The sequence below is a fragment of the Myotis myotis genome, unplaced genomic scaffold (genome assembly GCF_014108235.1).
Source record: "Myotis myotis isolate mMyoMyo1 unplaced genomic scaffold, mMyoMyo1.p scaffold_m19_p_6, whole genome shotgun sequence".
Classification (NCBI taxonomy): domain Eukaryota; kingdom Metazoa; phylum Chordata; class Mammalia; order Chiroptera; family Vespertilionidae; genus Myotis; species Myotis myotis.
The window spans coordinates 98008785-98080873 of NW_023416368.1; the positions used below are offsets into that span (position 1 = coordinate 98008785).

Here is a 72089-nt window from a genome sequence, read left to right on the forward strand (position 1 = left end):
AGATGGTCAGCCAAGCTTCTGGACTCAACCCTTGGGTGAGTGGGTGGAGGGGTATATGTATGTAGCTTCTAGAAGCCCCAGTTTTTCTCCTCTGTGCAAAGGAGGACCTCTCTCCAAGGGATGCTGTGATAAAGAAATGAGGTTATGGATGTTAAGCCCCGGCACCATCCCCAGGCACAAAACCCACTAAATGTTCATTCATTCTTTCAACAGAGACAAACACCTTCCGTGTTCAGGCATCGACCTAGGAACTGGGAATCGTCCTGTGGTGGCAGAGGCGTAATGGCCACTGTTTGCGAAGTTAGCTTCAGACCGAAAAACAAGGCAGGCAACGCCATAGTATGATTCACTGTAGCGTTATTCACGTACAGGAAGATGGCGCTGGAGCAGAACAGATGGCCCGGCAGTCTGTGCAGATTATTTTCCGCTACCAGACCCCCGTGACTGTGCTGTTCACAGTATAACTGAGCACTGGTGACCGACAGGACAGAGGGACGAGGACGCGGTAGTGCAGGGGCCATTCTCCTGATGGTCTTGTGATGGATGGTTGTCCAAATCGATACTATCGCCAGTTTGTTTTTTTTCTCGGTTGTCATGCCATTCTGCCATTACTAACAAAAGTATTTATGATTCCATTTTAAGGAACACAGATAATCATCATCTAGAAGGCTTGATATGCTTGCTAAAGGAGTGAGGTTGGTCACAGCACAAAACTTAAAAATGAAATGAAATCCGGACACAGGTGGAGTGGGTTTTGTTCACATCTACACCAGGGCCCAAGTGAGCAAAGTCCCTCCTTGGAGCACACACTGCAGCAGGCGCAGGGATAGACCGACAGCAAATAACGAACATCAGGAAAAAGGAAGGTGCATTCTCAACGGGAGGATCCTGCCCCCCAGTGAACACTGGGCCGTGTCTGGAGACATTTGTGGAGCCACAGTTGGGGGTGTGTGTGTGATACTGGCATCTAGTGGCATGCTGCTCAACACCGGCTCCCAGTGCTGAAGGTGCAAACCCTAACAGAAGACATTAAAAAGTCCTCAGTGCTATAGAAGCAAATGCCAGGGAGGATAAAGGGCTTGGGAGAGCTGGGCTGGGGCAGATGACTAGGGCAGGCCTCCCTGAGAAGGCAAAATGTTATATTTTATCGAGCACTTCCTATGTTCCAGTCTCTCTCTCTTTCTCTTAGAGCAGTGGTTCTCAACCTTCCTAATGCCGCGACCCTTTAATACAGTTCCTCATGTTGTGGTGACCCCCAACCATAAAATTACTTTTGTTGCTACTTCATAACTGTAATGTTGCTACTGTTATGAATCATAATGTAAATATCTGATATGCAGGATGTATTTTCATTGTTACATAATTAAATTGAACATAATAAAAGCATAGAGATTAATCACAAAAACAATATGTAATTATATATGTGTTTTCTGACGGTCTTAGGCGACCCCTGTGAAAGGGCCGTCCGACCCCCAAAGGGGTTGCGACCCACAAGCTGAGAACCGCTGTCTTAGATCTAAATGAGAATCCTGAGCTGAGGGGGAAATGACCCTAAGGACAGTGAGAGGAATTCTGTTCCATGTGGAACGAGGAATGTCAATGAGGAGTCAGATGGTAACCTCAGGTAGAGGATGTGGTCTCTGGGTACCCAGTTTCTTTGTTTTATTTTTACTTTTATTTTATTTTTTGGTGCCCTTGACCGGAATGGGACCTGGGACCCTTCAGTCCGCAGGCTGATGCTCTATCCAATGAGCCAAACCGGCCAGGGCAAGGTGCCCAGTTTCTCCATCTTCGCCACCAATGAAGTATTTGTTGACTCTATTGTGTTACTGTGGCCTTGAAGAAACAGATGTAAATGTACTATGAAATATTTACTACTAGTGGCCCAGTGCACAAAATTCATGCACATTAAAAGGGAATTAATTAGAGGAAATATTTTAATACTAGAGGCCCAGTGCGTGGATTCATGCACCGGTTTGGTCCCTCATACTGGTGCATGAACGGGGCCGGGGAGGGACTGTGGGAGGGTCCCAGGGAATGTCCGGCCCATCTATCCCAGTCCTGATCGACTGGACCCCAGCAGCAAGCTAACCTACTGGTTGGAGCATCTTCCCCCTGGTGGTCAGTGTGCGTCATAGCTACTGGCCAAATGGTCCAATGATCGAATGGTCACTTAGGCTTTTATATATATACTAGAGGCCCAGTGCACAAAAATTTGTGCACTGGGGGAGGGGGTCCCTCAGCCTGGCCTATGCCCTCTTGCAGTGTGGGACCTCTTGGAGGATGTCCACCTGCTGGCTTAGGCCCGCTCCCTGGGGGATCGGGCCCAAGCTGCCAGTCAGACATCCCTCTGGCAGCCCGGCAGCCCTCGGGAGATGTCCACTTACCAGCGGGGAGCAGACCCAAGATGTAGTCGGACATCCTTAGTGCTGCTGAGGAGGTGGGAGAGGCTCCCGCTACCACCACTGTACTGGCAGCCATCAGCCTGGCTGTGGCTGAGCAGAGCTCCCTCTGTGGGATGACCACCAGGGGACAGCTCCTGCATTGAGCATCTGCCCCTTGGTGGTCAGTGTGTGTCATAGTGACCAGTCATTTCCAGTCATTCTGCTGTTAGGGTCAATTTGCATATTACCCTTTTATTATATAGGATAGAAGCCTTGTGCACGGGTGGGGGCTGGCTGGTTTGCCGTGAAGAGTGTCCCAGATCAGGGTTGTGGTCCTGCTGGGGTGCCTGGCCAGCCTGGGTGAGGGGCTGATGGCTATTTTCAGGCTGGCCACACCCCCTTTAGGGTTGGGGGTCCCCACTGGGGTGCATGGCCAGTCTGGGTGAGGGGCTGAGGGCCGTTTTCAGGCTGGCCAAGCCCCCCCGCAACGTAAGTTCCCAGCCTCCTCTCCTTTTTTTCTTTTTTTTTTTTATTCTGAGATTTATTTACCTTCTATAATTGAAATTTTGTAGCCTTGAGTGGAGCTCAGAGCTGGCCAGGGTGGGTGGAAAGCTTGGCTTCCTCCATCACCAGGGGCAACCCAAGCCTCCTGCTCGCTCCAGCTCTGTGGCCACAGTTGGCTGAAAGCAGGTATCTGGGGTTTATTTATCTTCTATAATTGAAACTTTGTTGCCTTGAGTGGAGCTCAGAGCTGGCTGGCCACGGCAGGTGGGAAGCTTGGCTTCCTCCATCACTGGAGCAACCAAGCCTCCTGCTTGCTCCAGCTCTGTGGCTGCCAGCCACCATCTTGTTTGGGTTAATTTGCATATAGTCGCTCTGATAGGCTGGTGGGCGTGGCTTAAGGCATAGCGAAGGTACGGTCAATTTGTATGTTTGTCTTTTATTAGTGTAGATAGATTGCTATTTGCCCTTTCTCTATAATAGAAGTGTCAGAGATGAAAGAAAATTAGTAAAATATATATGAAAATATCCCTCCTGTCAGAGTCTGGGGCATGCCATGGGACCCAGAGTCAAGTCCCCGCCCACCCACATGTACTTCGAAATCATGCGAGACCAGACCCAGCTGGCCCCACCCCTGTCAAGCCCCGCAGGACAGGGGGTGTGGCCTCAGGTCCCCCGTCAAGCCCTGCCAGGTGGGGGGCACGGCCTCAGGTCCCCCAGCCCTGGCATGAGGGCGTGACAACAATTTGCATATTAGCTCTTTATTATACAGGATATCCTCATTATCCTCCCGTCACCACTGGTCTGCTTTCTGTCATTAGATTAGTTTGCATTTTCTGCTCAGCATGACTATTGATACCTCATTCCTCTTTATTGCGGAGTAGAATTTGGCTGTGTGGCTGTACCAGTTTGGTTACACATCCACCTGTTGGTGGACCTTGGAGCTGCTCCAGCACCAAGTATTTACGGGCTGTGCTGCGCTGGGCAAGAGCACCACAGGCACTCCTCTCCTCAGGGCTCGCACACAGCAGCCCCTTGCTAACTTATTTCACAGATATTCATTTAGTGCCTTCCACGGCCTCTCATTAATTCATTTAACCTACTATGTGCTCTGTTAAAGCTCTTGGCCTTGTAATGGCAAGTAAGACAGCCAACCCCTGCCCAGCTGGACCTAAACCTAAATATTTGAAAAGCGAAACGTTAGGACGAATATCTGGATAGAAACAATTTCTTAGTCAAAACATCAAAAAGACAACAAAAACTGATGAATACATTAAGCCTCATTTTAAAAACCTCTATTTTGATTTGCGTCATGCTTTGTGAAAAAGCCGATCTTTAAGTTTATTGTCATGCAGGCACACATTCTGTTTTCTTAATTTCTAATTGCTGCTGTGTTTTCTTTCTCATTCCAGGCTTATCTCAAGGATATCCTATTTGTGAGTACTTTTTCTTAAAAAAGAAAAAGGTTTCACTTATTCTTTTACTATTTTTGGTTAAAAGATATGGTATTGCTTACTAGTTAAGGGTCAAACTGCCTGGGTTAAATCACAGCTATAATAATTACAAGCTATATAATCCTAGGAGAATAAAAAAAAAACCCTTCTTCTTGCACCTCAGTTTCCTAGCTATAAAACAGGAATAATATTACACTAGTACCTCTTTGGATTATTGTGAACTATGTGAGTTAATACGTATAAAAGCTCTTTAAACCTGGTGATTTTGCTGTTTTTCTTCAATTATCTCACCTTTTATTAAAAAAAAAATCCCACTCCTACCTTCTTTTGGTTCATTTTTGCTTTCTAAAAACTAATTTATCAAGTGAAATCCTTAATTCCTTCCTTTTTAATATATTGCCTTTCATGTCCCTCCCCCTTCTCTCATTCACTTTTTATTCCCCTTCGTTAAAACAAAGGCCTTTAAACACGTTCTGCTGCTGCTCGATCTCACGGTGACTCCTGACTCACTCTCTGCTCACTCTTCCTGTCATCTGTCTGTGTCCTCTGTCTTTTTGTAAGAGATGGTTTGTTTTTTTTCTTATTAATTTATAGAAGTTCTGTAAGTATTAGAAATACAGACGCAACCATCATTTCCTGTGCGGTGGCTGGTCTTTCCACTTTATGGTGCTCTTTTTGTTGTTAATCCTCACTCGAGAGCGTTTTTTCATTAATATTTTTTAGAGAGAGTGGAAGGGAAGGAGGGAGAGAGAGGGAAAGAGAAAGAGAGAGAGAGAGAGAGAGAGAGAGAGAGAGAGAGAGAGAGAAACACCGATAGAGATACATCAATTGGTTGCATCCTGCATGCTGGTTGGGGATCAAACCTGTAAACCCAGGTACCTGCCCTTGACCAGAATCGAATCCGAGACTCTGGTGTTCAGCAGGTGTTCTAGCCACTGAGCACACAGGCCAAGGCTCTTTATGGTGCTTTTGATTGGTCATCAAGGAGTAAGTAGATCTTGGTGTGCACGCACTCTGAGTAAACTAGTAGTGAACTAGTCGTACAGGCAGTGGCGTGTCTTAGATATCAGTAACTTGGGGTTTCAAGAAGCAGAAATCATTTGAGATTCATGGCACTGTGGCATTCATGTAAATTCACACATGTGCACACACACACAGCCACATAACTATGTGTACTTAAGGACATGTATCACACAGCTAGTGGATGGCCACTGTACACAGAGGAAGAGAGATTGGATATTAAGGGTCAGCAGTGCTCACAGGCAATGCAGGGCTGAGAAAGGTTATCTTCCACCAAATGGGAAGGTCCTGCTCCTCTTCCTAAAGTCCCTTTGTTCCAAGACACAAGACCCATCTTGCCCTCATCATCAGAAGCGGAGCTGGAGTCAACAGGCCCGACAGCTGACTTAGCAGCGGGCTTTGCTGGGGCAGAAGGCTCTGGGAGGGCACACCCTCCCTCTGGGCTCTGGAGGACAGCCGTGCTCTGGAGGGCGAGGGCGCAGTGGGAGGAAATGGAAAACCACAAGGATTGCACAGGCTCATCAGAATGTGCGCTTGGGAAAGGACCCAGATGGAATTGATTTATCAGCCCTTACGGAGGAGAAAGAGCGATCAAGCTTGGGAGTCATGGGACGCTTTCCGGAAGAGTGAGCATTGGAACTGGGTCATCAAGGGCTTGTATATTGTTGACAGGAAAAGTTAGGGTCTACCAGGCAGAGAGTACAGCGAGGCGTAGGCAAGGAGGCAAGTAGAGGGTCTCCTTTGACTATGCCTGGAACTGAAGCGATGGTGGGGAGCCAGGCAGAGCTGTCCAGCCTAGTGAGGCAACCAGAAAGCTGCCTGCCTCATGCCTCTTGCACAGAATTAGATAAAATGAAAGGGGAAAGGAGGTCCCAGGTGTGAGGATGGCTACAAATCTCACCTCTAGCCACGGCCCATCACTGGGAAGGGAGACCCGTTTTGGGTGGTGGTGGGGAACTTGTGACTTGGGAATTTAACACAATGTGATGAATCTGGGAAGCACAGGGGACTATGAGGCCTCCTGGAGGCATCTAACTCAGCCTGGAAAGTCTGGGAGAGCTTCCTGGAGGAGGCAATGCCGGAGAAGTAAAATTATAGATATAGTCCATCTCAAACAATTTGGTTCTCGACCAAGTTGTTCATGGAAAAAAAAAAAGTCTTGGTTGTTGAAGAAACTTCAGTTCTCAACCTGACAACCCTTTCAGGTTGATGCATCAGCAGGACAAAAAAGCATCTCTCAGACCACAAGCAAGGGAGAGAATGCACAGTGTGAGTCAGCTTACCAGTAAAACTCCCGTTGTTAACATCTCAGGAAATTGTGCTGTGAATATTTGCTGTGTACGTGTTTTGATTGTGTGTGTGTGTGTGTGTGTGTGTGTGTGTGTGTGTGTGTTTGCTGATGGTGAAATGAACCATTAGCACAATTTTAAAACATAAAGAGACCATCAAGAGTGCTAATGTTGCCCTAACTGGTTTGGCTTAGTGGATAGAGCGTTGACCTGTGGACTTAAAGGTCCCAGGTTCGATTCCGGTCAAGGGCTGTACCTTGGTTGCAGGCACATCCCCAGTGCGTGTGTGTGTGTGTGTGTGTGTGTGTGTGTGTGTGTGTGCAGGAGGCAGCTGATTGATGTTTCTCTCTCATTGATGTTTCTAACTCTCTATCCCTCTCCCTTCCTCTCTGTAAAAAATCAATAAAATATATACTTTTAAAAAAGTGCTAATGTTGCCAGGGGTCTGAAAGAAGCAGTGATCACAGGCCATTGAAGAAGTAGAACTGTTGTTGATTTGGATAAAGGAAAAGCAGTCACTGACAGCATTTTGGGGGCAGTGACATGTGAAAAAGGGAAGATGGTGCTTGCTGACCTGAAAGACAGCCCTGGACCGAGCACTGGAAGTGATCCCATTAAGGCTAGAAGGGGTGGTTCGATAATTTAAGAAAAGAAGTATTTGTTTATAGATAACACTATACATTTAACCTGCACTGTATATAACAGGGGAGGGCAACCCCTGGCACACGTGCCAAACATGGCACGCCAGTAACTTTTGCTGGCACGCAAAATCCTCTCTTATAATCCTTCATTTACAATTTTTTTCTTAATATCGACTTTTTTATTTTTCAGATAAATTCAGTGTAGGTGCATCTTAGATAAATAAATAATTTTACATAACAAGTTATCTTAAAGACCATAGGCATGGATTGACGAGAGAGGGGAAGAGCAATTTCTATGCCTCTGCCTTAACTCTCTCTGCCTTCCTAGAGCCGACCAGTGTTTTGGTTTCATCCACATACGCTTGTGAATCTTTGTTCTCAGTGATGAATTTTGTTAAGTCTTGTAATAGGAGTAGCCTGACAGATGAAAGTAGTAACTCGTACATATCTCTGAAGGTCACGAAATATAAACCTGATGTAAAATCTCTGTCATCAGTGATGCAGCAGCAAAAGCCCCACTGATAGTATCAAACGGAGTCAGAAAGTTTTCTGTCGGACTATCGGTGTACATGTATACATTAAAAATAAATGTATTTTTCATCATCATATACTGTGTTTTTGTCGCTCGAATGAATTTTATTTATTTCTTCGAGGTTCTTCACAGATGTATACCTTAAGAGATATCAAGTAGGCGTAACATGTTCTCAAAAAATTAGGGTTGGCACACAGAAGAATTTTGAGTCAGAGATTTTGCTGGTTTTGGCACACACTCACAAAAAGGTTGCCCACCCCTGGTATATAAGAAAGGTTAAAACAGGGAATCATTTGTGGGGTCTGCAACAGATTAATTTAATTTAAATTATTTCTAATGAGAAACAATGATTAGGTTTGTGAACAAATCGCTTCTCGAACAGCCTTCTGGAATGAATTAAGTTCTAGAACTGAGGTTCCACTTCAGACTGAATTGTTTTATTGTGGTGATGTACACAACATATGGGTGATGAGAGAGTTTCCCAACAAGATATCAACACATGGGAGGAGAACCAAGATGGTGGCATAGGTTAACGCCGGAGATTGCTGCCTCGAACAACCAATTCAAGGATACACCTAAAAGACGGAACGGACATCATCCAGAACCACAGGAAGGCTGGCTGAGTGGAAATTCTACAACTAGGAGGAAAGAGAATATCATACCCAGACTCAGAGGAGGCGCAGTGCTGAAGTGAAATACTGAGGTGCGGAGTGCGCGCGGAGCAGGCTGGCGGCAGAGGGCACAGTTGTTGTTTTCAATCGGGAGGGAGTCTCAGATTCTGAGCTCCAGATCCGGGCGAGTCTCTAGGGACCCAGACTCAAACGGGAGAAGCGGGACTGTCTGGCTTTGGTCGGAACTCGAAGGCAGCTTTCTCTCCGAGGTTTGTAGTGGTTGCTGGGACTCTGTGAGGCAGAGCCCCCAGGGACGGAACTGAGAGCAGCCATAACTGCTCGCTCCGCCCGCCCTGTTTGATCCCGTGCGACCCGACCCGCCCAAGCCCTGCGCAGAGCCATTTGCCAGATAGCCTCAGGCAAAGGCTAGATTAGCACCTCCCCAGAGGACAGAAGTTTTCCCACTGCAGACACAGCTGACTCTCACAGCCAGCTGGCCTGGAGGTCAAATCCCCCAGTATTAACTACAACAATCAAGGCTTAACTACAACAAGACGGTGCACAAAGACCACTAGGGGGTGCACCAAGAAAGCATAAAAAAAAATGCGGAGACAAAGAGACAGGACAAAATTGTCAATGGAAGATATAGAGTTCAGAACCACACTTTTAAGGTCTCTCAAGAACTGTCTAGAAGCTGCCAATAAACTTAATGAGATCTACAAGAAATCTAATGAGACCCTCGATGTTATGATAAAGAACCAACTAGAAATTAAGCATACGCGGACTGAAATAACGAATACTATACAGACTCCCAACAGCAGACCAGAGGAGCACAAGAATCAAGTCAAAGATTTGAAATGCGAAGAAGCAAAAAACACCCAACCAGAAAAGCAAAATGAAAAAAGAATCTGAAAATACGAAGATAGTGTAAGGAGCCTCTGGGACAGCTTCAAGCGTACCAACATCAGAATTATAGGGGTGCCAGAAGATGAGAGAGACCAAGATATTGAAAACCTATTTGAAGAAATCATGACAGAAAACTTCCCCCACCTGGTGAAAGAAATAGACTTACAGGTCCAGGAAGCGCAGAGAACCCCAAACAAAAGGAATCCAAAGAGGACCACACCAAGACACATCATAATTAAAATGCCAAGAGCAAAAGACAAAGAGAGAATCTTAAAAGCAGCAAGAGAAAGAAACTCAGTTACCTACAAGGGAATACCCATACGACTGTCAGCTGATTTCTCAACAGAAACTTTGCAGGCCAGAAGGGAGTGGCAAGAAATATTCAAAGTGATGAATACCAAGAACCTACAACCAAGATTACTTTATCCAGCAAAGCTATCATTCAGAACTGAAGGTCAGATAAAGAGCTTCACAGATAAGGAAAAGCTAAAGGAGTTCATCACCACCAAACCAGTATTATATGAAATGCTGAAAGGTATCCTTTAAGAAGAGGAAGAGGAAGAAAAAGGTAAAGATACAAATTATGAACAACAAATATGCATCTATCAACAAGTGAATCTAAGAATCAAGTGAATAAATAATCTGGTGATCATAATAGAATCAGGGACATAGAAAGGGAATGGACTGGCTATTCTTGGGGGGGAAAGGGGTGTGGGAGATGCTGGAAGAGACTGGACAAAAATCGTGCACCTATGGATGAGGACAGTGGGTGGGGAGTGAGGGTGGATGGTGGGGCGGGAACTGGGAGGAGGGGAGTTATGGGGGGAAAAACGAGGAACAAATGTAATAATCTGAACAATAAAGATTTAATTTAAAAAAAAAGATATCAACACATGTAAACAGGGGGAGTGGGGAGGGCGCAGGACTCCTCAGAGCAGATGAGAGCAGCGCCTGGGGCTGGGGGTTAGATGGCACCAGGACTTACGAGTGGGGACAGGGGTTTGGACGAATGTCGGAAGAAGGAAAGCCTCGGATTTAGCCCCGAGGCCAAGGGCGCTCTGTGACTTCTATTCTCTCCAGAGGCTGGAGCCTTGCGACTCAGCAGGGGACCCAGGTCAGTGCAAGGGGTACCTTATGCTTGGGTTGTCGCAGTTAATTTTTGGTTTGCTTTTTTATTGCAAAAAAATTATGCATGCAAAAATGTCTGTAGGAAAAAAGCCCGTGAAAACCCACATCTTTCACTCAGCTTGGTCAAGTTCCGACACCTTCACAGAGGTCAGGTCCCTGTAAAAGTCAATAAACCGTAACAGGTCATGGGAGCCCCATGTACCTTTATCCTATTTGTCTCCTTCATCCCCCAAGACAACTGCCCCCCAAACTTGATGTTTATCATATTAAACATCCGTAACTATCTATCCTTTAAACGATACATTGGGCTGGGTTGCATACCCGAGGCTTTACACAAATGATACCGCGTGGCCCATGACCTTACACAACTTGTTTTTGTTCCTCCATATTAATTTTGAAATATGAATGCCCAATACGCATTCTTCATTAGAGGAAAGATAAACACAAGAATAAAATGCTTAGTAAACAAAAACCCGGAAAAAACTTCCTTAATTTGATAAGTGGTCATTTCCAGGAAACCGCAAACATGTTGATGAATAGTGAATTCTGAGAACCAGTTTTGGTAAAACTAAGAACAAATTAAAGCTGTCCATCCTGTTACTTTGCCAAGACAATAAGAAAAAGAAATAAGGCCTATAAATATTGGAAAGAGTCAAAGTTGACAGTATTTCAAAGCCATGGTCATCTACTTAGAACATTCTAGAGGCTTCACTGTTGGACTAATGATGGATGCAGCAAGATTAGGGACCAGCTTTCTCTCAATAATCATCTCAAAATGAGAGAAGGAACAGCTCTGGCTGGGTGGCTAAGTTGGTTGGAGTGTCGTCCCGTACACCAAAAGGTTTCAGGTTCGATCCCAGGTTGAGGTGAGTATGAGAAGCAACTGATCTCTCTCCCTCTCTCTCTCTCTCTCTCTTTCTCTCCCCCTTCCTTTCTCTCTAAAAATCAATAAAAACATATCCTTGGGTGAGGATTGAGAGAGAGAGAGAGAGAGAGAGAGAGAGAGAGAGAGAGAGAGAAGGAGCAAATCCTCTTCCCAATAGAAGAAAACCCTAGAAAATTAAAGAATAATTGTAAAAAGAGTAAACCTATTAAACCCAACTAAGATCTTGACACAGACCAGTAAGCCAGGACAAGTGGAATAGGGAAACTGAGGCAGAGAGCTGGACAAACTGACAGCGATTTACAGCACATGCAGAAAGTCACCTCCCGAGAAATAACATCGAGGCCCCAGCTGTATTTCAGCTCCAGGCCCAGAAAAGCAGCAAAACCTGGAGGGTGACTGGGACCAGCTGGGATGCCTGGAGGAGCATGCCTAGAAAACTGGTGACTGTGCCGCTGAAACCCTCCTCTGAAACCTCCCCTAAGATTCTCACCTGCATGAAAGAGATAAAGCCTCAAGACAAAGCCCTAGCTGGTTTGGCTCAGTGGACAGAGCATCAGCCTGGGGACCTAAGGGTCCTGGGTTCGATTCCTGTCAAGGGCACGTACCTCGGTTGCAGGCTCCTCCCCTGCCCCCGACCCGGTCAGGGCATGTGCAGGAGGCAACCAATCAATGTGTGTCTCTCCCATGGATATTTCTCTCTGTCTTTCCCTCTCTCTTCCGCTCTAAATATCAATGGAAAATATCCTTGCGTGAGGATTCAAAAAGAGAAGACAACGGACCAGCCCGTGCTCTTCCTCGGGGAGCAGCCCCTGCCTTTCCCTCTTCTTCCCCCATAGGCCTGCGTCCCCTAAACTCTAAGGGACCTTCAACCTGGGGAGCAGTGGGCTAACCCCTGAACCTGACCCCAAGGCCCCCTTTTCTCTGACTTCCCAGAGAGCCAGGGCAGCCCAGCCTAGGCTCTCTGTTGCTCCTTCTACGCTAAGCCCTCTGTCTCACTGCCCCCAGCGTTAATAAATGCTCCCTCATCGTCACCTGGACTCCTGTTGTGAAATTTTCCTGCACGAAGTCAAGAACCCGCACAGTCCCAGCTGGCCCTAGGCAGACCCAGCAAGGGGCAGGTCCCCTTTCCGGCAACAATCAAACAAATCAAGACACAACACGAGATAACCAAGAGAATACTCCATGTTCTAAAGAGTTTAATCTTTCCCAGATTAAGTTGTAAATTCAATACCCCCTGATAAAAATCCTAAATAGATTTTTAAGAGTTGTTTTAATGTGGTGAAATACACAAGACATAACATTTGCTATATTAATCATTTTAAAGGCACCGTTCAGTGGCATTAAGTACATTAAGTACATGTGTGTGACCATCCCCACCACTCATTTCCAGACCTATTCCATCACCCCAAAGCGAAACTCTGTCCCCAGGTCTCCCTACCCCACAACCCCCGAAGCTCCCAGTACCCACCCTGTCTCTATGAATGTGACTATTCTGTGTGTCTCATGTAACTGGAGTGCTAAATAGATTCTTTGAATCTTTTTCAAACACTTTAGTTTGAAACAATTTCAGGTTTATAGATGAATTGCAGTGGTAGCAGAGTTCTATGTACCCTTTACTCAGCTTACTCTGATGTTAACGTCTTACATTGCCGTCATACATGTGCCAAAATGAGGAAATTGATATTGGTACAATACTGTTAACTAAACTACAGGCTTCATTTCCCTTTTTGGTACTTTGTTGGGGAGCACAGGAGACTTGGTTGGGAAGTTTGTAAGGAGGACCTTCCGAGAAAAGGGAAGTGTGTGGAAGGCCGCCTGCCCTGTTTATCGGAATTCCGACTTAGGGGAGTGTCGAAGGCGGCGCCCCTAATTATTCCTTGACCTTTCCATACAAGTCTGTGCAGGTGCAGACCCCCAGGTGTTTACTGGATTTCTTATGCTTAATCCCTGGATGCCCTTGCCTAGAGGACAATGTAAACACACGTGTCCTCCCAAGATTACTCACCTACTGATTGTATCCAAAGACAAAAACTGTAATAAAAGGCGAACGAGGCAGGCGATCGGGGCTGCTTGGACCCTTGAGCCAGGCAGCCCCTTAGCCCTCTCCCCACAGTGAACCTGTGTCGGAGTCATCTGTTCATCCCCCGTTCAGGGACTGCTGGTCAGCCCGGCAGAACTTCAGCTGCATTTTTCTTTTGAGCATATTTAATTTATTTGTTTTTATTGTTGAGAATATTACAGATGTCCCTATTTTGTTTGTCAGTTTAGTTTGTTCATTAGATTTCACATAATAGTGAGATCACGTGATAGCTGTCTTTCTCTGACTGGCTTATGTCGTTTAGCAAAATAATCTCCAGCTCTACCCAACAAAATCTTATTTCTTAATACTTAATACAGGGAGACGATTAGGGAAAATATTTACAAAGGCCACTTGGTTAGAGATGAAAATGGGGAAAAAGGTTGAGACACACGGCTCTACTTCTGTGAGGTAAGTCCCCACGTCCAGGGAGAAGCCCTTCTAATAGGGAGCACAACAACAATGTGCAGCGCCGGACAAAGGCAGCGGGAAGTGAAGAGCTACTCTCCAGGGCGAGGCTCCTTGAGGCTCTGCCAGGTCCCACTCTCCTGTGAGAGCCGCACTGTGCGTGGCAGCGCCCAGCACCATGATTTCCTGGTGATTTCCACTGTCCTCATTGCCTCCGCCCGGGAATCGCTCTGTGAGGAAACCCAGGTCGGTCATGGTAAATCGACTTGATGTTTTCAAGTGGTTTTAGATTCATAGCAAAATTGAGTAGAAAGGACAGGGGGTTCCCACATACCCTCTGTACCCACACAGGCACAGGCCCCACTACCAGCCCCGCCCCTGCAGAGCGATGCCTCGGTTACAATGGATGAACTCACACTGACACGTCACTATCACCCAGAGCCCGCAGTTTACACCGGGCTCCCTCCTGCTGGTGCATCTTCTGTGGGTTTGGACAAAGGTGTCATGATGAGACAGACCAGTAAGCCAGGTCGGGTGGAACAGGGAAACTGAGACAAGAAAACTAAACAAGGCCAAACAGTCCGTGCAGTTTGCAGCCAGCTTGTAAATAGCAAGCCCTGATCCTCCCCAGCCAAGGACACTTGAGAGCAAATGGTTAATACCTCTCCTCCCAATCAGAGGACACATAGCTTAAATCACGCTGGAACTGCTGCGGCAGGAGCGGGGAGGGGGAAAGGTGGGGAGTTTAACTTCACCACTGGACAAAGAAATCTTGGAACTTGCCAAACAAGATGACCAGGCATGCATACAAACAGCCCAAGAAAAGCCACAACAAAGTGAAAGGGGGACTTTCAAACCTAATCTGCTACCCTAAAGGAAGAAGGGTATAAAACCGCTTGAACCCCACCAGGTGTGTGCTCAGATTAGCTGGGTGCCCACTTGTGCTTTGTGCCAAGTGTATCTATAATAATAAAAGAGTAATATGCCAGTTAGACTGGACGACCTTCCGGACGAAGCCGGGGCTGCGAGGACTGAGGCAAGCCCCCTCGGCTGTGAGGGCCAGACCCTTGCAAGAATTTTGTGCATCAGGCCTCTAGTTTTTAATAAATTTGCTTGCCTTGCTTCCTTAATAAATTTGCTTGCTTTGCTTCCTTAACAAATTTGCTTGCTTTGCTTCAACACTGTTGTCACTGGTCTGAAAACTTTCTAATGAGACTGACAAGAACTGAGGAGGGAACAGCTCTCCCCCCCGCAACTCATGAGCTTCCCGATAACAATGACATGTGTTCACCATTTTCATGAGACATAGAGAAGTTTCACTGCCCTGAAAATCCTGTGCTCCGCCTACTCACAAAGAGATTTTTAAACATGTTATTGAAAGATTGTCAAGCATATTTTAAAATGAGCTTGACAGTGGATTATTTGGAACATAGAGGTTACATCTAGGGAGGGTAACATTTTGGGCTAGGACCATAGTAGGGAGGGAGCTTTAGTTTTTCTGTACACTAGTAGACTAATATATTTTGGTTCTGTGTGCATGGATTACTCATTCAAAAACATTTAAGCTGTGGTAATTTTTTTAAATCCTCATCTGAGGATAGGTCTTCCTTGATTTTTAGAGAGGGAAGAAGGGAGAGAGAGAAAAACATTGATGTGAGAAACATTAATCAACTGCCCCTCGTAGATGCCCTCACAATCTAGGCATGTGCCCTGACTGGGAATCAAACCCACAAGCTTTTGGTGTATGGGACGACGCTCCAACCAACTGAGCCAGCTGACCAGGTTAAGCTGTAGCAATTTTTAAAAATAATCTTAAAAAGACATTGCACAAGAATAGCCCAGCTGGCATGGCTCAGTGGTTGAGCATCGACCTGTGAACCAGGAGGTCACAGTTTGATTCACGGTCAGGGCACATGCCTGGGTTGTGGGATTGATCCTCATTAGCGGGTATACAGGAGGCAGCCGATCAATGATTCTCTCTCATCAATGATATTTCTGTCTCTCCCTCTCTGAAATCAATAAAAATATATTAAAAAGAAAAGACATTACACAAGAATAGCCAAGGACGTTTTGAGATAGAAGGCAAATTCTTAGCAACTGGACCTGGATTTCCCCAGAAGCAGAGCCGGAGATAAGGACTTGGTTTAGATCTAGGTTGATCTATTCTAGATTCTAGGAGGTGATTCCAAGATGCACCAGTAGAGGAGTGGGAAGGGGGCAGGGCAAGGAGGACACCAATGCAGGGAGTGTTGATGAGCAGATGGATGACTAGGCAACTGGGCTCAAACTTATTAGGGCCTGTGGGACATGGTCTAGAGCAGTGGCTCTCAACCTTCTGGCCCTTTAAGTACAGTTCCTCATGTTGTGACCCAAGCATAAAATTATTTTCGTTGCTACTTCATAACTGTAATGTTGCTACTGTTATGAATCATAATGTAAATATCTGATATGCAGGATGGTCTTAGGCGACCCCTGTGAAAGGGTCATTCGACCGCCAAAGGGGTCGCGATCCACAGGCTGAGAACCACTGGTCTAGAGCAAGTCTGTCAAACTCAAAGGCCAAATAAACAGGGTGTAAGTGTATGTGGGCCGCAAAAAAACAAAAGCTTCAATTTTCATAGAAACGTAGGTTTATTTCCATAGAGACACGCTAAATACAAAGGGCTGAAATAAACGAGTCATCGTTAACATAAAATAATAGAACATTTTAATAAAAATTCATATTTTTTCTTGGACATTAACTTATCAGACATTGAATAACTGCACAAATTAACAAGTGTAAATCAAATAAACCTATTTTTCTTGTTCTCCGAAAGTGAAATATTTCCTGTTGCGCACACCAAACAAGTCAGTCCAAGACTAATGACGTGGCAGTCGCTGCTAAAATATTCGCTGCTGGTATTAGTGTAGAGAAATGGTGCGCCTGCGCGTAAGGCGCGTAAGGGAAATGAACGCAACACGATTATAGTCATCAGTCATTAGTGAACGTTGTAGTTCGTTATTAATAAAATTATGTATAACAGGATATTGTAAAAATTAAGTTAAGAAATTTTTATTAAAACATTTCTTACATACCGTTATATTGGCTGGTCTACAAGATATTTGTTGTGGGCTGCGAGTTTGACTTGCTTGACCTAGACAGTCTACCTCCACAGTCCATGCTGTTATCCAAAGAGTATAAATAGTATCAAGGAGGAAATTAAAAATTCACAGAAGTCCCAAACTAGAAACCCAAGTGGCCACTAATAGGTAACTGAAAAACAATCGTAGCCATTCATATAGTGGAATACTACAGTATAATGAGAAAGCGAACTACAGACACATGCAACAATGTGGCTAGGTCTCACAAAGGAGCCAAGGAGCCGGGTGTACAGAGTACGTACAGGAGGATTGGATATGACACGGGTTTTGAGAACAGCCAGAACTAAAGTTTGATGGCGACTCAGTGTCAGGGTTAATGGAAGGGGTGGCTGGGGTTGACCAGGAAGGGGTATGTGGAGTCTTCTAAGTGCTGAAATGGCCTATATTTTGATCTGAGAAGTGGTTATGTGGGTGTATTCCTCTGTAAAACTGCTTGAGCTGTAAAATAAGCTAAAATGACATTGACCTACACACATACTGTGCCAATGCCAGCGCCTCCGTTTGACCATGTACTGTAGGTGTGTAAGATGTCACCACTGGGGAAAGCTGGGGGCGGGAGGGGTTGAAGTGTCCACGGGACTCTGATGTTCTTTCAAAATAAAAAACAAGTAAGAAAAGCAGTTAACAATTGAAGAAGAATACTTAAAACAAGTTCTAAGGCTAGTAAACTCAGTGAAATATTTCATGTATGATCAAATGCTGTGCTTACCCAACAAAAGTATTACACTGTGAGCTCTTCTTTCTTTTTGAAATGCCACTGTTTTAAGTTTTAAACATGAATTTTAAACTTTAAGTGGCCACAGCGAATGATAGAATTAGAATAGCTCTAAGTCTGCTTTGTTTTTTCTTTTTTCACCATTACGATCAGGGAGATCTTGTTATATATTTCAAACCTACTTTTTAAAAAATATATTTTTATTATTGATTTCGGAGAGGAAGGGAGAGGGAGAGAGAGATAGAAACCTCAACGATGAGAGAGAATCATTGATCGGCTGCCTCCTGCACATTCCCCACTGGAGATCAAGCCTGCAACCCAGGCATGTGCCCTGACCGGGAATCGAACCGTGACCTCAGGTTCATAGGTTGCCGTTCAACCACCGAGCCACGCCAGCCGGGCACAAACCTACTTTTTTAAAAAAAAGAATCTGTAGAACGACAGGGGTTGGGAACCTGAACTGTGTCCCAAGGAAAACCGGTGAGTGATTCTAACTCTGGGCAAACTCACTCTAAAGCTGTGTGTAGCTCAACATCGTAGTCATTAAGGAAATGCAAATCAAAACCACCATGAGCTGTCTCCTATGCCCGTTAGCATGACTACTATAAAAAATCCAGACAATGGGCAATGTTAACGGGGATGTGGAGACTTCGGAACCCTTGTGCATTACTGGGGCAGCCACCAAGGAAAACAATCTGTCCGTTCCACAAAAAATTCAACATAGAATTTCCATATGACCCAGCAAATCCATCCCTAGGTGTACACCCCAAGACTGGAAAAGAGAGACTCAACAGATGCCTGTACCCCATGTTCACAGCAGCATGATTTACAGTCACCAAAAGGGGGAAACAACCTGTGTCCATCAATGGATGATGGATAAACACACCATGGTCCATTCACATGATGGAAGATTATTCAGCCTTAAAAAGGCTGGCAGCTTCTACCACATGGATGAACCTTGAGGACATTAAGCTCAGTGAAAGCCAGACCAAAAAGGCAAATACTGAGTGATTCCCTCACGGGAGGACCCTAGAGGAGTCAGATCCATAGAGACAGACAGCAGGTGGTGGGAGCCAGGGGCTGGGGAGGAGGATGGGAGTAAGTGTTTAATGGGGACAGAGTTTCAGTTTGGGAAGGTGAGAAAGTTCTAGAGGTGGAAGGTGGTGATGGCTGCACAACATTGTGAATGGTCAGTGGATAGAGAGTCAGCCTGCGGACTGAAGGGTCCCAGGTTTTATTCCGGTCAAGGGCACATGCCCAGGTTGTGGGCTCGATCCCCAGTGTGGGGCATGAGGAGGCAGCCGATCAATGATTCTCTCTCATTGTAGATTTCTCTCTCTCTCTCGCCTTTCCTCTCTGAAATCAATAAAAATACATTTAAAAAAAAAACCCAACTGTGTCTCTGAGTGTCCAGACATCAGCGGTTGATCGAACATCTGGGAGTTCTGAGAATGAACTTCCATGTGGGAGGAAGTAATAAGGTGCTAGTTTGAAGTTTACAGATAATGATATTAAAACTCATGTGCTCATGCTCAACCACTGAGCCACACTGCTGGGCTATATTTCAGTCTTTTTTTTTTTTTAATATATTTTATTGATTTTTTACAGAGAGGAAGGGAGAGAGATAGAGAGTTAGAAACATCGATGAGAGAGAAACATCGATCAGCTGCCTCCTGCACATCTCCTACTGGGGATATGCCCGCAACCCAGGTACATGCCCTTGACCGGAATCGAACCTGGGACCTCTCAGTCCGCAGGCCAACACTCTATCCACTGAGCCAAACCGGTTTCGGCAATATATATTTCAGTTTTAAAAAATACACAGCAATTGTTTAGAATTTAGACTCTGTAATATTTGGGACGAAAAGAGTGTCTTTAAAAAAATATGTTTTTATTGATTTTAGAGAGAGATAGAGAGAGGAAGAGAAAGATAGATGTGAGAAACGTCAATCAGCTGCTTCCCCGAACACCCCCTACCAGGGACTGTGCCTGCAACCTGGGCGTGTGCCCTGACCAGGAATCAGGCCGTGGAAACTTTTGGTGCCCGGGACCAAGCTCAACCAACTGAACCACACCGACCAGCGAGAGGAGTGTTTTATTACTGATGTTTAGAATTTCCTGCATGTGTGAGTAATAATAGGTGGATTGGCTTTTAGTCTGTTTTACTGTCATTTTAAAATTCTCTACAGAGGACCATGGCGTGCCCCTGGAGTGGGCTGCTCCCACCTGCCTCTCACCATTGCGCAGGAGGTCAGTCCTGTGCCGGGCATTCCAGGACACACTGGGAGGGAGGGGACCCTTACTTCATAGCACTGAGACTTTGCTTAGAAGAGCCAAATTTTCATTCAGACATGAAAGAGCTCCCTGATTTGAATAATTTCCTTAAAACTAAAAAAAATAAATACATATTTGCTCTTGTTCCAAGAATTTTGTAGGGCAGGCATTATCTAATTTAACCCTTACAATGGCCCTCCCAGGTGGTCGCTGTGATCGCCCTCAGGTACAGACAAATGCACAAATGAGGCTTCCGGAGGCTGAGGAGCAGGCTCAAGGCCACACAGCTCTCCGGTGGCAGAGCTGAGATTTGAACCCAGGAGGTCAGGCCAGATCTTAGGCTTCCTGGCTGGGTGAAGCCACATCTCCTAAAGCAGCGGTTCTCAACCTGTGGGTCGCGACCCCTTTGGGAGTCCAACGATCCTTTCACAGGGGTCGCCTAAGACCATCGGAAAACACATATTTAATTACATATTGTTTTTGTGATTAATCACTGTGCTTTCATTATGTTCCATCTGTAACAATGAAAATACATCCTGCATATCAGATATTTACATTATGATTCATAACAGTAGCAACATTACAGTTCTGAAGCAGCAACGAAAATAATGTTATGGTTGGGGGTTACCACAACATGAGGAACTGTATTAAAGGGCCGCGGCATTAGGAAGGTTGAGAACCACTGTCCTAAAGCAAGGGCTTGGCCCTCACCCCGCTCCCACCTCCAGGACGGCAGCCCCTCAGTCTAGCTGGCCGGGAGATCAGGGTTTAGGTCAGCCCTTTGCTCTGGCTGCCTCCCAGCACACTCCCCCTGTCTCCAAATATTCCTGACCCTGGATCAGATCCTGGAGGCAGGAGGGGGATGGGTAAGAGGAAAGACAAGGCGCTTCTGGAGCCCAATCGAAGGCCGCCCTGGGGCATCCGATTGTGAAATGGAAACAGTGTCTCTAATGCCACCACTGCCCCTCCTGCTCCCCCTCTGCTCAGCCACCTCTTTCCGCACTCACCTCATCTGCCCTTTTTTGATTCCTGAGTGGGGGTGGAACTGGAGCAGAAAGGAACAAGGAAAGCAGAGGATGGCAGGCAAGGGTGAGCTCAGGTGACGTGTGGCCAGGCGCTGGGCGCTCTTGGCATCACCGAGTCTGACTGTGGGTCCTGGGGGCCCAGCTGGGGTTGGAGTGTGGCTGAGGTTCTGGGGGTGAGGGTAGGCCGACAGCAGATGCTGGGCCTATGGGTTCAGTGGACCAGAGGTGAGAGTTGGAGGACAGAGCTTTGCCCAGAAGACCTGGGCCCCCTCCTACGCTTCCTCCCGCCTCTAATCTATCACCCATGGATTTCACGGACCCACCTGAGTCTCCTCCTTTGATCGTAATGTATGACAATAAGTGAAAACCGGCCATTCTCCGGGGCACTATCCCAGTCCGTTGAGATTCTGCTTCCCGGCAATTGGTGACAGTTTGGCTCAAATAAACTCACAAAAATCCTTCACAGGTTTGAATGTTTTTGCGTGAACAAGGGCCAACACACACAATCATGTTCGCAGCCACACGCCCTGAGCCCCAGGGGAGGGAGGCCAGCTTGGAGCTGAATAGAGTCCTATGAGGGGAGACTGGGTAGCGTGGCTCTCGGGGGGAGCTGAGGGCCGGCCACCAGGGTCCTGTGCTGGGTCCCTCTCCCCCAGCACAGCTGCCATGCTTCTTGCGTGAAGCACCCCCCTTCTTAAGACATGGCCTCAGAAGATGCCGTAGCCCCACTGCCCCAATCCATGTCGCCCTCACATGCTGCAGGGGAGGCAGCTCTCTGGGCCCGGGGTCTAGAGGTCCAGGTGGACACAGAGTGTGTCAGAGACTGAGCTGTGTGGCTCTTGGGTGGTAGCCCTTCCCCCTCTCTTTTCAAGAGCTTGGCCAGCTCCCCCCCCCCCCCACACACACACACACTCACAGGTGACCCCCTAGCCCCACCCTCCTGCCTCCGGGCAGCTCAGGCTCTCCAGGAGGTCTGTGCGGAATCTGGGAGAGACTAAGTGTGTGACTCCCCGAGGGGTCATTTCTTCCTCACATGCCCGCCCGACCGCACAGAGCCCGCCCTTCACAAGGCCAGTGAGAGTCTGTTGGGGCCTGACAAACTTTGCTGGCTTCCCCCCATGACTCCCTGAGACCCGCCCACCACAGAGGTGGGTGGGCACCCAGGGGTGGCAGCTAGTCTTGGTGTGCCCTGGGTGGCCTCAGAATGCACTGGCGCCGCGTGTGAGTCTGTGTCCGCCTGGTGAACACCACTTGCCTCTATCTGGCGACTCACCGAGAACCTGCCTTGTGCAGCTTGCATTCCACCAGAGGCCCCAGTGACAGAGCGTGCAGGCCTCGGGCAGGCAGGGGCCGACGACGGCTCATGAAGGCAGGTGGGTCTTTTGCTGACCTGCCCTGGGCTCAGCACTGCTGGGAGCTGGATTGGCGTGTACCTCGGCCATTCCCATGCACACCCAGGCCCAGCAGAAGCAGCCACAAACGATGGATTGCTTTGCGGCTCCTAATAGGCATCTCAGCCCCCATCACAGGCAGCGTCTGACACTGACCTGCACCAGGGTTCTTCCCAAGAGGCCCCAGAACAACAAACCTGGTGGCAGCTTCAGACCACATCAGAGCAAAGCTCAGCTCCACAGTGGCACACCCAAAAGGACACCCCGCAGGCACCAGGCCCTGCTCCAGGTGGTCAGCACCTGTGCAGCGGCTCGCACCTGTGGTTGGGGTGGATCCTCACAGTCAGCCTCTGGTCGACCCCACACACAAATGGGCCAATAGTATCAACACTCAATGACAACAGGAGGCTCCCATGGCCCACAGAAGGGACATTCCTGGAGCCCCCTACTCAGAAGAAATCCCACAGGGTGTCTGCTACATGAGGCCACCCTACCAAGACTGGGAGACATAGATTTAACTAATACACAGGGACAGAAACAGAAAGGCAGAAGAAATGCGGAGACAAAGAAACGTGTCCCAAGTGAAAGAATAAGAGAAATCTCTAGAAAAAGAGATTCAACTTCTAGGAATATATCCTAAGAAGCCCAAAACAGCAATCAGGAAGAATGTATGCACCCTTATGTTCATAGCAGCACAATTTACAATAGCTAAGATCTGGAAACAACCCAAGTGCCCATCGGTAGATGAGTGGATAAAAAGCTGTGGTATATTCACACCCTGGAATACTATGCAGCTGTAAAAAAGAAGGATCTCTTACCCTTTGAGACAGCATGGAGGGACCTGGAGAGTATCATGCTAAGCAAAATAAGCCAGTCAGAGAAAGACAAGTATCACATGATCTCACTCATATGTAGAATTTAATGAACAAAATAAACCGGTGAGCAAAATAGATTCGGAGACATAGACATGGAGCAGATTGTCGAATCTCAGAGGGAAGGTGGGGGTAGGTGGGAAGAGATCCACCAATGAACTTGAATGCAGTTATGCATAACCCATGGACACAGACATGGGTGAAGACCTGGGGCGAGGGGGTAGGGGCAAGCTAGAAGGGGTTATTGGGTCGGGGGCAGGGAGGGAGGGGACATATGTAATATTTTTTTAAAAAGAGAAGTGACTCGTGAGTTGGGTTGAGTCTGTTTCTTATCATTTTTGTTTCCTCCATCTGATACTTTTTATGGAGATTTGTTTGATAGCTGCAGGAGGAAGTTGGAAATTCCCGTACCACCTTCTCTGAGATCTGTCACTCCCCTCCCAGTGTCAGCATCTCCTTCATCTTCCAAGATCAGAGCATATTCCACAATTCTCCAGTGATGAAGAGGTCCCCGAGAAAGGCGGGGAGTACACAACTTCATGGGGGGGGGGGAGGTTGTTTTAGGCTTCTCTCGCCATATCTGTGATCTAAAAACTGACAAGCACCAAAATGAATCATTGGCAGTGTGTTGTATGGAATCTCTTTTTTTATTTTTTCCATTTTGATTGTTTCTCCATTTCCTAAACCCTAAGCCCCACCGGATGTGGTTCACACAGTAGAGAGAGATAGAAACATCAAGGGTGACAGAGAATCATTGATCGACTGCCTCCTACATGTCCCCTACTGGGGATCAGACCCACAACCTGGGCATGTGTCCTTGACTAATATCGAACCCAGGACCTTCAGTCCACAAGCCGACGCTCTATCCACTGAGCCAAACCAGCTAGGGCCTCATTGTGGTTTTGATTTGCATTCTCTGATGATTAGGGGCAACTATTTATTTATTTATCCCCACCCGAGGATATTTTTCCATTGATTTTTTTTCAGAGAGAGTGGAAGGGAGAGGGAGAGACAGAGAGAGAAACATTGATGTGAGAGAGACATATTGATTGGTTGGCTCCCACACAATCCAAACCTGGGGTTGGGGATCAAGCCTGCAACCGAGATACATGCCCTTGATTGGAATCGAACCCAGGCCCCTTCAGTCTGCCGGCAGACACTCTAGCCACTGAGCCATACCAGCTAGGGTTGGTGACAACTATTTAAGTGAACAAACATAGGGGGTTTGGATGATAATATGGAGCGAAATGATCTCTGACGCATTAGGTGTAGAAGTGACATCTGTGTAATCACATTGAAAAGTAATCATAATTAAAACAGCAATAGTTAAAGACAAAGAGAGAATCTGAAGGCAGCAAGGCTGTCAGCTGATTTCTAACAGAAACACTACAGGCCAGAAGGGAATGACATGAAAAATCCATTCCACTGTCTCTGTTTAGAGCAGTGGTTCTCAACCTGTGGGTCGCCTTTTCACAGGGGTGAAACGACCCTTTCACAGGGGTGGCCTAAGACCATTGGAAAACACATATATAATTACATATTGTTTTTGTGATTAATCACTATGCTTTAATTATGTTCAATTTGTAACAATGAAAATATATCCTGCATATCAGATATTTACATTACAATTCATAACAGTAGCAAAATTACAGTTATGAAGTAGCAACAAAAATAATTTTATGGTTGGGGGTCACCATAACATGAGGAACTGTATTAAAGGGTCATGGCATTAAGAAGGTTGAGAACCACTGCTTTATACCCTCCTGGTTTCTTTGTCTCCTAAATATGGGTCTTCTGGACCTTTTGCAGGCTTTTCAAAGAGCCCTATGTACTGGGATGGGGGGAGTGTGCTTAGTTGATATCTTGCAGGAAGCTTGTAGCCTTGAGCACAGCATAATTCAGATAACTAAAAGACACCTGGCATGGGAGTAACCAGGGATGGACCAGACCCTTCCGTCAGCAGAGTGGCTTGCAGGACCAGGTAACTGAGCTTATCATCCCTATTATTCGAGCAAGCATGTTTACAGAAGCCAGGAATAGCAGAGTTAATTAACAGAACAAAGGACCATCTATGTTTAGTGAAAATTTTTAAATGGCAATTCTAACAAGATGGGGTGCCTATGGTTCAATAGCAGCAAAATTCATCATACATGCCTCTCCTAGAGAATTTAATGAGGTGTTTAATGATGTCCGGTTGCTGCTTAATAATGATAATCTTCTCAGGGAAGGAGCAGCCCAAGCATTTGCACAATATAACTTGGACCAGTTACTCCAGTAAAAATTGAAGGTGATGAAGATCAGGTGTCGATAACAAAACATGGATACATGAGAAATGGAAAGTTTTTGGATCCAAGAAAACAGGATCTGTTTCAAATTTGATCACTTAAGAAAGGAAGCAACTGACCCAAGACCGTATGAAGCAGAGAATGCAATTGAATCATGGAGAACTTGAGTAGAAACGGCTCTGCGACTTCTGTAAAAGAACATTATCCGCATGGGGTCTGTACTGTATGTGGTAAAAAAACATATGGGCAGCAAACCATTATTGATTCACAGAGAGCCATCAGTTCCAAGCAAAAACTTTTGGAATGGTCATTGGAGGTCAGAGTGGAAGTTTACAATCACTCCTTCAACCACTCAAGTGGTTGGCATCTTGAAATTTCAGGTTCATTATTATGAAGATGGTAATGTTCAGCTAGTGAGTCATAAAGACATACACGATTCCCTAACAGTGTCTAATGAGGTGCAAACAGCAAAAGAATTTATAAAGGTTGTAGAAGCTTCAGAAAATGAATACCAGACTGCCATCATGGAGAACTTTCAGACCATGTCGGACACTACTTTCAAAGCCTTATGTCAACAGTTGCCAGTTACACAACTAAGATTGATTGGAACAAGGTCCTCAACTGCAGATTGGCAAAGAGATGCAGAATGCATAAGATGAATATTGCGTGATCGGATCATTTTAGCAGCTTTGTGTTTTTATTTATTTATTAAAACACATTTTATTGATTTCAAACAGGAAGGGAGTGGGAGAGTGAGAGAGAAACATCAATGATGAGAGAGAATCATTGATAAGCTGCCTCTTGCGTGCCCCCTACTGAGCATCCAGCAACCTGGGCATGTGCCCCTTGACTGGAATTGAACCTGGGACCTTTCAGTCTGCAGGTCGATGCTCTATCCACTGAGCCAAACCAGCTAGGGCTCTTTGTGTTCTTAAAAATATTATTGCAGCCAAAGCCGGTTTGGCTCAGTGGATGGAGCGTCGGCCTGCGGACTGAGGGGTCCCAGGTTCGATTCCGGTCAAGGGCATGTACCTGGGTTGCGGGCACATCCCCAGTGGGAGATGTGCAGGAGGCAGCTGATCGATGTTTCTCTCTCATCGATGTTTCTGACTCTCTATCTCTCTCCTTTCCTCTCTGTAAAAAATCAATAAAATATATTTTTAAAAAAATATATTATTGCAAAATTATTGAACTATCAAGCTACCCAGTCAGGTGGGCTATTGACATTTAAAGATCGCTGTAATTAGTTTGGTTAGAGCACGAAGCTTAGCTAATCAGCCATTATTTTTCATTTCTTTTGTTCAAAGAGGATTGAAAATCAGTTTAGTTTAAATGTCTTTCACTTTCTGTTATGCCTTTCTTACAATGAAGAGATGATTCCTCTAGTTTAATGTTAAAAGTTTATAAAAAATATTTTACTTACCATAAACCTAAAATTATTGTCTTTTGGTTTATGAAGTGTGTAACTTCTGATATTTGCCCAGTTCTTTTTAATGGGGTCAATCATGGGCTTTCCAGTTTAAGGTGTTCAATGGGTTTAGCTGTATATGCTGCTAAAGAAATTGTCTGCCTTTCCCCCCTCACCTCCTCCATATATGTAAGATTGAGATGAGAAGGAAAGCATTTTCTATACCAATTGTGTTTAAAGCTTTCAAGCAAGTTATTTAGCTAGTTTAGTGTTTAACGAACCTTCCTTTAAAGCAATGCCAAGGGCTAATGCTATTTTGAGATTCTAAAATTAAATGAAAACTTATTTCAGAAATGCATTTAATGCTTTTTTTCTTGTGTTATGCAAATTAGCTTGAGTTAATTTTGTCATGAAGCCACAAATCTATATATATAAAAGCCAGAGCGACCGGGCAACCAAGCGACTGAACGACCGAACACCGAACAGTCTACTGTCGCTATGTTGCACATGGACCACCAGGGGGCAGACGCTCAATGCAGGAGCTGCCCCCTGGTGGCCAGTGTGCTTCCGCAGCAGGAGCGCCGCTCAGCGAGCTCACCAAGCAGCAGTAGCCGCAGGCACAGTGGGGCTGGGATGAGCAGAGTGGCACTGGCTCCTCCCCAGCTGCCTGCAGCTTCCCGCACTACTACATCCCTCAGGGGATGCTGGACTGCCAGTTTCAGCCTGGTCCTGGATTGCGAGAGGGTGCAGGCCAGGCTAAGGGACCTCACTAGTGCACAAATCCATGCACCAGGTCTCTAGTGTATTATAACAAGGCAAACTGTACTCTATATATATAAAGAGCCAGGGACCATCGCAACCGAACGAATGACTGAACGGACGACCAAACAGGCTGAATGGGGTAACCAGGCCAGCAGGGGGGTTAGTGAGGGACGACCAAACAACTGAAGAGCAGGCTGTGTGGGTCGACCAGGCTGGCAGAGGGGGGCAGTGAGGGGCAACCAAGCCAGGGGGGGCAGTTGGGGGCCACCAGGCAGCAGTGGGGGCAGTTGGGGGTGACCAGGCCAGCAGTGGGGGCAATGAGGGGAGACCAGGCTGGCAGGACGGGCCATTGGAGGTGACCAGGCCAGTGGGAGGGGCAGTTGTGGGCAACCAGGGGTGATCAGGCTGGCGGGGGGCCAGTAGGGGCATTTAGGCAGGCAGGCAGGTGAGCACTTAAGAGCCAGCAGCCCCGGATTGTGTGAAGGATGTCCGACTGCCGGTTTAGGCCCAATCCTCAGGATCAAGCCTAAACCAGCAGTCAGACATCCCCTGAGGGGTCCCGGATTGGAGAGGGTGCAGGCTGGGCTGAGGGGATTTCCATCCCCCACCCCCCCCCGTGCACAAATTTTGTGCACCGGGCCTCTAGTATATATATAATCTTGAACTCATGACCATGTCTCGTTTGTTTGTTTTTTTCTTGGATTGAAAAGTACTGAAATTCAATGTGACATTAAGATGAAAATTTTTTTATTTATTTGAGTAGAAAATCACTTACTAGTCATATATTATTTTAAAATATTTTCTCTAAAAACTGTGGTTCTTAACTGGTTGTAAATTAGAAAAGCTGGGAGTACATAAGGTGTGCAGTTACGATCTAAATTTTTTCCATCTTCCTGTTCACCATATACATGTTTATAATATTTTTAAAAATACAATTACTAATGCTACAAGGGTTTTCAAGCCTATGGTGAATGTTAGTATTTACTATAGGGAGTGGATTGTATTATGGTTTTATCAATCAAATTCCACTTATTATACTCCAGTGGAATTTTTCCTCACACACTCCTGCAGATGTCTGGGCCTGGAAATGTTATTTTAAATATATCACTTTTATTATGCACATAAAATATTTCATTAGCTTGAAAAAAAACGGAGGATAGTTATTCACAAGGATGTCAGGGCTTTGTCAATTATAGCCTTTGTGCCGTGATTAGGGCGTTGGCATCATTTAAAAATTCCTTGGGAATGAAAATGAAAATGGATAGGTTATTTATCGGTGTACCTAAAATTTAAAATCAGAGCCCTTTCATTATTCATTAGTAGAAGCTACTTATCATAGGTAATCACCTAGTATGTTGTGAACAGAGCTATCGGCACAGGTTTACTTTTGTTTTTTTGCTAATATCTGAACAAAATCATCCTATTTACTATTGGAAAGAAAGACAATGGGCAACTATGCCTGATGCGTTTCTTCTTTTATAATTAATGGCGTACTCTGCTTCTCCTCTCAGAAAATCTAATATTAATACCTTGATTCTTAAAACACTATCACAAGTAAAATTTGAAAAACATAGAAAAGACAAAATTGAAGTAAATATCAGGTTATTAAAGGGTCTCATCACTAGTCTTATATTTTAAAAGTTTATTGAGTCGTTTATACATCAAAACTAAAATGCATAATTAGAAATGAAAATATCGGCGTTTGAAATTTGGAGAGCATGGCTGGAACTGAATGTTTTAGGTTATATATTTGTGGATGTTTATTGTCCTAGGAAGGTTTCCCCACCACCTCCATATCTTCAAACCTTACAAACAAAAAGATGTAGAAGACTTTAGATCATTATGCCAATGTATACGGCTTCATACAAACCACAGCGATACCATGTTTAAGAGCTTCCCAAGGCACTATATTAAAAGGACATGATTTCTAAACTCAGGGCAGAAATGAATGCTTTGTGAACTGCTGAGAGAGACTTCCCCAGCGGGTATCACTCTGTGCCATCTTTGCTACTGGAAGACCAAGAGGCATGAGGTGTCTAGTGGGGAAGCACAAGTTCATAATCATGCTCCGGGGTGCAGGGCGAACGCCTGGTGATGCACGTCCTGAGGAGGGCATATTCTGTTTCTTCTTTAAACGATTTCACCCTCTTTGTGATGGAGTCAATGTTCTCATAGCCATTGTCATTGGAGCTCAAGGAGGGCTTGGGTTGAGCGCGGGGACGAATGACTGTGTAGCACACTTCTTCGGAACCACAGCCGTCCTCATTTTCCTGCCAGGCACAAAGGAGAAAGAAATCAAGGACCCAGCCATCCATCAGATTCGAACTCAGCCCCTCCCCCTCCTCTCTTCTTCTCTGATGAAGACCTTACACTTCAGGTGTCCAAAGCTTCGGGCCCTGATGTCTGAGAGACCTCACTGAGCAAGGCGGGCTGTGCTCTAAGTTACCGCTCACTCTGCTTTCCTCTCACCTCACACAATAAACGAGAAAGGAAGCACACTGCTATCCCTCCTTTAGGCCACACGTGTTGAGATAGAATATATGCAGCAATCAACACTCAGCAAGTAATTGATCAAGTTACATAACTATAAATATGTATAAGATAAAATACAATTAATAAAATTTAGATTTTTAAATAAACTTTCAATTGCATAGACTATGAAAGAAAAATTTAAAAATGAAGATACTACATAATAAAGTTAATAAAATGCTTGTGATGTAGAATTAAAAAGAATAAGCTTTTTAATGTGCCTGTTGTTATCCACCATGTTTGTGAATATAAATGTTAATTCATGGACATAAAGATTGGAAACAAATGTGGAAAGTTAAAAAGAATGGATGTTTTATAGTGTCAGATTATATGTATGTATTTACTTGATTAACTTATTTTTGTTATATTAGTTTTAAAATTAAAATAAGACTTCAGTAGAATTATAACAAGAACTTTCCAATCATCTAAATTCAAAGCATTTAAAAATGTTTAAATTTATTTTTGTTTCTGCATTAAAATTCTCAAGAATATTATTTAAAATTTGAAAGATATTGATCAATGCATTTAGAAATTTCAAGTAAAGGAAGATCTACAGCTATGCTTATATAAAGGCATCTGGATTTTGACATTTATCAGACAAATGTAATATTTTTATTACCTGATTAGAGGTGGATAAAACTTCATTACCTAGAGGATAAAACATAAAAAGAAACCAACCTAAGAATTTTGGACATCACAGTTTGGGGATGAGGAGTGGTTAAAAGGGTAGAATGCAGTGGTAAACTGTAAAGAGGCCCACCTGACACTGAGCTTTTCAAGGCTCTAGGACAAGACCATGGAAGAACATATGTCCTGAAGCAGCATCAGTACTGTTTCTGTGTAAATGATACACACCAAGGCTGCTGAAGGACAGTGGAATTTGGAAGTGGGTAACACAATTTTGCCCACAAACATGCTATGAAAACAGAGTATGGCAAGCATGAAGGAAGAATGATTATAGTTATAAATTTAAGATAGAACTTCCATAAAAGCATCACAGGAAAATCATATTTTTAAGATGAATAATCATTATAGAGATAGGTACTGAAATAAGAGTAAGTTCTTCAGATTAAATACGAAGGTTGACTACATATATGAATACTGAAGCAATTTATACATATGTTAATCTGATATCCACTGTAATATATTTTTTCTTTTTCCTCTTTTTTTTCCTTTTCTACCACTACATATATATTTTTTAATCCTCACCTGAGGATATTTTTCCATTGATTTTTGGAGAGAGTGGAAGAGAGAGGGAAAGACAGAGAGAAACATCAATGTGAGAGAAGCACATCGATTGGTTGCCTCCTGCATGAGCCCCGACCAGGACCGGGGAAGAGCCTGCAACCGTAGTATATGCCCTTGACTGGAATTGAACCTGGGACTCTTCTAGACGACCATCTGGACAACCTTCCAGACGAAGCCAGGGCTGCGAGGAAAGCCCGGGTTTTGGGTTCCAGAAGGAAGCCGGTGCCAGCAGCTGGGGAAAGGAAGGTCCACTCTTGCATGAATTTCATGCATCGGGCCTCTAGTATGTTAATAATTTCTAATAACTAATCATTCTGCACAAATAAAAAGTCATGTTCAATGCAGTGCTTTCAAATATAAAATGCTACATATATCCATAAAACCACATATCTTCATAAATGCAATAATTTAATTAAACAACTATGTTTTGACTTTAATAGTGTTTTATAATCATAAACTGAGGAAATTATGTAGCCTAGAAATAGAATTCAGTTGTAGCGTTAGAAACAGCAATTTGGAGGACCAAGTGTCAGTGTGATCGGCATCAGAAAATCAAGGACCAGTGGTCCCACTGTTGGTGCTGAAGATGTTAAAATGTTTAGAAACAAGCATAGTTAGTCTCTGATTAAAAACATGGAATTTGCCATTACGAAGCTAAAGGTCAGTTGAATTAACCTCCTGAGTAGACTTCTTATTTGAAGTTAGGGCATTGACTGGGGGAAATATGGCCCTTAGAATCAGAACGAGAACTGAGAGAAGGTCTGAGGACTGCAATGAAGCTGGGCGCCAGCCTCCAACAAGTCTCTCTTGTCAGATGAAGTGCTCCCTCTGGTCTTGGATAATGAGGTTCTTTCTTCCTCAGCTGAAAAGGGGAGACTCTGTTTCTTCGTCTTTCCAGCTCCTAGAGGTTGCACTCATTCCTCGGGTCCTGCCTCCCTGTGCTAGCGACCTGAGACCAGCAATGCAGTTCAGATCCTTCTCCCACCGCCCCGCCCTGGCCCCGTCTCCTCTGCATCTGTCTTCCTCCTTGTACGGACCTTTGTGTTTACCCGCTGCTCTCCTGGATAATCCAGGGTCCTCCCCCCACCTTCATACCCTTAATGTCATCACATCTTCAATGTCCCCTTTGTCATATTTTTTTTTTAAGTAGATTCAAATGCATATCTTTTGGGGCTTTTATTCTGCCTACCGCGCATGTATTCTATTTTATTTAAAAAACATGAATATATCTAAAGATTTAAGAGTATAAGAATATTAAAGCGAATATGTTAATGTAACCTTATTATCTTTCTGACAATATCCCATAAAATGACAAGGAAAGCCTTTCTCTCCTCAAGGCCATGAGATAACACATTAGAGAGCACCATGTCGTTTTCTGAAATGCTAACTTCACTTGCTGTTTGTTTTTTTGTAAACGTGGTAGCCCTGTTGTGATTTGTAAGACCTTAGTACACTACAGTGGCTACTCTGCAATTCAATTCAATAATTGTGATTGACTTCAACAGTTGGTATCAGGAATTGTTAAAAGCAACACACTCCCCAAAGTGTGAGAATCTGGTCTTAGTTGTATCACCTGGTTTGGTTTAGAGGCAGAAAGGGTGCCACCAGTGTTAATATATGGACACAAATGGTCCATGATATGCGTGACAAAAGGTTTATTAAAGTTTACCTGTGGTCACCAGGATGGAAGAGGCCAGCCTAAATGACTGCTTAAACAGGCCATTACAAAAAGAATGCGGAATGTAGACACTGACCTGTGATCCAATTGCTTCTGGAGTACATAAGCAGAGAATATGATGCATTCATGCCTTTAAAGTTGTGATTCAATAAATAAGGCATAGTTCTAATAAGTAGACATTGATTTTTAAATGTTATTTTCACAACCAGAATCTAAAGTTGTAATATTTTTTAATTTTAAGACAATTTTCCATATGAAGAAACCAAAATTTAAAGAATATGAGTAACTTGCCTCAAAGTTGATATATATGAGAACGAACTTTGATAAAATCCACAGCGCAGAACTAGCAGACACTGGCGCTTTAAAGATGTGGTGATCTGGCTCTCAGCTTCTCCCAGAACCAAACTGGAAATACAACTCAATTGGGGAAAAATCACCCTGAATTACTAACTAAAGACTATCTGAAAAGGGGGCTTATTTATTTTTATTTTTTAAATATATTTTTATTGATTTCAGAGAGGAAGGGAGAAGAGATAGAAACATCAATGATGAGAGAGAGTCATTGATTGGCTGCCTCCTGTTGGTGCCACACTGGGGATTGAGCCTGTAACCCGGGCATGGGCGCTGACTGGGAATGAACCGTGACCTCCTGGTTCATAGGTTGATAGTCAACCACTGGCTGGGCTGAGGAGGAGACTTAAACAAGGGCGGACGGAAGAAGCCACCTCGAGGATGGTAGGAAGGGTGGAGATGTGCCAGGGCTGGCCCTGCTCCCACAGGCAGTGCTGAGGTTATGGAGGGATAGTTCAGCAGCAAGAGGTTCCCCAGAGAGGCATGAAGGCTAAACACCAAGCCAGGCTCCCCAGCCCAGAGCGCCAGAGCTGGGAACAGGTGCCCATAGAGCATCCAGCTGTAAAAGGGGGCAGGGTTTCTGAATGCCAAGGAGAGGCGCAGTCCCTTTGAGACAAGGGCACCCTCTCAAAGGGCCAACTCATAAAATTTTGTTCGCAGCCACTCACCCTGGGCTCAGGTGACTCATGTCTGTCACCTGAGGAGAATCTGGGGCTGGGGCTGGGGCTCTGGGAGACAGGGGGTGAACAGCCACCAAGACCCCTGTACTGAGTCATCCTCCAGGACCGCAGCAGCCATCTTCCTGCGGCAGAGAGGTCCTCTCTGCGCAGTACCAGCCTGGGGAAAAGCAGTTAACCCACCCTCTGGACTCCTGCTCACCCGCAGCAATAGTAACCCTGCTGAGGAGTCAGTGGCACCGGCTGGGGCACAGCAGTCCGGCAGACTCAGGGTGTCAGTGGCCAGCTGTGGGATTAGGTCATTCCCTCCAATTTCCCATGAGCCTGACTGGCGCTTCCCTCTCATGGGAGATCCGATAGGAACACCCTCCCAACTTCTGGGCCCCAGAGGCCCCACCCACTGACTCCTAGGGGCCCTGCCTGCAAGGTCGGGAGAAATCCGAGACAGAAGCAGAGGTGTGACTCTGGGGCAAGGGCTCACACCCACCATCTTCCCTGAAGCTGAAAACACCTCCCCCTCGTGGGAGACCCAACAGCCCCAGCCTCCTGATTCGACCAGAGGACCTTTCAGTGATTGGGCCTTTTCAGTGACTAAGCCTAAAAGCCAGCCAGCAGGCCCAGGCACTGAGGTAGGCCCTGGTGCCTTGGGACACTTGCTGCCAGGCCTCTAAGCCCTGTGCTAGCAAAAGCTGGCCTTAGAGTGCAGCTTGGTCCTTCCCGTGCACAGCCGAGCCCAGCAGAGGAAGCCACAAACTGTGGATCCCTTGTAGCTTCACACAGGTGACGGAGAGCCAGGCACAGACAGCAGTCTGACATTGGCTTACAAAAGAGTCCCTCCAAAGAGGCCCAGAGCCAGCACAGCGAGTGGCCAGCTTCATACAGCGTCAGAGCAGGATGCCTCTTGGCTGTCTGTATGTCCGCTTTGGAGAAGTAGCTATTTAGGTCCTTTGCCCATTTTCTAACTGGATTGTTTGACTTCCTTTTGTTAAGTTGCTTTGAATCTGTAGATTGCTTTGGGTAGTATGGACATTTTAATGATGTTGATTCTACCAATCCATGAACACGGTATATTCTTCCATTTGTTTATGTCTTCCTCTATCTCTTTCTTCAACATCCTGTAGTTTTCTGGGTACAAGTCTTTTACACCTTGGTTAAGTTTATTCCTACATATATTAATATTTTTGTTGCAATGGTAAATTGGACTGTTTGTTAAGTTTCTCTTTGCCGAATTAATTTATTAAATCTAGGGTTTTCTAGTACCATATCATGTCATCTGCGAATAATGAGAGTTTCACTTGCTCCTTTCCAATTTGGATGCCTTTTATTTCTTCTTCTTGTCTGATCACTGTGGCTAGGACTCCAGTAATATGTTGAATAAGAGTGGTGGAAGCAGCCCTAGTCGTTTTGGCTCAGTGGATAGAGCATCAGCCTGTGGACTAAAGGATCCCAGGTTTGAGTCCATTCAAGGGCACATGCCTGGGTTTTGAGCTCACTCCCTAATAGGGGGCATGCAGGAGGCAGCTGGTCAGTGATTCTCATCATTGATACTTCAATCTCTCCCTCTCCCTCTCCCTTCCTCTTTGAAATCAATTTAAAAACAAAACAAAAAAGGACTGGTGAAAGCAGACGTCCCTGGCTTGTTCCTGTTCTTAGGGAAATGGTTTTAGTTTTCGCCCATTGAGTATGATGTTAGCTGTAGGTTTGTCATGTATGGACTTTATTATGTTGAAATATGACCCCTCTATTTCCACTTTGCTGAGCGATTTTTTCAAAAACGGGTGTTGGATTTTGTTGAATGCTTTTTCAGTGTCTATTGATATGCTCATGTGATATTTGCCTTTCAGTTTGTTTATGTGATGTGTCATATTTATTGATTTGAGAATACTGTACCAGCCTTGCATCCCTAGGATAAATCCCACTTGGTCATGATTTATGATATTTCTAATATATTGCTGGATCCGATTTGCTAATATTCTGTTGAGGATTTTAGCATCTATGTTCATCAGGAATATTGGCCTGTAATTCTCTTTCTTTGTAGTGTCTTTATCTGGTTTTGGAACTAGGATAATGCTGGTCTCATAAAAAGAGTTTGGAAGTGTTCCTTCCTCTGGATTTTCTGGAATAGTTTGAGGAGTACAGGTGTTAGTTCTTCTTTGAATGTTTGGAAAAACTCCCCTGTGAAGCCGTCTGGACCAGGGCTTTTGTTTGCTGGGAGTTTTGGTTTTCTGATTCTTCCTGATTCATCTTTGGGAGATTGTATTTTTCTAGAAATCTGTTCATTTCATCCACATTGTCTAGCTTGTTGTCAATAGTTATTCATAGTATATTCTTACAACCCTTTGTATTTCTGTGGTGTCAATTGTTACGTCTCTGCTTTTGTTTATGACTTTTTTTTTATTTGGGTCCTTTCTCTTTGTTTCTTGATAAGTCTGGCTAATAGTTCATCAATCTTGTTTATCTTTTCAGAGAGTCAGCTCTTGGTTTCATTGATCTTTTATTTATTTATTTATTTATTTATTTATTTATTTATTACTCTTTATGTCATTTATTTCTGCTCTAATCTTTATTATTTCCTTTGTTATCTGAGACTTGTTTTGTATACTAACATATGGTCTATATTTGAGAAGGATCCATGTGCACTTGAGAAGAATGCATATTCTGCAGCTTTGGGGTAAAATGTTCTATGAATGTTAATTAAATTCATCTGATCCAGTGTGTCCTTTAGAGTCACTGTTTCCTTGTTAATTTTTTTTCTGGAAGATCTATCCAGTGAAGTCAGAGGAGTGTTAAAGTCCCCTACTATGACTATTGTTGTCAATCTCTCCATTAAAGTCCTCTAGAAGTTTTTAAAAAAGATATGTTTAGGTGCTCCTATATTGGGTGCATATATGTTTACTAGGGTTATATCCTCTTGTTTGATTGATCCCTTTAGGATTATGTAGTGACTTTTCTTATCTCTTGTGATGACCTTTATTTTGAAATCTATTTTGTTAGATATGAATATTGTTACCCCAGCTTTTTTTTTTTCTTTTCTGTTTGAAAACTGGAATTACAACTAAAATATACAGTCAAACTTCAATTTTCTAATGTCTCCCATCTCAAACAATTTGGTTCCTGACCAAATTAGTCATAGAAAAATGGGAACAAAACTTCTCAGGCGACAAAGATGAGTATGAGTCAGTTTACCACTAAACCTCATGTTGTTAATGTCTCAGGAAATTGTGCTGTGAATATTTATTGAGAAATAACACCATGACAAAGAAATAGCAAACCATGCAATAAACTCGTTCAATGACAACGCAGTGTTTCACTTCAGGCAAGTGTTAAAATGCAGACAAAACCAAAAATCATTGGATAGGTTTTTAGTGAGACAGGCCCAGTGAGCCTGGAGCAAGTTCTAGTGGATCAAAGAGGCAAAAGACAGAAAGAACCCCAGAAGAAGAGCTGTGCCACGCCAGCACGGCCAAAGGTGAGCTTGAGGAGGTGGGTGAAGGACTGAAGAAAAGACAGACAAGAGAATACAGCTGGGGCTCGGTGGATCTCCCCTGCCTGGATGAGGACACAAAAGACCCAGGCTGCAAGCTGATGCTTTATTGTACAGTCTGATTAAAACAAGGGTAGATGAACATGTATACAAATGTTCTTGTTTTGGCAACACTTGCTGCACCTCCCACAGTCCATTAGCTACTTAGGAAGGAATTAGGGAGGACTACAAGGTCAGGCTTAATTGTGCTAGGAGAGCTCTGCCCTCCAGGCCGGGACTTGTTTGTGGCCCTGCCACAAACAAGCCTGAGGCTTGACCCTAGAGCCACTCCCTACAAAGAGCTACCTGATATTTTTATGGAAGGGGACTCCTCTTCTAAACAATAACATCCTTCTATCCCACTTCTCCATTTCAACCATCAGTAGCTCTCAACATTAAGGGTAAGTTCTAGTGTGTACATAAATTTTCATTTTTTTACTGTACATTTTATTTCCTTTTTGTAAAATTTTCATTTCCATTTTATGTGTTTTTTAAAATGTTTATAGATTAACAGTACATTAGACAATCACTGTATACAAGAAAGGTTAAAATAGGGAGTCATTTGGGGGTCTGGAATGGATTAATTCAATTTACATTATTTCTAATGGGAAAAAAATGATTCGGTTTTCGAACAAATGGCTTCTTAAACAGCTTTCTGGAATGAATTAAGTTCAAGAACTGAGATTCCACTGTAGAACAATCAACCTGAATAACCAACCAAAGACTAGTTGAACAGAAGTCTTATAACCAAGGATCTACAAAGGAAACCACATCGTGAGTGGTAGAAAGGGTGGAGGCGTGAAAAGGGTTGGCCTTGCTCCCATGGGTGGTGGCTGAGATCCCAGAGAGATATCTCAGCTGCAATGGTTCCCCTGGTAGGTTTTAAACAGGTTGCTCAGGGCCTGTCACAGGGAGTGCCAGACATTGACCAAAAGGCCCCAGAACAGACAGAACCAGTGCTCAAGGAACGTAGTAAGAACTTCAACAGCATGAAGAGGACATAAAAGGACCCCAAAAAGAACCAGTCAGACATGAAGAATACACTATCTGAAATAAAGAATACACACAAAGGAACAAACAGTAGGGTGGATGAAGCCAAAGATTGAATCAGCGATTTGGAAGACAAGGTAGCAGAAAACACCCAATTAGAGTAGCAAAAATTCAATTTAAAGAAATGAGGGTGGTTGTTGGAAGCTACCCATTGTCTTCACTATCAGAGAAATGTAAACAAGGAGCCCGGAACACTGGTGAACCTTGAGCCCTGGCAAGGGCCAGAGCAATGCACCGATTGTTTAGTTGAGATAATGGTAGCTCAAGCAATTTCCTGACTAAATAGTCTCAGAGTAAATCTTTACTAATATTTACTGACCTTTAAGATAGTCTGTCTGTTACCAGAATTGCCTGCCTGACTAAGAGGCAATATGTGTATCCAAAATTGAATAAAAGGTTGGCAAGGCCTGGGCACCAGTGAATTCCTTCCCCTTGTGTTGGACTTTCCGCCTCGCCCCCCATTATTTCCAAATTATTATTTCTTGTCTCATCTCTGTCATTTGCTCGCAGCCCTTCTCCAGATCCCGAACCCTGAACCACGCAGGATGTGGCTCACACAGATGGTGTGAGGGACCCTTGGGACAACATCAAGCATAACAACATCCAAATCATCTGGGTACAACAAGGAGAAGAGAGAAGGCAGACTGATGGAAATGCAGACTTGTAACTGGACAACCAAGGGGTCCAGCCTGCCTGTCACTTATTCAGCCAATTAAGCAGGGTCAGGGTTGAATCATATATGAGCATTTATTCCAATAGTGCTGGCAGCATGGGAGAGCAGCAGGTCATCCACAAAATTCTGCCCTGCCCTCCCCATAAGCCAGCTGCTTATATTGGGTAGAAGGACAAAGATTATGTGGGAAAGTAGGGATTACAGACATGGGAAAGTAGGCACGGAATTATCATCATGTGGGCTGGGAGAGGAGGATTGCAGGAGGAGAGGCACCTCTGGGCCCCCCAGGACCAGGTTACAGGCAAAAGGGGCTGGGATTGTAAGGAGCAGGTGCCTCCTGAACTAGACTGTTTCAGCCATGAGGTTGTAACTCTTTCCTAATGACAGGCAGTTCTCAGAAGGAGGATGTTAGCTCCCATGTCCCAGGGTGCACAACTCCCAACAAGGTTAGAATGTGCTTTTTCTAATCAGAACAGAACCGTCATGGTTATAGAGCATGATTAATATTTCTTATAATTGCCGCTGGTCCCCAAGATTCTATTTCTGCCCCTAACAGACTGGTGCAATCACTATGGAAAGCAGTATAGAGTTTTCTTATAAAATTAAAAATGGAATTGTCATGACCCAGTGATCCCACTGATGCAAAAGAATATGTGCACCCATATGTTCATTAAAATGTTATTTTCAATGGCCAAAATTTGGAAGCAGCCCAGGTGCCCATCAGTAGATAAGTGGATAAAAGAACTGTGATACAGCTCTAGCTGATTTGGCTCAGTGAATAGAGCATTGGCCTGTGGACTGAAAGGTCCCAGGTTCAATTTTGGTCAATGGCACATGTCCCCGCTGTAGGCTCTGTCCCCAGTAGGGGACATGCAGGAGGCAACTGATCAATGATTTTCTCTCATCATAGATGTTTCTATCTCTCCCTCTCCCTACCTCTCTGAAATAAATAAAATCCTATCCTATATAATAAAAGGGTAATATGCAAATTGACCAAACGGAGGAATGACCGGTTGCTATGATGCACACTGACCACCAGGGGGCAGACGCTCAAAGCAGAAACTCCCACAGGGGGAGCTGCTCAGCTAGAAGCCACCTGACAGCTGGTGAGCACAGCGGAGGTGGGAGCGGCGGTGGTGGGAGCGGCGGTGGTGGGAGCCTCTCCCACCTCCGCAGCAGCGCTAAGGATGTGCAACGACAGCTTAGGTCTGCTCCCTAAGCTGTCAGTCGGATGTCCCTCAAGGGCTCCTGGACTGCGAAAGGGCGCATGCTGGGCTGAGGGACTCCCCTGCCCCCCAGGTGTGTATGAATGTTGTGCACCGGGCCTCAAGTATATGTATATATATATATTTTAAAAACGGTGGTACATTCACATAATGGAATACTACTCCACTGTAAAAAAGAAGGAAATCTTACATTTTGCAATAGCATGGATAAAACTGGAGTGTATTATGCTAAGTGAAATAAGCCAATCAGAGAAAGACAAATACTATATGGTTTCACTTATATGTGGAACCTCAGGAAAAAAATAAACAAACAAAATAGAAACAAACTCACAGAGCCCTGCTGGAGTGGCTCAGTTGGTTAAGTGTTGTCCTGCTGGACCAAAGGGTTGCCAGTTCGATTCCTGCACATACCTGGGTAGGAGACAGGCCTGTGATCCATCTTCAGCATAGTCAACTTTTAGAAAACAAACAGCACGTGCCAGTCGGTTACTGAATTTCCCCAGGGTAAAGGGGGAGAGGGTACAAGAACAAAGAACTGTGCATGTGACCAGTAGCACATTTTCCAGGAAGATCTGCCTAGACCAGGGGTGGGCAACCCCTGGCACGTGTGCCAAACATGGCACGCCAGTAACTTTTGTTGGCACGTGAAACCCTCTCTTATAATATTCCATTTACAATTTTTTTCTTAATATCGACTTTTTTATTTTTCAGATAAATTCAGTGTAGGCGCATCTTAGGTATAAATAAATGATTTTACATAATAAGTTATCTTAAAGACCATAGACATGGATTGACGAGAGAGAGGGAGAGCAATTTCTATGCCTCTGCCTTAACTCTCCCTGCCTTCCTAGATCCAACCAGTGTTTTGGTTTCATCCACACACGCTTGTGAATCTTTGTTCTCAGTGATGAATTTTGTTAAGTCTTGTAATAGGAGTAGCCTGACGGATGAAAGTAGTAGCTCGTGCATATCTCTGAAGGTCACGAAATATAAACCTGATGTAAAATCTCTGTCATCGGCGATGCGGCAGCAAAAGTCCCACTGATAGTATCAAACGGAGTCATACAGTTTTCTGTCGGACTATCCGTGTACATGTATACATTAAAAATAAATGTATTTTTCATCATCATATCCTCTGTTTTTGTCGCTCGAATGAATTTTATTATTTCTTCAAGGTTCTTCATATACGTACACCTTAAGAGATATCAAGTAGGCGTGACATGTTCTCAAAAAATTAGGGTTGGCACGCAGAAGAATTTTGAGTCAGAGATTTTGCTGGTTTTGGCACGCACTCACAAAAAGGTTGCCCACCCCTGGCCTAGACAAAGGAAGGTGGAGACAACTAGAAAAGGCCTCAGCCCATTTTTTAAAATAACCCAATAGGAGACAATAAGACCCAGGTGACTTAGGAGAGAGACTGTTAACTCCACAGTACTCAGCCAGTGAGGAGCCAGAGGAGGGACTCTGGCACCATAAGGTTAAGTAGCCTGTGATCGCTGCTCTGTGCGTGCCTGCCTGCCCACATGTACCCGCTCTCGAGGATGTATTAAAGCTCTGGTTTTTGCCATCCTTCATGTCTCCAAGTCCATTACTGGGACTCGGACAGGTGAGACTTCTCACAATCTCAATTGGGGAGCATATAGAAGGCAATGGGTCAACGTTTCTCTATCTTTCTCCCTTCCTCACTCTAAGCATATCCTTGGGTGAGGATTTAAAAAAATATATTTTTTTTTTACAAAGGAACAGACTTGTAGGTGCAGAGAACAAACTGCCAGTTATCAGTGGGGAGAGGGTTGGGCAAAAAAGGTAAAGGGACTAAGAAAAAAAGTGAGAGGCAAGATGGCTGCAGACTAGCTGGATGCTGTGTTTCCTTGCTGTCAGCCAGGGGGCAGATTTACAGCGAAGCTACAGCACAATCCACTGGAAACACCAAGCGAAGTGCAGCTGACTAGAACTACTGCATCTAGGGAGCACTGACGGAGCCACCTGGGACCTACAGGAGGACTGCCATTGTGGAAATGGAGGACCCCGCCCTGCCCCCGCCTGTGTGGCCGCTGAGAGGCAGGAGGGATATCATGGCTGCAAAGCTCCTTCCCTCTGGGGGTGTGAGGCCTCAACCCCACACCCAGAGCAGCAGAGATGGGAAGAAGAGCTGGCCTAGCACTGGGCACAGGGAACCTTGGTCTGCGCCTTCCCAGGGGAGGAGCCCTCTTGTCAGCTGCCCAGCTGAGAACGTGGCTCCAGGCTCTGCTGCTGGAGGGGCTTCGCTGCCATGATTCCATCTGGAAGAGGAGTCTGCGGGCCGCACCCAGCAGCGGCTTTGAGGGATCCTCTACTGTCTTTTTTTAAAATATATTTTTATTGATTTCAGAGAGGAAGAGAGGGGTGAGAGAGAGAGAAACATCCATGATGAGAGAGAATCATCGATTGGCAATCTCACTTCTGGGTATTTATCCAAAGAAATCCAAAACATTAATTCAAAAAGATATATGCACCTCCGTGTTTATTGCAGCACTATTTACAACAGCCAAAGCATGACTGGTCTCAGAGGGGAGGCTTGGGGGCGATGGGAAGGGATTAACCAAAGAATTTATATGCATATAGGGATCGCCAAGGACACAGATAATAGTGTGGTGAAGGCCTGAGATAGGGCAGGGGTTGGGTGGAGGAAGGAAGTGAGTGGGGGAGGGGAGGGAGGGGACATTTATAATAATGTCAACAATAAAAAATAAATTTTAAAAAAAGATAAGAAAGCATCTTAAGTGTCCACTGATAGACAATTGGATAAAGAAATTGTAGCCCTAGCCAGTTTGGCTCAGTGGATGGAGTGTTGGCCTGAGGACTAAAGGGTCCCGGGTTCAATTCTAACCAAGGGCATATGCCTGGGTTGCAGGCTCGATCCTCCCAGTAGGGGGTGTGCTGGAGGCAGCCAATCAATAATTCTCTGTCATCATTGATGTTTCTCTCTCTCTATCGCTCTCCTTTCCTCACTGAAATCAATAATAAATTTTTTAAATAAAAAAAGTTGTACATTTATGCAGTAGAATATTATTCAACCATAAAAAAGAATAAAATCTTACCATTTGTGACACTATGGATGGACTCAGGGTATTATGCTAAGTGAAATAAGTCAGACAGATAAAAATACCATAGGTTTCACTTATATTTGGGGAATCTAAAAAACAAAATATATGAAATAAAACAAAGAATCTCATAAATACAGAGAACAATTTGATGTTTGCCAGTTAGAAGTGGTTCTAGGGGGCTGGGGGCTGGTAAAGGGATTAAGAAGTACAAATTGCCCGTTACAAAAACAGTCAAAGGAATGCAAAGTACAGCATGGGGAATATAGTCAATAATCCCATATAATAAAAGGCTAGTATGCAAATCAACCGAATGGCAGAACAAATGGTGGCTATGACGTGCACAGACCACCAGGGGGCAGATGCTCAATGCAGGAGCTTCCCCTGGTGGTCAGTGCACTCCCACAGGGGGAGCACTGCTCAGTCAGAAGCAGGCTCATGACTGGCGAGCACAACACGGTGGTGGGAGCCTCTCCCACCTCTGCAGCAGGGCTAAGGACAACTATATTCAAGCTGTCAGTCAGATATCCCCCAAGGGCTCCCAGACTGCAAGAGGGCGCAGGCCAGGCTGAGGGACTCCCCCCCACACACACACACTGAGTGCACGAATTTTGTGTACTGGGCCTCTAGTATTATAATAACTATATGTGGTGTCAGGTGGATACTATACTTATGGGGTGATCATTTGTAAGGTATATAAATGTCTAATCATTACATTGTACACCTGAAACTAATATAGTACCATATGTCAACTGTAATTACAATTTTAAAAATTATAATAAAACTAGAGGCCTAGTACACAAAAATTTGTGCACTTGGGGGGTCCCTCAGCCCGGTCTGTGCCCTCTCACAGTCTGGGATCCCTCAGGGGATGTCCTACTTGCTTAGGCCCACTCCCTAGGGGATCGGGCCTAAGCTGGCAGTCAGACATCCCTCTGGCAGCCTGGGAGCCCTTGGGGGATGTCCACTTGCCAGTGGGGAGCAGGCCTAAGCTGCAGTCGGACATCCTTAGCGCTGCTGAGGAGGCGGGAGAGGCTCCCGCCACCACTGCTGTGCTGGCAGCCGTCAGCCTGGCTTGTGGCTGAGCAGAGCTCCCCCTGTGGGAGTGCACTGATGCTCCTGCATTGAGCGTCTGTCCCCTGATGGTCAGTGTGTGTCATAGTGACCAGTCATTCCCAGTTGTTCTGCTGTTAGGGTCAATTTGCATATTACCCTTCTATTATATAGGACAGAGGCCTGGTGCATGGGTGGGGGCCAGCTGGTTTGCCCTGAAGGGTGTCCCAATCAGGGTGGGGGTCCTGCTAGGGTGCCTGGCCAGCCTGGGTGAGGGGCTGAGGGCTCTTTTCAGGTTGGCCACACCCCCTTCAGGGTGGGGGTCCCCACTGGGGTGCCTGGCCAGCCTGGGTGAGGGGCTAATGGCTGATTGCAGGCTGGTCAAGCCCCCCAGTGGGGACCCTCACCCTGTGGAGGTTTGGCCAGCCTGGGTGAGGGGCTGAGGGCTGTTTTCAGGCTGGTCACACCCTAATCAGGGTGAGGCAGCCCCACTGGGGTTACCTGGCAAGCCTGGGTGAGGGGCTGAGGGCCGTTTTCAGGCTGGCCACGCCCACGGGCTCTAAGCAGGTCTCTGGGATTTATTTAACTTCTATAATTGAAACTTTGTAGCCTTGGTCCTGCTAGAAGCCTGGGTTGCCCCTGGCAACCCATGTTCCCAGCCCTTCCTTGAGTGGAGGCCATGGCGGCTGGAAGCAGGTATTTGGGATTTATTTATCTTCTATAATTGAAACTTTGTAGCCTCGAGCGGAGCTCAGGGATGTCCAGGGCAGGTGGGAAGCTTGACTTCCTCCATCGCCAGGGGCAACCTAAGCCTACTGCTCACTCCAGCTCTGTGGTCGCCGCCACCTTTGTGACGGAGTGAGAGAGTGAGGGTGTGATGGTTAATTTGCATATTACTCTTTTATTAGATAGGCTACATATAAGTATATATGACCCACTTTAAGCTTAGGACTTTGATATTTTAGTGAAAAAGGACAAATTTGATGAGAACAATGCATGTTACAAAGCTGACAAAATTAAACAAAAAATGTGAATACTCTGTAACTTCCATCAAATATTAGGAGACATAAGGTCAATCATACACGAACTCTTCAAGAGAGTAAAACAAGTTCCAAGGCTGGACCACTGAGAAGCACCAGCATTTTATTTTATTTTATTTATTTTTTAAAAAATATATTTTACTGATTTTTTACAGAGAGGAAGGGAGAGGGAAAGAGAGTTAGAAACATCGACGAGAGAAAAGCATTGATCAGCTGCCTCTTGCACACCCCTACCGGGGATGTGCCCGCAACCAAGGTACATGCCGTTGACTGGAATGGAACCCAGGACCCTTCAGTCCACAGGCCGATGCTCTATCCACTGAACCAAACCAGTCAGGGCGAGCACCAGCATTTTAGATGTGCCCAGGAAAGGGTAATGTTAGGTGGTGGAGAAATGGCTGTGAGTGAGGATGCAAACAGCAGAGTGTGGTTCAAACGAGGAAGGAGTGATTTCAGGAAAGAGATAAAGTGGAGGAAGGAGCAATTTCAGGAGGGAGTTGTTGAGCAGCATTTGTAAGTGCTGGAAATAAAGCGATTGAGATTAAGACTGAACATTGCATTTTAATGTCTGTAGTAGTTACCTTTGGGGAGAGGCATTTGGCTTTTTTTAAACATGACCAATGTTAGTACAACTATATACAATCAAATAATTATTTCATCAGGAAGGACAAGAGCCTTATGATTTCACTCATATGTAGGATATAAAACAGAAAGCAACAAATGAACAAACAACTCACAGACAAAGACAAACATAATGGTGGTTACCAAAGGAGAAGAAGGGTGGAAGGAGGATGAAGCAGGTATAGGGGGTCAAATATATGGTGATGAAGGGAAACTAGATTTTGGGTGGTGAGCACACAATGCAAAATACAGATGAATTGTAAACTTGGAACATATAATGTTATTAACCAAGTTACCTCAATAAATTTAATTATAAAAATTGTCTCATATGACAACTTTATGTGCAATACACTATGATTTTTTTAAAAAGTATGCTATTCTATTTATGATAATGATGACATTGGAAAAATATTTCATTGCCCTAGCCAGTTTGGCTCAGTGGATAGAGCTTTGGCCTATGGACCAAAGGGTCCCAGGTTTGAATCCAGTAAAGGGCACGTACTTCAGTTGCAGTTTCCTCCCTGGCCCAGGCCCTGCTTGGGGCATGTGCAGGAGGCAACCAATTGATGTGCTTTTCTCATGTTGATATTTCTCCCTTCTTTCCCTCTCTCTTTTACTCTCTCTAAAAATCAATGGAAAAATATCCTCTGGTGAGGGATATATATATATATTCATAGACAATTTAAAAATTAATATATTTATTTCATAGACCATCAAGTACACTCAGTGGAGCTGAGAGATTGGAAAGTGACGTGGCTAGACAATTCTTTGAAGAAGTTTGACTGTAAGAGGAGAAGACAGTTGAAGCAACAGTAATGAGAAAGTTAGTGTCCTTCAGATATGCCTGAAAGCATCGTTATTTATAGTTGTCCCTTTTAAAGTAATCACATGATGACTACACATAGATACTAAATCAGACAGAGTAAATGCATGAGCAAAGAAGATATACTTAACACCAACTAATATTCCAAATAGCCCTATTTTGAAATAACAATATGGAAATTAAAATCCATAGGATTTTGATTACTTGCTTCCTATAGAAGTGCACAAAGTGTTGCTTGAAAGAAATTATATATAGATACTTCTATAATACAAAGAATAATAAAATCAGTTTTGTGAGGCAAAAAATGAAGGGCTGAGACATTTCTGTGAAGACTCCAGGCCACGTCTCCTCCAATCCTGACAGAGTATCAGAATCTCAGCTAATTTGGATGTTTCATTTACAGCTTCCCTAGTAAGACAAATATTGTGAAGAAATGGCTTACTTTTCTTATCTTGACATCGATTTCCTTTCTCCAGTGCAGTAATTTCCTGCCTACAAGAGAAAGAGATAACGTGAGACACTCCACTTTTCCGAAGCTGAAATTGTGCTTGAAAGAAATGTTTCATTGCTCTTAACCTAAGGCCATTGCTAGATTGACAATTTAAAAGTTAAATAAAATTGAAATCCTGCTTACCCTGTTTTTTAAAAATATGTTTTTATTGAGTTTTTAAAGAGAGAGAGAGGGAGAGGGAGAGAGAGATGGAAACATCAATGAGAGAGCAACATCGATTGGCTGCCTCCTGTGTGCCCCCTACTGGGGGTAGAGCCCACAATCCAGGCATGTGCCCTCACCTGGAATGAAACCGGCAACCTCTTGGTGCATGGGAGGATACTCAACCAACTGAGCCACACCAGCTGGGCATACTTACCCTGTTTTGTTTTCTTTCTGAAAAACCATGAAATATAGCTGATAACACTGTATTGTATAATGTAAATTAGCTGAGAGTAGAATTTAAATGCTCTCACCAAAACAAACAAAAAAAGCTAAATATGTGAGGTGGTGAATGTGTTAATTAACTCAATGGAGGGGATCTTTTATAATGTATACATATATCAAATCACAATGTACACTTTAAATAGATTTTTTTTATATTTTGGTGGGGTAACTGCTTGTAGTTCTTTTCTAGTTATTTGGTCTGTCACAGTGCCATATATATATATATATATATATATATATATATATATATATATATATATGTATGTATTTTAGGAGCCCAGTGCCCGAATTCATGCACCTTGAAAGGAACTGTGGGCCACGAGGCTGCAGTGGGCACAGGGGCAGGTCTCGGCCCATCCTCCACGATCCCTCATGGCCCCTCCCTCTGAAGCCCCTGGTCCCCTGTGTGCTGGCAGCACTGATAGCGCAGAGCAATTGGGGCCGGCACCAGCAACAGGTGCAAGCGGGGCCAGCGCCATCAGCGGGTGTGAGCAACTGGCCCCGATTGTCCCTCAGAAAGAGGGGGAGGTGGGGAAGCCCTCAGGGTTGATCGGGGCCAGCTGCCGCTGCTCACACCCACTGACAGTGCCAAGTGATCGGGGCCGGCAGCGGGGACTGGCAGCGGGGACTGGCAGCGGTATGAGCAGTGGCTCTGGTGCCAACAGCAGGTACGAGCAGGGCTGGTGCCGGCAGCAGGTGTTAGCGCCAGGCAGGACCATGGCTTGTGAGAGCAAAGAATTTTCAGTAACCACCAAATGCTCACGCCAGTGACAGTGACCAGTATCCCACGTTGGTCTGGTGCCCTCGCTCACCTGCTCCACAATCCTGCCGTGGCTGGCGCTCACCATGTTCTGTGCTCTGCCACCTGCTGCCGACTCATGCTATGTTCTGCATGTGCCCCCTGGTGGTCAGCACACATCATAGCTACTGGTTGTTCGGTTGTTCCACCATTTGGTCTATTTGCATATTAGCCTTTTATTATATAGGATATATATACGCATATTTTTTTTTAATTAAAAATTTTAATGTTGAGATTCCAAAATGGTGGTGGAGTAAGTAGAAGCCACACTGATCATGCTCCCAGGACCAAACTGGAATTACAACTAAATACAGAAAAACCATCCTGAATGATCAACTGAAGACTAGCTGGAGAGAAGCCTGGTAATCAAGAACAAAAAGTAGAGACTGAATAAAGACTGGTAGGAAGTGTGTGAAAGGGCTGGCCAGGCTTCCATAGACAGCAGCTGAAGTTCCAGAGGGATATCTCAGCTATGGGGGTTGCCACTGAGACTGTGGGGTCTAAACCCAAAGCTGGGCTCCCCAGCCCAGAGCACAGACCTGAGAAAGGTGCCCACATAACATTGGGCTGTGAAAAGCAGCAGAGTGGCTATCTGCCAGGGAGAGAGGCTGGAAATGCAGGCACCCTCTTAAAGGGCCAATGCACAAAAGTCTGTGCGCAGCCACTCAGAGGGAAGACTGAGTGGACTGGAGCTGTGTGGGCAGAAATCAGAGTTGGGGGCTCAGGGGTTAAGAGCTTAGGGGCAGATACCCCTGTTTCCTGTACTAAGTCATTCCTACATACTGAGGAGAACATCTTTCTACAGCAAACCTTTATCATCTAGGCAGCTTTTGCCTGGGGGGAGAAGCAATTGCCTCACCCTGTTGGAAAACCTCTCACTGCAACCTGTAATCGATAGCCTAAGGCTAATCAAGACTGAATAACAATCAGACTTCAGGCAGAGGCAGATCTATGGAGACTTTAAATCTTTTTCTGATCTAATTTGGAGCCCTGGGCTAGGAAAACCAGACCTTGGTGCACATGTTGGTCCTTTCCAAAGGCACCCAGCCCCAGCAGAGGGAGCCACAAGGTGTGAATTGCTGATAGCTCCAAACAGGGTGTTCAGCACAAGTCAGAAACAGTGTCTGACAGTCCTGCACTAGAGATTGGGAGTCGTAGCAGATCTACCTAATACATAGACACAAACCCAAACAGGCAACCAAAATGGGAAGACAAAAAAACAAGTCCCAAATGAAAGAACAAGAGAATTCTCCAGAATAAGAGCTAAATTAAATGGAGATAAGAAATTTATCTGATATAATGTTCAGAATAATGATGGCAAGGATGCTCAACAGCATGAGAAAAGATATAGTAACTATGAAAAAAGACCAGTTGGAAATAAAGAATGATATAGCATTAATAAAGAACACATTTCAAGGAATACACAGCAGATTAGGGGAAGTCGAGAAGGATCAGTGAATTAGAAGTCAGAGTAGAAAAAAAATCATTCAATCAGAGAACCAAAAAGAAAAAAACAACTAAAAAGCAGGAGGACAGCTTAAGGGAGCTGTAGGACAACATGAAACATAACAATATTCGCACAATAGGTTTGACTGAAGGAGAAGAAAGTGAGCAAGGGATAGAGAAGGTGTTTGAAGAAATAATAGCAGAAAACTCCCCTAACCTGGTGAAGGAAAAAGTCACACAAGTTCAGGAGGCACAGAGAACTCCAAGCAAGAAGAACCCAAACAAGTCCATGCACAGACACATCATAATTAAAATGCCAAAAATTAAAGACAAAGAGAGAATTTTAAAGGCAGCAAGAGAAAAGCAAACTGTTACCTACAAAGGACCTCCCATAAGGCTGTCAGCTGATTTCTCATCAGAAGCTCTTCAGGCCAGAAGGGAATGGCATGAAGTATTCAAGGATTTGAAACCAAGATTACTATATCCAGCAAGGCTATCATTCAAAATACATGGTGAAATAAAGAGCTTCCCAGAGAAAAAAAAAAAGGCTAAAGGAGTTTACCACCACCAAATCAGCACTGCAAGAAATGCTAAAGGGACTGCTGTAATGAGGAAAGAGAGAGAGAGAGAGACAGAGAGAGAGAGAGAGAGAGAGAGAGAGAGAGAGAGAGAGAGAGACATAGTCATGCAGAATTAAAATGGCAATAAATAAGTACCTGTCAATAACAACCTTAAATGTAAATGGACTAAATGCTCCAATCAAAAGACATAGGGTAACTGAATGGATACAAAAACATGACCCGATTATATGGTGTCTACAAGAGACCCACCTCAGAACAAAAGACACAGGATGAAAATGAAGAAATAGAAAATTTTTTTCCATGCAAACGGAAATGAAAAAAAAAAAGCTGGGGTAACAATACTCATATCTGACAAAATAGACTTCAAAATGAAGGCCATCACAAGAGACAACAAAGGTCACTACAAAATACTAAAGGGATGGATCCAACAAGAGGATATAACCCTGGTAAACATATACGCACCCAATATAGGAGCACCTAAATATATATATATAAAAAAACTTCTAGAGGACTTTAAGGGAGAGATCAAAGCAATACAATCATAGTAAGGGACTTTAACACCCTGCTGACTTCATTGGATAGATCTCCTAGACAAAAAATTAATAAGGAAACAGTGACTCTAAATGACACACTGGATCAAATGGATTTAATTGACATTTATAGAACATTTTACCACAAAGCTGCAGAATATGCATTCTTCTCAAGTGGCAATGTAACAGGATACAAAATTACACCCAGAAATCGATGGCATTTTTATACACCAATAATAAATTCTCAGAAAAGAAACTAACAAACAATCCCATTTACCATTGTGATAAGAATATTAAAGTACTTAGAAATAAACTTAACCGAGGAGATAAAAGACCTGTAAAACTTAACCAAGGAGGTAAAAGACCTCAGAAACCTACAGGACGGTGAAATCAGAGAGAGAAAGATACAAACAAGTGGAAGAATATATTGTGTTCATTGATTGGTAGAATCAGCATCATTAAAATGTCCATACTACCCAAGGCAAACTATAGATTCAATGCAATCCCTATTAAAATACCAATGGCATATTTCACAGGTCTGGAACAAATACTCCAAAAATTTATATGGAACCAAAAAAGACTCCAAATAGCCACAGGAATCTTGAGAAAGAAGAACAAAGTTGGAAGGATCACAATACCAGATTTCAAGTTTTACTACAAAGCCACCGCAATCAAAACAGCCTAGTACTGGCACAATAATAGGCATACAGATCAATGGAACAGAACAGAGACCCCAGAAATCAACCCAAGCCATTATGCTCAATTAATATTTGATAAAGGAGGCAAGAGCTTACAATGGAGTCAAGACAGTCTCTTCAATAAATGTTGCTGGGAAAATTGGACAGATACATGCAAAAAATGGAAACATGACCTCCAACTTACACAATACAGAAGAATAAACTCAAAATGGTTAAAAGACTTAAATGTATGTCATGAAACCATATGAATCCTGGAAGAAATCACAGGCAGCAAAATCTCAGACATCTCTCATAGCAATATGTTTACAGATACATCTCCTAGGGCAAAGGAAACTACGGAGAAATAAACAAATAGGACTACATCAAAATAAAAAGCTTCTGCACAGCAAAAGAAACCATCAACAAAATGAAAAGGGAGCCCACTGTATGGGAGAACATATTTGGCAATGATACATCTGATAAAGGGTTAATATCCAAAATATTTAAGGAACTCATATAACTTAACAAAAGGAAGACAAACAATCTAATTAAGAAATGGGCAAAGGGCCTAAATAGACACTTCTCCAAAGGGGACATACAGATGGCCAAGAGACATATGAAAAAATGCTCAAAGTCACTGATCATCTGAGAGATGCACATTAAACGGCAATGAGGTATCACCTCACACCTGTCAGAATGGCTACCATCAACAAATCAACAAATGACAAGTTCTGGTGAGGATGTGGAGAAACGGAACCCTGGTGCATTGCTGGTGGGAATGCAGGCTGGTGCAGCCACTATGGAAAGCAGTATGGAGTTTCCTTAAAAAATCAAATATGGAATCTCCATTTGACCCAGTGATTCAACTTCTAGGAATATATCCTCAGAAACCCAAAGCAGCAATCAGAAAGAATGTATGCACCCTTATGTTCATAGCAGCACAATTTACAATAGCTAAGATCTGGAAACAACCCAAGTGCCCATCAGTAGATGAGTGGATAAAAAGCTGTGGTATATTCACACCCTGGAATACTGTGCAGCTATAAAAAAGAAGGATCTCTTACTCTTTAAGACAGCATGGAGGGACCTGGAGAGTATCATGCTAAGCAAAATAAGCCAGTCAGAGAAAGACAAGTATCACATGATCTCACTCATATGTAGAATTTAATGAACAAAATAAACCGATGAGCAAAATAGATTCGGAGACATAGACATGGAGCAGATTGTCGAATCTCAGAGGGAAGGTGGGGGTAGGTGGGAAGAGATCCACCAATGAACTTGAATGCAGTTATGCATAACCCATGGACACAGACATGGGTGAAGACCTGGGGCGAGGGGGTAGGGGCAAGCTAGAAGAGGTTATTGGGTGGGGAGCAGGGAGGGAGGTGACATATGTAATATTTTTTTAAAAAGAGAAGTGACTCGTGAGTTGGGTTGAGTCTGTTTCTTATCATTTTTGTTTCCTCCATCTGATACTTTTAATGGAGATTTGTTTGATAGCTGCAGGAGGAAGTTGGAAATTCCCGTACCACCTTCTCTGAGATCTGTCACTCCCCTCCCAGTGTCAGCATCTCCTTCATCTTCCAAGATCAGAGCATATTCCACAATTCTCCAGTGATGAAGAGGTCCCCGAGAAAGGCGGGGAGTACAACTTCATGGGGTGGGGGGGGTCGTTTTAGACTTCTCTCGCCATATCTGTGATCTAAAAACTGACAAGCACCAAAATGAATCATTGGCAGTGTGTTGTATGGAATCTCTTTTTTTATTTTTTCCATTTTGATTGTTCCTGTGAATTTCACCATCAGCTCTTCACCATCTCTTACCTGTTACATGTTAAGTTTCTTAACTTTGTCCATTATTCCCTGTCATTCCACCGTACTCAGTGAGGACAGACATTCTCCCTACAATATAAGCCACATTACATCTTTCTCTAACTCATAAATGTCCACATACTTCCTATGTGCCTTTGAAGACTCTCCATCATCAAACACCAAACTGTATGTTCAGCTTCTCCTATTGGACTTATCCTTGAACAATATGCTCCAATTATCAGCAACTGAATTGTCATCCCTGAACCACCATATACTTCACACTCATATATTTTCACATGTTGTTCCTCCAATTTGGCAAATCTTTTCCTCCTCGTGGAAGCCTGCCTAACGTGTTCACCACAGTCCAAACAGCAGTTCCTCAGACGTGTCCTTTCTTTCCGCCACTCCGACCAGAACCCCCTTCATTTCTTCCTCTTGTTTCTATAGCTCATGGTTTGTGCTTCTCCCCAGGACACATAGCCTCCGCCCCACCTGCAAAAGACGCTGCGGTGGTGGAGGGGAAACCACACAGGCCTGGCATCAGGAATTAGACCCGAGGCGTCTGCCACGGTGTGTGCATGTATTAAATCACCGCGCTGCACACGGAGGCTTCACTGGTCAACTTTTGGTTCTCTCTCGGCTATACAAGCTCCAATTTTTAAAATGCTATTAATTCCAGTGTCTCCTAACGGGGCTTCTCAGTGTTTAAAATTAGCATCCACTGGAGTTTCTCCTCTATGTTTCATTTTTTTCTGGGGGCTCAAAGTGCTGTTTCATATAGGTTTTCCATAAATATTAACCCAAAAGAGAGGGAAACATTTTTATCAGAGCACATGTTTGAACTCAACTCCTTGAGCACAGTTGTGTCATCTGTCCTCCATCTTCCAAGAAGACATACAGGTAAGTGCCCAAAAGCCATATGAAAAGGTGCTCAACATCACTAATCCTCAGAAACGCAAGTCAAAGCCACAAGGCGGCCCCTCACACCGTGTAGGATGGCTGTCACAAAAAAGGCAAATAATAACCAGTGTGGGGAGGGCGGGGAAATTGGGAAGTTTGTTCATAGGCATGCAAATGGCGCCGGTACTATGAAACACACATGGAGCATCCTTAAGAAATTAAAACTACAATATGATCCAGCAACCCCACTTCTTCATAGTTATCCAAAGAGATCATTATCAGGATCTCAAAGAGATGCTTGTGTCCCCACTGCAGCATTATGCACAATAGCCATGGTATGGAAACCATGCATACGTTCACTGACAATAAATATAGAAAATGTGGTATATATACAATCAATTATTTTTCAGTCTTAAAGAGGAAGGAAATTCTATCAGGCCATCATGGCTCAGTGGCTGAGCATCCTATGAATGCTCAGCCACTGAACTAGGAGGTTATGGTTCGATCCCCAGTCAGGGCACATCCTATGAACTAGGAGGTTATGGTTCGATCCCCAGTCAGGGCACTTGCCCGGGTTACAGGCTTCATCCCCAATGTGGGGCGTGCAGGAGGCAGCCAATCGACGAGTCTCTCTCATCATTGATGTTTCTATCTCTCCCTCTTCCTTCCTCTCTGAAATCAATAAAAATATATTTTGTGTTTTTTATTTTATTTTATTTGTTGCTTTTGTTGCTGGTGAAATGGAGGCCATCAAGAGTGCTAATGTTGCCAGGGTCCGAAAGAAGCAGTGATCACAGGCCATTGAAGAGGTAGAAGAACTGTTGTTGATTTGGATAAAGGAAAAGCAGTTCGCTGGTGACAGCATTTGGGGGGCAGTGACATGTGAAAAAGGGAAGATGCTGCTTGCTGACCTGAAAGACAGCCCTGGACAGAGCGCTGGAAGTGATCCCATTAAGGCTAGGAGGGGTGGTTTGATAATTTAAGAAAAGAAGTGTTTGTTTACAGATAACACCGTACATTAGACATGCACTGTATATAAGAAAGGTTAAAACAGGGAATCATTTTGGGGTCTGGAATAAATTAATTCAATTTACATTTTTCCTAATGGGAAAAAAAATGATTTGGTTTTTAAAAATTCCTTCTCGAACAGCCTTCCAGAATGAATTAAGTTTGAGAACCAAGGTTCCACTGTTATCAAAAAAGAAAGAAAGAAAAAGAAAAGAAAACAGGATCGCAAAGAGATATCTGCACTCACGTGTTCATCACACTTTAGTCACAACCTAAGTATCTGTCAGCAGATGAATAGAGTCGGCAGATGAATAGATTAAGATGACACATCTCTATCTCTACCTCATCCATATCTATACAACCCAGGGGTGGGGAGCTTTTTTTCTGCCAATGGCCATTCGGATATTTATAACATCATTCGAGGGCCTTACAAAATTATCAACTTAAAAATTAGCCTGCTAGCCCTAGCCAGTTTGGCTCAGTGGATTGCGCATCAGCCTGTGGACCAAAGGGTCCCGAGTCCAATTCCGGTCAAGGGCACATACCCAGGTTGGGGGCTCAATCCCCAGTGGGGGGCATGCAGGAGGCAACTGGTCAATGATTCTCTCTCATTGATGTTTCTGTCTTTCCCTCTCCCTCTCCCTTCCTCTCTGAAATCAATTTAAAAAAGATATTTTTAAAAAATTAGCCTGCTATATTTGGTCAAACATTTAATTAACTCACCCCTAGTGCCTTGGCAGGACCAGACCAAAAGTTTCCTCAGGCCTTATACAGCCCCCTGGCTGACATTCCGCACCCCTGACAATGGAGTACGATTCAGCCACGTGAAAGAAGGGAATCCTGCCACTTGTAACAACATGAATGGATCTTGAGGAAATTATGCAAAGTGAGATAAGTCAGACACAGAGACAAGAACTGTGTGATCTCACCTACATTTGAAATTTAGAGAAGGTGAACTGCAGAAACAGAGAGAGGATGGTGGTTGAGAGAGGTTGGGCAAGGGGGAAATGGGGAGATATTAAAGGTACAAAGCTGCAACTAAAAGATAAGTCTGGGAGATCGCATGTACAGTGTAGTGATTACAGACAACAGTGCTGTATCATAAACTTCAAAGTTTCTAAGAGACTAGACCTTAATTATTTGCACCATGAAAAAATTATAATTATGTGATGTGATAGAGGTGTTTGCTAATGCCATGGTGATAATCATATTACAATATACAAATGTATCAAATTAACATACTGTATACCTTAAACTTATATAGTGTTCTATATCAACTAGAGGCCCGGTGCATGAAATTCTTGCACGGGTAAGGTCCCTAGGCCTGGCCGGAGATCAATGCCAATCTGTGGGGCAACCGGCGGGGCGATTGTGGGGTCCCCACTGGCACCTGCCTTGGCCAGCCTGGCACCATCTGCTCGCTGGCCCTGCCCCCCACTGCCGCTGCCGCTGCCGCTGGTCTCCTCCCTCTGCAGGGCGACTGGAAGGGCGATCAGTGGGTCCCCCGCTGGCTTGGGGCCTGCAGGCTGGGGACAGCTCCGGGTCTGAGCACATGCCCCATGGTGGTCAGTGCATGCCATGTAAATGGTCGTTCTGGCGGTCCTTCCGCCATTCTGTTGATTTGCATAGTAGGCTTTTATTATATAGGATTATATGTCAATTTAAAAAAATAGTCTTGTTAAATAACATAATATAATTAGACTCTTAAAGGATTAGGAACATGGATGGGGAGTGGGGTGCTGTTCTTTAAGGTTAAGAAAGATGTAAAAAGAATAATGCCTGTTATCCATATCTTTTCTACAACTTCAAACGCATTTGAAAATGATAGAAGTAAAAGTCACCAATAAAGGGCATTACTTAAGCCTGGCCAATGTGGCTCAGTGGTTGGGCATCAACCTTTGAACCAGGAGGTCATAGTTCCATTCCCATTCAGGGCTCATGCCTGGGTTGTGGCTCCATCTCCCCTGGGGGCATGCAGGAGGCAGCCAATCAATGATTCTCTCTCATTATTGATGTTACTATCTCTCTCTCCCTATCCCTTTCTCTCTGAAATCAATAAAAAAAAACATATAGTCTTTAAAAGGCACTACTTAAATCAAAAGCATTTGAGTCATTATTGTGCATCCGTAATTCCAACAACCAGACTGCTTATTCTGATGCCGACTCCTTAACGCTGATGTATGGGAAGATAATCTCTATACCCAAATGAGAAAACAGGTGTAGGAAGGTTCAAGTGACCATTGTCTAGGTTGCTAAATAGATTATAGGATACACAGTTAAATTTGAACTTCAGATAAACAATGAGGTTTTTTTTAGTATAAGTATGACCCATGCAATAATGCTCCAAATATTGCATGGGGCATGCGTATACAAAAATATATTTATTTATTGGATTTTCAAATTTGCTTTGGTACCTTGTATTTTTATTTTCTAAATCTGGCAACCTACCATGGCTCCAAGGTAAGGCAAGAGAAGGAGTGGCGGGCGGGGGTCGCTGTGTTCTCGGAGGATGCTGTGTCCCGCCCAGCCTTCTTAAGCACAAACGTCCCACCCTTCCAAGGGTGAGAGCCCAGCCTCCTCCCGCTGTTCTCTTTCTCCCAAAGGGCGCAGTGCCCAGAGTCAGGACTCACCTCAGTTCTCTCGGGAGACAATTTCCCATCCTCTCAGAGTGACTCGGTTTCTCAGCTTCTGAGTTTCACTCCACTTTGGTTAGTCTTGACCAAAGCAACAAGGGTGCAACATGGGGCAGGATGTGACATCTGACCACTTGTGCTCCCACCAACCACCGGCTGCCAGGGGATGAGCAAGTTAGAGAAGGAAGGAACCGTTCTGAAGGGGAGGGGAAAAGAAAGGCATGCTTTTTTCATTGAGAGAGAGAGAGAGAGAGAGAGAGAGAGAGAGAGAGAGAGAGAGAGAGAACATCAGGCTGAAGCATGGGAGAATAAGTCTAGCATGCTAGAGTCACTTGGCTTTCAAGGCCATTCCAGGATTGCAGGATCATGTCGGGTAGGGACTTTCCTATTCCTAAGAAATCTGATGTCAAGACTCCCAATATGTTATTCTCTTCCAAGCACTCAAGAAGAAAGCCTTTTAGAAGAAAAAGAAAAAGGAAATCTGTGTTCCCCCAGCCATAAAAACCCAATCATATGTAGTGTCTTTCCTCGGAGCTCTGACACATTAATAGACAAGACGACGAAGAAAGAGATGAGTATGGCAATGGAAAGGTCTTGATGTGGTTCAAGGCAGGCCACAGAGCAATTGTTCTTCCTGTTTTTCCAAAGTGAAGGTCACAAGGGGAAGGACAGGGCCTGACAGACCCATCTGCCCATCTGGTCCCCACTTCCTCCCCGCCCCGCCCAGCAGAGCCACAGAGCACAAGCTGGCTGCAGAGATAAGGCAGGCGACTGGCTGGCTGCTGACCGAGCCGTTGCTGGTGGGGAGTGAAGTGTCTCACTCGTCATGTCTTCCACCCAGTGGCGTGCAGGCAGGTGCCTGGTTTTCTTCAGTTTTCATCCAACACAAAATTGACTTGCTGAATTCAGAAGCTCTATGTTCATCTACTCCAATAGTTTTTAACCCTCACCTGAGCACATGCTTTTATTGATTTTAGAGAGAAAGGAAGAGAAAGAAAGAGAAACTTTGATGGGAGAGAGAGCCCTGGGAGTTGCCTCCTGTAGGCACCCCGGCCGAGAATCAAAGCCACAGCGTTTTGGTGTGTGGGACAATCCTCAAACCAACTGAGCCATGCAGCCAGGGCAGTGCCAATTTTTAAAATATATTTGTCAAATAAGGATTCCAAGGTTGATGAAATTTAAGTCACTGTTACCCGTTGTCAGAGCTCAGAGGCCTCAAGTACTTAAATGTTATGTTTTCATCAGAAGCTTGAGAAAAATTATAGAGTTTCACACACACTGTTCCTGGTTTTGGGTTCACCTAATTCACCTTTCAGAACCTTTGTCCCAAAGCCCTGCTGCCCAGACTCTCACATCCACACGGGTCATCTGAGGGTCCTGTTAAATGCAGGTTCCGATTCTGTCAAACTAGGTCAACATTCTGCCTTCCAACCAGCTTGGAGCTAGACCAGGGATTCTCTAAGCATGGCCCCAGGCACCTGACAGCCGGTGAGAAATGTGAATTCTCAGCCCTCAGCTCACACCTCCTGAAGCAGAAACCCTGTGGGTTTGTTCTCCCTGTTGTCTGATAACATGTGAGAACCACGGCAATAAGCCATTTATTAATCACAAATAAACTCATCACTCCCCAAATGCTCGAGTAAATGGGTCCTTATTGGGTCCCCGTCACTCAATACGAGAGATGTGATAACACCAAGGTGTCCAGTTCCTTCAGCCTCCTTCCCTCCCCCTCTGCCCACACTGGCGTGAACCAATGTGGAAAAGAAGACTTCACTTTCACTAGTGAAGGCTCATCAGTCAGCTCCCTGGACCACCCACGCTTTATCTGTGGAATGGATCGGATAGAAGCAAAGTGGGTTTTGGTGAACTAAAATGCTTTGCAATGACAGTGCTGTGACTGCTGATGGGGCACAGCAGGGCTGCACCCTATACAACTTCAGCTGGAGTCGCGTAGCTGTGTGGGAGATGCCAGTCCTTGCAAAGGCAGCGCCCGGACGTGCCCACCGGATGCAGTCATGTCTATCCTCCACAGGGGCCCTCTCTGTGATATTCTCTGCTCCTTGCTCATAAGTACGTTCTTTCTACTTGGTCTCCTGCCTACCAACAAGTTTAGGTTTTACTCATCTGAACTTTTCCTAAAAAGGACATACAATGCTTTCTGTTTACTCTGATAGAGTATAGTCATCTCACGCTGTGCTTTCAAAGTCAAACATTTAATCATATGTGGTTTTCTTATTGTTAAATTATTATGTGTGGTACAGAAAATCAAAAAGAGTGCAAATAAGATAACAAAAAAGCATTGAACTAACCCAGAATCCTACTACCCAGGAACAATTCTTATGTGTATTTTGATGTATATTTATAATCTGCTCTGTGAACACACACACGTACCCATTGGTTTAAAGAATTCAAAAGAGGAGTGTACTCTTTGCACGTGTCTTTCTACACCATTAAATAGGTTTTCAAAGATCGTTTTATTTTTTTCCCAGCTTTTTTGAGGTATAATTTGTATACAAAAAACTGAATGTAATTAATGTATACCATTTGATAAGTTTGCACATATGTATACATTCTTGATACCATCACCACAGTTAAGGTAATAATCATATCCATCACCTTCAACAGTTTTTTTGTGTCTTTTTGGTGTGTGTGTGTGTGTGTGTGTGTGTGTGTGTGTGTGTAGAACACTTAACATGAGATTTACCCTCTAACAAAATTTTTTTTAAAATATATTTTATTGATTTTTTACAGAGAGGAAGGAATTTTTAAATGCCTTTAATAATTTGTTGGATTAGCATGTTGCCCCTTTCATTCACGATGATGATAATGATGATACTGATACTGAGGAACTTTATGATTAGCCTAACAGATTCTCATCTGGAGCTCTGGTATCTGAGCCTGTGCTCCAGAGGGAGAACATCCCCCGCCCAGGACGCAGATAAAGAATCACGGTCAACAGAGGAAGGGACGCTAGGGAACTGGCAGGACTGCAGCTGTTATCTGATTAACCTTTTCCCTGAATTCCAAACCCCTTACCTACACTTTCCTTCTCCTTATAACAAGGATTGACTTTGAACCCTGGCCAGTTTGGCTCAGTGGATAGAGCATTGGCCTATGGACTGAAGGGTCCCAGGTTTGATTCTTGTTAAGGACACATGCCCGCGTTGCGGGCTTAATCCTCAGTGTGGGGCCTGCAGGAGGTGGCTGATCAATGATTCTCTCTCATCACTGATGTTTCTATCTCCCTCTCCCTTCCTCTCTGAAATCAATAAAAAAAAAAAAAAAGGATTGACTTTGAGCCCTAGCCGGTTTGGCTCAATGGATAGAGCATCAGCCTGCAGACCGAAGGGTCCTGGGTTCCATTCGGGTCGAGGGCACATACCTAGGAGGTAGGCTCCTCCCTGGCCTGAGCCCTGGTCAGGGCACATGCAGGAGGCAACAATCAATGGGTTTCTCTCACATCAATATTTCTCAGTCTTTCCAGCTCTCTTCTACTGTCTCTAAAAATCAATGGAAAAATATCCTCTGGTGAAGGTAAAAAAAAAAAAAGGTTGATTGAGGTGAGATGTAGGGTGGTCGTTAGGGTACCGGCTGTCTTCTCAGATCACCAGCCATCTCAGGAAAGCTCCCATAAAGACTCAGGCTTTGTCTCTACTTATTGGTCTGGTAGTGACAGGCAACACGAATGCTGATGTTTCGAATTCACAATGTCTACATATATCAAAGCATCACTGCACACCTTAAATATATAGTGCTTATTTGTCATTCATTCCTCAATGAAGCTGGGGGTGGGGGAAGAATTAAAAACGTTAAGTTACTGTTTCTCAAGACATGACCATAGAGTCACGGTGTTATAGAGTGAACTGTGCCCCTCTAAATCCATGTTGCTTTTCTAACGCCCAGTACCTTATAATGTGACTGTATTGGAAATGGGGCTTTTAAAGAGGTGACTAAATTCAAATAAGGCCAGGAGGGTGGGCCCTAATCCGATCATACTGGTGTCCTTATAAAAAGATTTGGACACAGAGAGAGACACCAGGGAAAGACATAGAGGAGAGGGAATGTGAGGACAGAGAGAAGGCAGTAAGTGGCCTGCAAGCCAAGGAGAATCGTCTCAAGAGAAACCTTTCGGTGCACGGAACCACCCTCCAACCAACGGAACCAACTGAGCCACCTGGCAGGGCTAAACACTCTTTTAAAGGACATAAAAGGTCGTCTGAAGAAACACTCCAAGGCCCTCAAATTAACCTACGACGTTCAGGCAACTCCATTATAATTCCAATTGGATTGATTACAGAACTTGATAGACTTACTCTGAAATATTCTGAGTCTAGCAATAGCAAACCAGTTTATTCAAACAAAGCTTCCTACTGGGAAAAATTTAAACGCAGTTTTAAATGTCTCTTAATCTTTGTGAAAACAATTAAGACATTCTGGTCCCAAGTCAGATGGAGTCAGCACAGTCCACTACTCTTTCTCTGAATACAGTTGAAACCCTGGGACTGGACCCACAGTTTGGCTTTCTGGGGGCTCTGAAAAATAAGTAGTATCAAATAGATTGGAGAAGAAACCAGAACTCACGGCACACATGATCAGGCGGTGGGCTTCTGGGGGCGTGGCCCCCCTTATCTCCTGGTCTGAATTCAAAGGCAGCACAAATCCTGGAATTGCATGCGGAGTGCCAACAAAAATTGCTCCAAGACAAGCCCTCCTTTTCTTGCCTGAGAAGCAGAAAGAGAACCCCTAAAGGGCAGAGAGTGGAAAATGCCCCTGCGCTGGCTGGGTGGTTTCCCTCCCCTGGCGGGAAGCTGCAGCCTCAGCTTTTCTATTCTCTCTCTTTTCCCACCGCTTAGCCACAGAAGGTGTGCAGAGAGAGGAAACTGCAGCTCTGGCCTTCCCGGGGCTTCTGGGAGCAGGGAGTGTGGAGAAGACTGTGAAGAGAGGGCCGCTTAGAAGGCATCACACGTGTGTATGAACTCCTGCTCGTGCTCACCCTGCGCATGCACCGGCCTGACCCCAAGCAGGGCACCAAAGGCTCTGAGACTGAATGACATTTATCCAAGAACCCAGATCAGCTGTGAAAACTGAACCAACGCCGGAACCAGAACCCACAGAGGGCAGGTTGGAACGTGTAACTTAAACTCACCCCAATTAACTGCCGCTGAGAAAAAAATTTCCACAAGATTTAAACAGCACCCAGAGTCTCATGATAGATTATATTTCAAAGGTCCAGGATAAGACCCAAAATTGTTTGATATGCAAAGAACCAGGAAATTGTGATCTATTTGCAAAAGAAAAGACAGTTAACACACCAACTTCATGATGACCCAGATGTTGGAATTATTCTATTTTAAAGCAGTTGCTATAACCATGCTCCAAGAAGTAAGGTCAAGCATTCTTGAAACAAACAGAAGATAGGATATCTGACAGATAAAAAGAAGCTTAAAAAAAAAAACCAAATGAAAATATTATAACTGAAAAGTATGATCACCGAAATAAATGTACTGGGTGAGCTCATGAATAGACTGTAGATGAAAGTAGAAAGAGTCGGTAACCTTCACAGCTAGACCAGCTGATGTTATCCAATCTGAAGAGCAGGCGCTTTAAAAGCTGATACAAAACGAACAGCCTCAGGGACCTGTCAGGTAGCATCTAAAGGGAGGAGAAAGGGTGTACCACTGAGAGTATTTAAATAAATCACGGGTGAAAACTCCCCAAATTTGGTGTAAGACATAAATCTACTGATTCAAGAACCTCAGTGAACCCCCAGCAGAACAAACCCAAAGAAATCCATGCCCAGCCCTAACCGGTTTGGCTCAGAGGATAGAGCATCTGCCTGCGGACTGAAGGGTCCCGGTTTAATTCCAGTCAAGGGCATGTACCTTGGTTGTGGGCACATCACCAGTAGCGGGTATGCAAGAGGCAGCTGATCAATGTTTCTAACTCTCTTTCCCTCTCCCTTCCTCTCTGTAAAAAATCAATAAGATATATATATTTTTTAAATGACCTTTTGTTTTGTTTTTTTAAAAAAAGAAAGAAATTCATGCTCAGAAATGTGATCATCAAATTGCTGAAAATGAAAGACAATGAAAAAGTTTTAAAGCAGCACAAAAAAAGACTCATTGCATAAAGGGAAACAATGATCCAAACGACTAGACTTTCTCCCAGCAGGATTGTTTGAAAAAACTGGAAACAGCCAAGTGTCCATCAACAGGGTAAATGGATAAACAAATTTTGGTGTAGCCAAACAACAGAAACTACTCAGCAATAATAAGGAACTACAGCCCTGGCCGGTGGCGCAATTGTTAGAGCACTGGCCCAAGCACCAAATGGTCTCGGGTTCAATTCCCGATCACGGGCACCTAATTTCTGCATGTGGAAGGCAACCAATCACTGTGTCTCTCTCACATCGATGTTTTCTCTCTTCCTCTCTCTCTAAAAATCAATAAAAACATATTTTTTAAAAAGAATAAATTCATATGTGCCTCCCACAGACTTACAATGCAGACATTATTCTTGTGCGGAAGAGCAAATTGAGGGCCAGAGGGATGCAGCAGTCCATTCAAGGCTACCCGGAGGCAGTGGGAGACCAAGGAGGAAGCCCAGACCCTGTGCTTCTTCAGGTAAAGAGGCCTCGGTGGGTTCATCTCGTGCCCCTGGTCCAGGTCCTTCACAGGCAACTGGAGTGAGCATTTACCATGAGCATCCCTTCATGAGCCCTAACCCTAACCCAATTATTCATGTGTCAGGAGGTGCTTGGCCAGGCTCCTCTCAGCTCTGGTGCACACATCTCACCCCTTCCTGGACCACTCTACCTGGATGTCCCCACACATGTCCTCTCCTTGCTCCCCACCACACACCCACTCACCGGGTCAGAAAGCTGAGCAGGGCCCACATTTCTCCTCCTCCTCACCTTCCTGTCTCACAAGTCCTCTGACTCTCCTCCAACAGCTCTGGCAGCAGACTGTCCTGTCTCAGTGTAGGCCTCCCACCTGGATGACCATGAATGGTTCCCAACTGGCCCACTTCTCTTTGATCTCCTATGCCCTTGAACCATGCCACCTGCCACCATACTTTAACTTCCAGAGCACTTTCTGAACATGTCACTTCCCTACTTACAAGCATCCCCGTCCCTGTTGCTTACAGGATAAAGTCCAGACTCCTTCGAGTCTCGGTTGGCATCCTCCAAGGCCTGCACTCACCACTTTTGTAGACTCACCGCTACCCATTGAACCACTCAAAGCCCACGGCTTATTCTGCACAAGGTGCAGATCTCACAGCCATTCCAGGCCTCTGCACTTGGCTCCGGATGCTTTCCCTGCCCCAGCTCCCTGCACAGGTGAGCAACTGCTCATCCTCCCAGGCCCAAGCCATGTGAACTTCTCTGTGATCCCTTTCCAGCACCTCCCACCACCACACTGGAGGGTGAGCAAGGCTCCTTTTGCCCCAGGAGGTGCTGTGCTCTGCTGTCCCTTCCAGCCTGGCCCCTCAGGACCTCCTCGCCGTCTGCCTCACCGAGGTGGAAACCATCAGCCTCGAGCACCTCCAACCTGATTCTTCTCCTAGGCACGTGGTGGGGTTGCACTTCCCACCCCTCCCCTTGAAGCTGGCATGACCATGTGTTCACTCCGGCCAGCGAAATGTGAGCACAGGAAATGGGCACATCCATGAGGAAGCCCTGAGGAGCAGGTCGCTTTTCTCTCTGTCCCTTCCCCCGCTGAGGTGAACAAGGAAGTGCCAGAGGCCAGGTCTCAGGCAGCGGGTCTCTAAGTGGAAAGAATGGGGAGCAAATCTGCCAGCCAGCCACACAGTGGCTGTGTGGTGCGAATGGCATAAACCTGTGTGGGTTTTTGTTTGTTTTTCCCATTCACTGTTTTGTTTTTTATTTACAAATAATTTTAGGCAAAGGCTTATGGATCAATATTCATTTACAAAATAAGTTTACTTTCTTGTGTTGCTATTTTTTATCCTAAGTACTTCCACAGTCTTAAAAAGAAATTTACTTTTCACATTTAAATGTCTTTCAAAGTATCTGAAGGATTCCTTATCCTTCCGCATTCTCCTTTCCAGAAAGTACTTTGAGGTCTATCAGTTCTGGATTCTTTTTCTTTTTTTCTTTTCTTTTCAGAGCTAGATGGTTTTGTATCCTGTCCTGTGCTTGTTTTTGGTTTTTTAATTTAACTTTATGGTTGAAAGCTTTACAGATGTCGCCCTTCCCCCCCCCCCCATAACCCCCTCCACCTCCAGTCCCCTACCCCCGTCTCCACTAGCCTTCACCACACTGTTGTCTGTGTCCATGGGTTATGCATATCTATACTAATAAAAGGGTAATATGCTAATTAGGCCAGATGTCCTTTGCTGCAGCCACCACAGCTGTGAGGGAGGGATCCAGGCAGCCAAGGCTGCGAAGGCCTACTCTTGCACGAATTTCATGCATTGGGCCTCTAATATGCATATAAATTCTTTGGTTAATCTCTTCCCATCCAGCCCCACCCACCACTCACCTTCCCTCTGAAATTTGTCAGAGCAAGACAAGTATCATCTCGCTCATATGTGAAATCTAATAAACAAAATAAACTGATGAACAAAATAGATCCAGAGATATAGACTTGTGTTGTTTTTGGTTTGTTTGTTTGTTTGTAATATATTTTTATTGATTTCAGAGAGGAAGGGAGCGGGAGAGAAAAGTAGAAACATCAATGATGAGAGAGAATCATTGATTAGCTGCCTCCTGCACGCCCCACACTGGGGATTGAGCCCGAAATCCAGGCATGTGCCCTGACCGGGAATCAAACCTGGATCATAGGTCGATGCTCCACTACTGAGCCACGCAGGCCAGGCAGACATGTGTTAAAGTCACTAACACATGGGTGTAGTTTGCTCTGAGCACCGGGGATCCGCAGTGAGCAAGAGAGGCAGGCCTCCCTCTGCGCTGCGCTCCAGTGAGCAGAGGCAGACACACCAAATCCAGCTCCAACTGGAAGAGACAAGTTCCATGACACTTCACCCAGTGACAGAGCGGGACTGGAGACGGGACGACTGTATTTTAGAGTGGTTACGGAATGTCTCTGTGAAAAGTTGAATAAGAAGGATGATGACACAAAGTTATTCAGGCTAAAACTGGGGGCAGGGTTGGGGTGGGGGAGAGTCACTCCAAGCCGAAGGGGAAACATATGCAAAGAATACGCTTGGTTTAAGGAACAGAAAGAAACCATGTGGGGCTTAACAAATTCAGGCATATTCTTATGAAATGGGGTCAGAAAGACTGGCAGGGGCCGGGTCCCCTAGGACCTCATGGTCCGTGATGGCATGGCTACATGGATGGGAGGGTGGACGAATGGACTGAAGGATGGATGGGAGGATAGAGGAAGGAAGGATGGAAGGATGGATGGATGTAAACTGTCAAATCCTGGATGGTTAGAACCCCAAATCCAAATCCATTATAGACCACTAGATGGAGCCAAACACTGGCAGTATTGTTGCACAGTTAGGTCTTCCTTTCGGCATAAATTTAAAAGCGTACATGATATCCCTCACTGGGAAACGGACAAGCCATCCACTCTCTTGAGGAGGGAGCAGAGCTTCTCGACTAGGACAGCTGTTGGGCCAGTGGCCAGGCAGAGATACTGATGCCCTTGGTTCCGGGGGGCTCGAGTCAAGTCTGGTGAAGCCAGATGCCCCAAGCATCTCCTCTGAGGCAAGCAGCCTGCATCTGTTTGTGATGCTGTCTTATCATCCAGCACCATCATGTTCTAGGTTGGCCATGATGTAAAGAAGATGAGGAGGCACAGTTCGAGAGGCTGAGAATCTCTGGTTCTGATAAAGAAGTGAAAAGACCAAAGAGTTTGACCTAGAGGAGCCTCCTACTCTAGAAAGTAAATGTCCGTCCCAGACTCTCCATTTTAAAAATAATTGCTTAAGAAATTAAATTATATCATTCAATCCTTCAAAACACGCTTCATGAGCACCCACTCCATGTCTGTCTGACACACAGAAGTGGGTATTGTGAGGAGCCCCTATCTTAAGGAGCTGCCACTATAGAGAGGAGACAGACAAGGACTGTTTAACAGCAGGATGCGCGTTGTGGCCAACCAGCACGCAGAATGAAGTTCAGCTTCACCGGGCACCTCATTCAGAAATACTTACAAGTAAGAGGTTTACTATGGCTTCAACAGACTGGTCATATTATGGTAGCAAAGTGGCTGCCTCAGCTCCGGGATCATGTTTCCATTCAAGGCAGGAAGGGAAAAGGACATGAATAGTCAGCTGTACCTTCTTGTTTATCAGGAAAACCAAAAGACTTCCCAGAAACCCCAACACACTCTAGTTGCAGCTCCTTAGTCAGAACTAGGCCACATGACAGCCCTGGATGCCAGGGAGGTTGTCAAGATGACATCTCACCTGGGGCTGACCCAATTAACAAATCAAGATCCAATTAGGAAAACAGGACAGGAACCGGCAGAGCATACAATTATCTGTGTCTCATCCTATCTAATAATAGACAAACATGGTAATTAACCATACTTCTGACACGCTTCCCATTGGCTAATCAGGGCAATATGCAAATTAACTGCCAACCAAGATGGCAGCCGGCAGCTAGGCAGCTGCAGTGAACAGGAGGCTTGCTTGCTCCAGTGAAGGAGGAAGCCAAGGTTCCCCGCCTGCCGCTGCTGGGCTCTGAGCCTGCACTCTAAGAAACAATGTTGCAATTATAGAAGCTAAACAAACCCCATGCTTTCAGCCAGCTGGCCGAGCTGGAGTTGCAACAGTGTTTCAATTATAGAACCCAAACAAACCCAGATGGCTGCTTTCAGCAGCCAAGGTCTCAGAGCTGGAGCCGAGCTTCAGAGCTAAAGCTGGCTCTCAGTTTCAGCGACAGCCATAGAAGGTAAATAAATCCCAGAATAAAAAAAAAAGAAGAAGAAAAGGAGAGGCTGGGAACTTCAGTCACCCGCCAGCCTGAAAACGGCCCTCAGCCCCTCACCCAGACTGGCCAGGCACCCCAGTGGGGACCCCCACCCTGAAGGGGGTGTGACCAGCTGCAAACAGCCATCATCCCCTCATCAAGGCTGGCCAGGCACCCAAGTGGGACCCCCACCCTGATCCAGGACACCCTTCAGGGCAAACCAGCCGGCCCCCACCTGTGCACCAGGCCTCTATCCTATATAGTAAAAGGGTAATATGCCTCCCAGCACCGGGATCAGCGAAGCCGAGAGGCCTCCCGAACCCGGGATCAGCAGAGCCTCCCAGCACCGGGATCAGCGGAGCAGCAAGGCCTCCCAGCACCAGGATCAGCAGAGCAGTGAGGCCTCCTGGCCCCTGGAGCAGCATGACAGGGGGCAGCACCCAAACCCCTTGATCGCCCTGTGGCTCTGTGTGTGACAGGGGGCGGGGCCACAACCTCCCTATCCGCCCTGCTATGTTTGTGAAAGGGGAAGGCGCCCCAACCCCCTGATCGGCCCTGCTCTGTGCATGACAGGGGGCAGCGCCCCAACTCCCCAATCGGCCCTGCCCTGAGCCTGACCAGGGGCTGCACCTAGGGATTGGGGCTGCCCTCTGCCACCCGGGAGCAGGCCTAAGCCAGCAGGTCATTATCTCCCGAGGGGTCCCAGGCTGTGAGAGGGCACAAGTGGGGCTGAGGGACAGGCCGCCCCCCCCCCCCGCCAGTGCACAAATTTTTGTGCACCAGGCCTCTAGTACAGTAATAATCAAAGAAATGCCAATTAAAATAAGAGGTCTTTTTTGTTTAGCAAATTGGGCAAATTTTAAAAGGTTAACATCTACTGTTGAGAAGATGGAGAAAAGTGAAATTTCACAGCCTGTTGGTAGAAATGCACAATCCTCATTTGGCAATATAATGATAATTAGGATTTTTTCAATGTTAATATTTTGACCCAACAATTCCACTCCTAGATAGTTATGTTAAGGAGGTAAGTGCACAAAGATATAGTGTTGTTTAGATATTTAAAATTAGAAAACTATCTATATATCCAACAATAGGAAATTGGTAACATAAATGAAGATATCGCCATACAATCTAGTACAATCATTTTTTTAAATTACAAATTTATACAAATACAAGGTTAGATTAAAATATCTCTTTTTTGATGGTTTTCTGTAGTGGTGTGCTTTGATTCCTTTCTCTTCCTCTTTGTGTATCTAATATAGATTTTCTTTTTACAGTTACCATTGGGTTTATATAAAACATCTTATAGATATAACAGTCTATTTTAGGTGATAACAACTTAACTTTAATCACATACAAAAACTGTATACTGTTTGTCTCCCACCACATCTTGTTTTTGATATCACAATTTATATATTTTTATATTATGTACCCATTAACCGATTGTTGTATCTATAGTTAGTTTTAATATTTTATACTTGATTTAAGAGTTTTACACACCACCATTATAAGAGCAGAGTATTCTGAATTTGACTATATAGTTACCTTTGCCAGTGAGTTATACTTTCATATGTTGTCATGTTACTAATTAATGTCCTTTCATTTCAACTTCAAGCACCTTCTTAGCATTTCTCGTAAGGCCGGTCTAGAACAAAAGTATCTTATTAAGCCCAGCAAGCGTGGCTGCGGTGGTTGAGGTTTGACCTTTGAACTGGGAGGTCCCGGGTTGATTCCTGGTCAGAGCAAATGCCCGGGTTGTGGGCTCAGTCCCCATTTGGGGGGTGTGCAGGAGGCAGTCGATCAATGATTCGCTCTCATCATTGATGTTTCTATCTCTCTCTCCCTCTCCCTTCCTCTCTGAAATCAATAAAATATATTTTAAAAGCATTTTATTAAAAGTATGTTCCAGTGTCAATTATATTAAAGTTGATAACATTACCATAGTTATGTAAGAGAATATTTCAATTCTCAAGAAATATATCTTGAAAATTTAAGGCTAAAGGGTCATAGTTTACCCTCAAAAGGCACAGGGGGGAATGCACAGATATAGAGAGAGCACATGCAAATGATAAAGCAAACAGAGGAAATGTTACCAACTGGGGGATCCGGGTAAAAGCTATACAGGTTGCTCTGTGCCATCTTTATTCTTGCTTTTTTTGGTAAGATTAAAATGATCTATATGTATAGAAGCCTAAGCGACCAGCTAACTGGCCAACCGGCCGGTAGCTATGCTGCGCAATGACCACCAGGGGACAGATGCTCAACGCAGGAGCTGCCAAGCTGCAGTGACTTGGCAGCTGCAGTTCTTGGGTGACACACCCGGAACCAGAAAGGAGGGAGCCTGATTCCAGGGTGCATCACCCAAGAACCGCCTTCTCACAATCTGGGACCCCTCAGGAGATGTCAGAGAGCCGGTTTTGGCCCGATCCCCGCAGGCCAGGCCGAGGGACCCCACCGGTGCATGAATCCGTGCACCAGACCTATAGTTTCTTTTTTTTTTTTTTTTTTTTTTTAGATTTTTTTTTAATTAAATCTTTATTGTTCAGATTATTACATTTGTTCCTCTTTTTTTTTTC

At 44.7% G+C, this 72089-nt stretch overlaps 1 protein-coding gene and 1 pseudogene across 1 annotated transcript; one reads left to right on the plus strand and one right to left on the minus strand.

Annotated features, from left to right (window-relative positions):
• The first annotated feature begins 25347 nt into the window (after nt 1-25347).
• Nucleotides 25348-26194, plus strand: LOC118658590 (annotated as a pseudogene).
• A 3113-nt stretch (nt 26195-29307) lies between these two features.
• On the minus strand, nt 29308-59248 carry GCSAML (germinal center associated signaling and motility like). The gene is made up of 4 exons (XM_036315223.1): nt 58605-59248; nt 47728-47777; nt 30859-30887; nt 29308-29980 (listed from the first exon to the last, which is right to left on the minus strand). The coding sequence occupies exons 1-4, from the start codon at nt 58631-58633 to the stop codon at nt 29747-29749; spliced, it is 342 nt and encodes a 113-aa protein (XP_036171116.1). The 5' UTR covers nt 58634-59248; the 3' UTR covers nt 29308-29746.
• Between the last annotated feature and the right edge of the window lie 12841 nt (nt 59249-72089).

Excerpts from the sequence above, each read along its gene's own strand:
- GCSAML (XM_036315223.1), bottom strand. The coding sequence starts at position 58,633 with ATGGGAAATTGTCTCCCGAGAGAACTGAG. Across the intron at positions 30,888-47,727 it reads TCGATGTCAAGATAAGAAAA|GTAATGAAGTTTTATCCACC; the intron begins GTAAGCCATTTC and ends TTTATCCTCTAG. Across the intron at positions 29,981-30,858 it reads TTTTATCCACCTCTAATCAG|GAAAATGAGGACGGCTGTGG; the intron begins GTAATAAAAATA and ends TGTGCCTGGCAG.